General features: G+C 46.7%; 3 protein-coding genes across 5 annotated transcripts; 1 reads left to right on the top strand and 2 right to left on the bottom strand.

Annotated features, from left to right (window-relative positions):
- Positions 1–7,708: 7,708 nt before the first annotated feature.
- L2HGDH (L-2-hydroxyglutarate dehydrogenase) lies at positions 7,709–19,446 on the bottom strand. 3 transcript variants are annotated; one of them, XM_072986921.2, is made up of 10 exons: positions 19,265–19,446; positions 17,046–17,161; positions 16,020–16,171; positions 15,106–15,237; positions 14,311–14,473; positions 13,404–13,438; positions 12,614–12,781; positions 11,987–12,144; positions 10,407–10,538; positions 7,709–9,267 (listed from the first exon to the last, which is right to left on the bottom strand). In XM_072986921.2, exons 1-10 carry the CDS (start codon positions 19,405–19,407, stop codon positions 9,072–9,074), a joined length of 1,395 nt encoding a protein of 464 aa, XP_072843022.2. In that variant the 5' UTR covers positions 19,408–19,446; the 3' UTR covers positions 7,709–9,071. The 3 variants fall into 3 exon arrangements, with proteins under 3 accessions (XP_072843022.2, XP_078240476.1, XP_078240479.1); XM_078384350.1 differs by lacking the exon at positions 19,265–19,446 and having other exon boundaries at positions 16,015–16,171; positions 17,046–17,149; XM_078384353.1 differs by lacking the exons at positions 15,106–15,237; positions 16,020–16,171; positions 17,046–17,161; positions 19,265–19,446 and adding an exon at positions 14,868–15,038 and having other exon boundaries at positions 14,311–14,757.
- A 1,558-nt stretch (positions 19,447–21,004) lies between these two features.
- On the top strand, positions 21,005–25,195 carry DMAC2L (distal membrane arm assembly component 2 like). The gene is made up of 4 exons (XM_072986923.2): positions 21,005–21,154; positions 22,614–22,822; positions 24,198–24,369; positions 25,068–25,195. The coding sequence occupies exons 1-4, from the start codon at positions 21,048–21,050 to the stop codon at positions 25,180–25,182; spliced, it is 603 nt and encodes a 200-aa protein (XP_072843024.2). The 5' UTR covers positions 21,005–21,047; the 3' UTR covers positions 25,183–25,195.
- A 5,368-nt stretch (positions 25,196–30,563) lies between these two features.
- Positions 30,564–52,692, bottom strand: CDKL1 (cyclin dependent kinase like 1). Its single transcript, XM_072986919.2, has 9 exons — positions 52,181–52,692; positions 41,228–41,349; positions 40,002–40,074; positions 38,040–38,130; positions 36,475–36,675; positions 34,807–34,889; positions 33,491–33,547; positions 32,231–32,386; positions 30,564–31,312 (listed from the first exon to the last, which is right to left on the bottom strand). The coding sequence occupies exons 1-9, from the start codon at positions 52,346–52,348 to the stop codon at positions 31,205–31,207; spliced, it is 1,059 nt and encodes a 352-aa protein (XP_072843020.2). The 5' UTR covers positions 52,349–52,692; the 3' UTR covers positions 30,564–31,204.
- Positions 52,693–54,017: the final 1,325 nt, after the last annotated feature.

The following is a 54,017-nucleotide window of genomic DNA, read 5'->3' as shown; positions in this document are numbered from 1 at the left end:
CCACTGCCTCCCGGAGTTGGGTCAAATTCATGTTGGTCGCTTCGGTGACCCTGTCCAGCCATCTCATCCTCTGTCGTCCCCTTCTCCTCTTGCCTTCACACTTTCCCAACATCAGGGTCTTTTCCAGGGAGTCTTCTCTTCTCATGAGATGGCCAAAGTATTGGCGCCTCAGCTTCAGGATCTGTCCTTCCAGTGAGCATTCAGAGCTGATTTCCTTTAGAATGGATCGGTTTGTTCTCCTTGCAGTCCAGGGGACTCTCAAGAGTCTCCTCCAGCACCACAATTCAAAAGCATCAATTCTTCTTTCTTTATGGTCCAGCTCTCACTTCCGTACATCACTACAGGAAAAATCATAGTTTTGACAATATACAGCCTTGTCGTATTCCTTTCCCAATTTTGAACCATCAGTTCCATATCCAGTTCTGACCATTGCTTCCTGTCCCACATATAGATTTATCAGGAGATAGATAAGGTGGTCAGCCCCTCATGGATTGCTGCCTTGTCGTGGCAAAGAGGCTTGAGTAACTCAGAGAAGTTATGGGCTATGCCGTGCAGGGACACCCAAGACGGACAGGTCATAGTGGAGAGTTCTGAGTAAACGCCCTCCACCTCGAGCAAGAACTGGCAAGCCACTCCAGTATCTTTGCCAAGAATAACCCATGAACAGAAACAAAAGGCTAAAAGATATGACACTGGAAACAAAAGGCTAAAAGATATGACACTTCCTCTCAGGTCGGAAGGCGTCCAACGTGCTACTGAGGAAGAGCGGCGGACAAGGACAAGTAGCTCCGGAGCTTATGAGGTGGTTGGGCCAAAGCCGAAAGGACACCCAGCTGTGCACATGCCTGGAAGTGAAAAGAAAGTATGATGCTGCAAAGAAAAATACTGCATAGGAACCTGGAATATAAAATTTATGAACCTTGGGAAGCTGGATGTTGTCAAACAGGGGATGGCAAGAATAAACATTGACATCCTGGGCGTCAGTGAACTAAAATGGACAGGAATGGGCAAATGCAATTCAGACGATTACCATATCTACTATTGTTGGCAAGAATCCTGTAGAAGGAATGGAGTAGCCCTCATCGTCAACAAAAGAGTGGGAAAAGCTGTAATGGGATATAATCTCAAAAATGATAGAATGATTTCAATATGAATCCAAGGCAGACCTTTCAACATCACAGTAATCCAAGTTTATGCACCAACCACTAATGCTGAGGAGACTGAAATTGGCCAGTTTTATGAAGACTTGCAACACATTCTAGAACTGACACCAAAGAAAGATGTTCCTCTCATTGTAGGGGATTGGAATGCTAAAGTAGGGAGTCAAGAGATAAAAGGAACAACAGGAAAGTTTGGCCTTGGAATTCAAAACGAAGCAGGGCAAAGGCTAATACAGTTTTGTTGGAAAAGAGTGTTTGTGATGACCAGCTTGTTCTCTGAACAAGCTGGTCATCACAAACACTCTTTTCCAACAACAACAAGAGGCGACTCTATACATGGAAATCACCAGATGGGCAATATCGAAATCAGATTGATTATATTCTCTGCAGCCAAAGATGGAGAAGCTCTATACAGTCAGCAAAAACAAGACCTGGAGCTCATTGTGGCTCTGATCATCAGCTTCTCATAGCAAAATTCAAGCTTAAACTGAAGAGAGTAGGAAAAACCACTGGGCCATTCAGGTATAATCTAAACCAAATTCCTTATGAATACACAGTGAAAGTGAAGAACAGATTTAAGGAACTCGATTTGGTGGACAGAGTGCCTGAATAACTTTGGATAGAGGCTCGTAACATTGTCCAGGAGGCAGCAACAAAAACCATCTCAAAGAAAAGGAAATACAAGAAAGCAAAGTGTCTAACGAGGCCTTACAAATAGCAGAGAAGGTAAACAAAATGCAAGGGAGATAGGGAAAGTTACAGAAAATTGAATGCAGACTTCCAAAGAATAGCAAGGAGAGACAAGAGGACCTTCTTAAATGAACAATGCAAAGAAATAGAGGAAAATAATAGAAAAGGAAAAACCAGAGATCTGTTCAGGAAAGTTGGAGATATTACAGGAACCTTTTGTGCAAATATGGACATGATAAAGGACAAAAATGGATCTAACAGAAGCAGGAGACATCAAGAAGAGGTGGCAAGAATACACAGAGGAATTATACTAGAAAGATTTGGCTATCCTGGACAACCCAGATAGTGTGGTTGCTGACCTTGAGCCAGACATCCTCGAGAGTGAAGTCAAGTGGGCCTTAGAAAGCTTGTCTAACAACAAGGCCAGTGGAGGTGATGGCATTCCAGTGGAACTATTTAAAATCTTAAAAGATGATGCTGTTAAGGTGCTACATTCAATATGCCAGCAAGTTTGGAAAACTCAACAGTGGCCAGAGGATTGGAAAAGATCAGTCTGCATCCCAATCCCAAAGAAGGGAAGTGCCAAAGAATGCTCCAACTACCGACAATTGCACTCATTTCACACGCTAGCTAGCAAGGTTATGCTCAAAATCCTCCAAGGTAGGCTTCAGCAGTATGTGGACTGAGAACTCCCAGAAGTATAAGCTGGATTCCGAAGGGGCAGAGGAACTAGAGACCAAATTGCTAACATGCACTGGATTATGGAGAAAGCCAGAGAGTTCCAGAAAAACATCTACTTCTGCTTCATTGACTATGCAAAAGCCTTTGACTATGTGGACCACAGCAAACTATGGCAAGTCCTTAAAGAAATGGGAGTGCCTGACCACCTTGTCTATCTCCTGAGAAACCTATATGTGGGACAGGAAGCAACAGTTAGTACTGGTTATGGAACCACTGATTGGTTCAAAATTGAGAAAGGAGTATGACAAGGCTGTATATTGTCCCCCAGTTTATTTAACTTATATGCAGAATACATCATGCAAAAGGCCGAACTGGAGGAATCGTAATCTGGAATTAAGATTGCCAGAAGAAATATCAACTCTGAGTGCTCCCCGGAAGGACAGAGCCTGAAGCTGAGCCTCCAGTACTTTGGCCATCTCATGAGAAGAGAAGACACCCTAGAAAAGATCCTGATGTTGGGAAAGTGTGAAGGCAAGACGAGAAGGGGATGACAGAGGACGAAGTGGATGGACAGTGTCATCGAAGCGACCAACATGAATTTGACCCAGGTCCGGGAGGCAGTGGAAGACAGGAGGGCCTGGTGCGGTCTGGTTCATGGGATCATGAAGAATCGGACACGACTAAACGACTAAACAACAAAGTGGTCAGGCACTCCCATTTCTTTATTTCAGGAAATGTTTAACTCCAGAATAAAATCAAAACAATCTGAGGCAATCGTATCAAAATGAATCTGAGTATCAAGATGTATGTACAGTATTTTGTTGTTACAATAATTCCAGGCAATGTCAGCTTGTCTATTTCTACAAGCTTTATTGATCTCGATTGCCTCTATATTCCACATTCACAAAACCACTTCCTAGTCGTTCTCCAAACATCTTAATATAGGAATTTAAAAACTGCAGCCATAGGACATAAAATATATATATGGAAATTGAACTTGCTTTGTAGGCAAACAACTTAGTTCAGAAAACATAACATGCATTTAAAAAATACAATCATTAATAGCCTAAAAAGCCCTTTACAAATAAAAAAGATATCTCTTAAAATATTCATTAAAAATAAAAAGCATTATAACTTTAAGCACTCTTTAGCTGTACTTAAAGAGCATATTAAAATACCAAAGATGTTCAAAGTAAAAATATATAAAGTACATTACTTAGCATCTAAGCATGTTATTAGACAGAAAAATGTTTTCTACATTTCTCACCAAGCCATATCAATTAGTGGATAGAGGAAATTCCATGTTGTATTTCTTCTGTTTCTGTGTCCAGCTGCTTTGCTTGTCATTATGTGCTTTGTGCAGCATAGGGTGGAGCCTTACCTTGTTGTCTCTGTGTGTTTGTGTGTCTTACTTCCACATATTTATAAATAAATATTTATATTCTTACCAATTGTTTTCCTTTCCTTACCTCTTTTTACTAATCCAGGATTTTCTTATTTAAGAATTTGAATGAGCAACAATAATATCGCATATACCTGTGTTCTTGGAATTGAAACCTAAGATTTTTATTAGGTATCAATTAAGACTGTTCTTCATTGTGTTAGAGAGCCTAAGACAAGTGTTTTTCACCTAGATTTTTCTGAACGAACAAAACCTTTACTTGGTTGTTGTGGGTTTTTCGGGCTCTTTGGCCGTGTTCTGAAGGTTGTTCTTCCCAACGTTTCGCCAGTCTCTGTGGCCGGCATCTTCAGAGGAGCACAGAGCACAGAGTGCTATTCTCTGAAGATGCCAGCCCCAGAGACTAATAATCTAATATCTATGTTTACAAATTCTAACCACAAAAAATCCATTCAAAAGCAAAATAATAATTTTGTTGCCCAAATTGTTTATGTTTCATTGACCTTGCTCTTGTTTTGAAGAATAGGGATTGTTCTGAAAACAATAAAGTTCAAATCACAAGTTTCTGCTGGTCAGTGACTGTAATAAAGCTCATCCATTCATTCAAGTCACAAGTTTCACTTTTAAAGAGCTTTTCTCCTGAAGACTGACTGGCCAGTGCTGAAACCTGGGCATCCAGGCCCAGACACGAATCTGGGAGCACCCCCAAACTCTGCACCTGTGTTTTCAGAGGGAGTGTAACCCCATCCAGTACAAGCTGCGTCCCTGTTCCTTGATCTGCCTTTCGACTAACCAGAAGCATCTCTGTCTTGTCTTGTCTGGAATAAGTTTCAGTTTATTCACCCTCATCCACTCCATCACAGACAGCAGGCATTGATGCAGAGGCGAATCAACTTCTTTGGATTTAGATGAAAAAGAGATAGCTTTGAGCGTCTGGTGACACCGAACTCTGGGCTTCTTGCAGTGGTTTCATGTAGCTGTTAAATAGCACAGGGGACAAAACAGAACACTGAGGGACACCACAGACCAGTGGCCAGGGTGTTGAACAGGTTTACCCCAGCACCAACTGGAGCCATCATAACACAGTGCCTTCGAGTCCCATCCCAGACAGGTGGCCCAGAAGGATACCACGGTTGATGGTGTGAAAAGCTGCTGAGAGGTCCAACAGAACCAACAGGGAAAGAATCTCCTTGTCCAGTTTCCGGCATAGGTTATCTACCCAGGGGACCCAAGTGGTCTCTGTCCTCTAACCAGGCCTGAAGCCAGATTGAAACGAATCTGGAGAAACCATCTCACCCAGGAACCCCTGGAGCTGAGAAGCAATGACCTGCTCCAATAGCTTGCCTAAGAATGTAATATTAGAGATTGGTTGGCTATTACCGAGTATTGTGGGATCCAAGGAGGGCTTTTTCAAGAATGGCCTCACTGCTGCCGCCTTTAAGCCTGCTGGGGTCCCTATCCTGCTGCAAGGAGGTGTCCACCACTCCTTCTATCTTTCCGGCTAACCCCTCTCTGGCAGCTTTTACAAGCCCGGAAAAAGGGCAAAGATCCAGCAGGCAGGTGGTAGCCTTCACCTCCCGAAAGGTCCCGTCTACGTCATTTGGGTTGCAAAATATCGAAACTTATCTAATAACACAGGACACGTTGGGGGCCGTAGCTACATTCACAGGACCTGTTATCCACATATCCAAGTCAGAGCTGATCCCAGCAATTTTCCCTACAACGTATAATGCAAATGCTTCTTCACAGGAAACGGCAGGGTGGTCTGTACTATCCTCCTGGGAGCTGGCCTCTCATAGGCCCTTGACCCGTTGAAAGAACTCTCCTGGGCAACTCTGTGCAGGTACAATGGCAGAGAAGACTGACTTCGTTGCCGCTGCCATGGAATAGCCCCCCCCGAGAGCGCTAGCCCGTGTTCAGTTAGATTCACTCTTGAGTTTTCCGCTATCCTCACTCCAGTCTCCATCCAAACTCATTTCGTCCCCATCAGCTTGCCAGTAAACCAGAAGGCCAGTTTGACTCTACTTTGCTGGTCAGGATGCTTAGGAGGGATTGCGTCCACAGCCCTGGCCACTTCCCCATTCCGGAGGTCAGCTAAGGGCACTTCCACAGAATCGCCGGCCGAAACGACAGGAAACTCCTCAAGAGCCCCTTCAGCCGCCTGGAATGGACCATTTCAATTGCTTGGTTAAAAGGAGAACAGAACTCCCTCTTTTCAAGTTTTCAGCCCGTAGGCACGTACGTGGCTTGCTCTGCTTTCGGATGACGGCCTCCTTGATGTGGTCTCTGATCTGAATGCTAGATGTGTTTCCAGTTTGCACTTTTCTATTTCTGAGCCAGCTGTTTTAACAAATCTCAGCCTTGTCAGTTTCGCTGTATCAAAGGATATATGAGAGAAGATGTTCTTCAGGTGTTTCTAGAAATCTCCAGTAAGCACAGCAATACACAAAATGGCACTTTAACTGGCATAACGTATGCAGATGTGAAGTTTGCATTATTCTTATTGAGGGAAAGACGTTGACCAATTTATGCAAGACATCTCGGATTACAAATATCAGCTTGCTGGTTGCAACTAATGATTCCTGTGTTACATTCATTGTTCCTGCTTTTGAGGAAGCAATCACCCCTTCTCTCAAATACTAGACATCGTTCTAGAAACTCCCATGATGATTTAGCACGTGTAGCTTTTCTTTTGCCTGTGCAGCCATCCTCTCCTCTGCCTTCGCAGTTCATGTAATGTGTCTGAGAAATCAAGAGACTCCCTCCCTCCCTTTCTATCCATTACTCTTCCTTCCTTCCTTCCTTTCTCTCTCTCACCTTCCTTCCTTCCACCCACCCACCCATCCATCCATGCAAAGAGAATACCATCTTCTCAACAGTAGTGTGCCTTAGCACTCCATGTGTGAGGAACTTGCCAAGCAACCTGTCTTTCTCCCTGGTATGAACTGTTTTACATTATTTTACAATATAACACTTTTCAGTGATATTTCTCAAAGGGCTCACAATAATAAAATCAGCTTTATTGGCAGACAGTCATGTTCTCCCAGTGACAGATTCAAAAAAGCAGCTGTTCTCCTGTGTGGCATCCATACAGTTCCTCTCCCTTGAAAGAGAACAGCAACTGTTAGGGGGTTACGGAGGAAGAGAGAATGGCTAGAAATTCTGGGAACCTTGGTCCAAAAAGGTGTAATTTCCCATCTCGGCTGAGCAAAGATGCTACCTGGTTCTGGACAGATGTTTCTTAAGCCCCCCCCCCTTTAAAGCTCTGACTGCTGCTAATGGTTATTTTAAGTACAATAGGCAAAGGTTTCGGTTTTATGGAAGTAGAAGCTCTTAGGTTTGTGAATGCAGAGGAAGGCTGGCACAGTGTGTCTCTCGCACTTATCCAGTTTCTCAGGAAAAGGACCTTGGAACAGACGTGGGAATAGATGTAGGAGGTCCAAATTTGTATCCCTGTGGATATGAAAATTAAGCAGGGCACCAGAGGTGCCATGGAGGTCGGTTCCCTCTCCCCCCCCCCCAGAACTATTCTGGGCTGCATGTGGTGCACGGGGGCTGTTGTCACTAATATGGTGCCGATTGTGGAGCTAGCCTGGCTGGTGTTTCCCTGCCCCCCTTATGCTGCTGACCGCTCCTGTGAAAAGGTGGGAGGACGAGTCTCCTCGCTCAGCCACTCAGTGGTCAACATCGCAGGGAGGTGGGAAGCACCAGTTGGGCTACTGGGGATTGGTACAGTGTTACCGACGATGCCCATGTATGTCACGCGAAACCCAGCACGTGGGCTGGGATGGTTCTGGGGGGGAAGGTCCAAAGGGCCCAGCCGCCCTGTGGTGGTGATAATCATATTCGTCTCCCCCAGGAGACGAATATGAATATCCCATCTCTAACGAGGAAGCTTCAGTGGCTCACACTGATAATTCTGTGAAGATGTTAAGAGCTTTAAAATTATCTTAATTGCCACACTTAGGTTTATGCCACATTTCACTACTCATCAGTCTGAGCGTTAAGACTGAGCAACAGGGAAATGTCACATAAAAACAGATGTTAACCTATAGGGAGGCTTTGTACGAGTTCATTTTCTAATAAGAGAACATCTCCATGAAGGCTGATTTTTCACCCAAAAATCCATGATGAGTGTGGACATTTTTACACAAAACTAGACAGAATTTAATGAGATGCTGCTCTCATCTTTCCACGGCTTGACCACTCAGAAAGAGACGAGGATCTAATCAGAAAATGAAAAAGCGATGGATTTGGCCTGCTGATTTTCAGCAATGACAAAAATTGGAAGACCTTCTAAGAGATGAACTGCGGCTAAGGCGGATTCCCCCACCCCAAGCCAAGTCAAGCCAAACCATTCTTTGCCTCCTGTACTTAAGGCACGACCATAGTCTTGCTCTGTTCTTGTTCATTCAGACGGCTTGGCTAGTTTCTCTGATTTGCTCACATAGTTGGCTTTCCGGCAGCAGCTTCCTGCCCCTTACTTAGTGAAAAGACGACACGGAGGCAACGTTTCTGTGAACTCCCAATGACAGATTCACTCATGGAGTCTGCCATCGCCTCCACTGTGGCGTGGACAGACAAGAAACCGTGTGGGAGAAGGCTGGACGTTCACAACGGATGAGACAGGTAGTCCGTGGCCTTCCCACTCTTCCCACCTTCAAGGAATTAAGCTGCTGCTTCCCCAGAGAGGGAATGAGCTGATGCGCTGGTAAACCAGAGCAAGGGTTGCAGTCGCTACTTGGCCGCCTTCTCTCTCTCTCTTGAACACAACATCCGCACTGGGGCCCCCGAGGGAAGCAACTCTTCTGAGGAGAAGCAGAGGGGACCTCCTGTGTGTCAGCTGCTGTCCTGCAGACACTACAACCCAATCTCTCCCCCCTGCCAAATTCATACGGCGTTCGAGGGGCCCGTCGGATCTTGTCTCTACTTGTTATATGGCCTTAGTTGTGCAATGCAGAACACGGAGGCATTCTAAGCTTTCTTCAAGTTAAAGGAGTTCGTGATCGCCGCCTGGTCCTGACTGCCTCTATCCAGGCAGGCAGCAAAGATCTTGTGCCATTTCCTCGGTTGTCACTCACAGGGCACAGGGTCCAACGGCAGTAGGTATAAAACAGGCCCCCAAACCTCCAGTGTACTCGTCACAGTTCGAATCTCCTCTCCACCTCGTTAGCAATCATTTTTGCAATGGCAAGAGAGGAGGTCGCAGCAGGGGAAGGAGCGTTTCGGACGTGGAGAATTCGGCCCCCAATGTCTCCGGTGCCTTCATCAAACACAAAATCGTCTATTAAGTTCCCATCGTTGTCCAAGGCCTGAGCTCGGACGCCAGCAGGACCCCTGCAAGCACACAAGGAGGAGAAGAAGACAGGCATATTAACAGGGGTGGGGGAAGAGATGAAACTGGAATAAAAAGGAAAGTGTGAATGTTAGACACTTGAAACCACCTTTTTGTGCTCCTAACATTTTAGCGGCTTTACTGCCTTAAACGGCCATTTAGTATCTTGGCATTTTAGCCCATGCCACCCTCTGCGTGGTTTTGTTTCACAGCAAATGCAAAATAATTCTATGGCTACATAAATAACATTGGGGTACCAAAGCCACTAGGCAGTACAATAAACACACCCCACTTGGTGTGTCACTGCCCCTGTGTGCAGCTTAAAGAATTTCCTGGAGAACAACAGTGTGACCTCGAGTCAATTGTGACTTATGGCAGCCCTTTTCAAGGTTTTCTAAACAGAGAGTATTTAAAAGTGGTTTACCATTCCCTTCCGAGGGCATCTCGGGACGGTACAGCTTACCTGAGACCACACAGGTGGGCTCTCCTGTGATGCACAGTGGAGAGATATGGTTTAGACCAAAAGGGCAAACAGAAATATTCTGCAACGAGCACCCTTTCAAATTGTCTCCAATACAGGACAGGAAAAGTTTCAACAGTACTTTTCCTACCCCAGGTTTCCCCAGAAGGGAACGGATCCCTCTCTTCTCAATCTTCCCAAAACTACAATTCTCAAGGCTCCCCAGGAGGAGGGCGCCATGAAACCCGCTGAAGTCAGCAGCATAGACACTCCTTTGTGGGAGCCCCATGCCTCAAACGGGGCTACAACAAAGTCATGCCCTCATCGTGTCATATAAAGGATGTCACACAACGCCAGGATGCTGTTCGTTTTCTTGATCCTGCAACTAACCAAGGAGGAGGTAGGGACTGACAGCAGGACAACATCCTGTCACCTTTTTTTAATTGCATGATAGTGCTGAGAAGCAGACAAATGACAATCCCAGGCGGCTGTCTTCAGAGACACAATTAGGCGGCCTCTCTTAGCACCCTTTTCTGCCATCAGGCTTCCCCTTGATGAAGGAGTTCAGGCACCTGGGGACGCCGCTTTTGGAGATCATCCCGTTTACATTCCCTCCTGTGGAAAGAAAGGGTGGTGGTTCTTGTTGCTGCTGTTTTGTTGTGGTGGTTTTGTTTTTTTTACCTGAGAATATCGTTGATTGTGACTTCTGGTATGAATTTCTGTAGCTGCTTCAACTGCGCGCTGAGGAAACAGGCTCTGTACATTTCTCCCACCCCGTACGAGAAGTTTCTGAGCACCAGCTTCCATAAGCCACTGAGGAGGAAAAGAGCGACGCTTACTGCAGGCCAAGACACAACCTGCCACCTTTGAGCACTGAGCCCTGTCAACTCCATTTGCAGGTTGTCATGGTTTAATTCCTTCTGCACTCTTGTTTTGGAAATGTCTCCTCCTGGGGTCACACATCTGATTTTTTTTTTGAAGCCACCTTCAAAATTTTGAATATAGCCTTTCTACTGGCCAATTTTCCCGGGCCAAAGGGTCTTCCATTCCTACACTGCCGTAAAAACATGGGAATCTCATATTTTCCTTGTAACGCCTTGTGTTCCAAACATGGGCGCAGCAGAGATCTGCTAGGAAATTGTGTCAGAGGAAGAGAGACCAATAGTATGATCTTTTTAAAGAAGACGGTCTGGGGAAGCCTTCATCAAGAAAAGAGAGCAGATAATGTGATACTAGGGGGAAGAGGAGGATGGGGAAAAACCAAAAGCCAAACAATTTTGTATTCAAGGACCATAAATGTAAAGATATTGCAGAGCACAGAGGATGATTTAAGGAGGAAGACAGCACTATCATAGCGGGGGGGGGGGGGAGAGGGGAAAGGAATGATATGGGCCAGAATATAGAGGTGTCACCAGACCACCCTTCATGGCCCAGTGGTCAACCTGTAATCCTACGGTCCAAAACTCTGCTCCTGATGTGAGCTCTATCCTGATGGCCTCAGGTCGCCAGCTTGAGGTTGACTCAAACCTTGCCATCCTTCCAAGGTCAGTAAAAGGAGTACACAGCTTGCTGGGGTTGGGGTGGCGGCAATGTGTAGCCTGCATATTGTAAACTGCCCAGAGATTGCTTAAAGCACTATGGGGTGGTCTATGAGCAGCACACTTTGCTTTTTTTTAATGCCTAGAAAAGCAACAAGCACCTCATCAATAAGGGACTGTTTGCCTCCAAATCCTACCCATTTTATTTACATATGGATAAATCAGCAATCCAATTCCAGCCACATTCCGTACCCAGACCAGCAACCCCGGTAGTGCTACAAGTGTAAAGCCACCTTCTGCAAGAACAATACACTGGGATCCTATCTACAGAAAAAGGAACTTTCTTGCACGGCCTACAGCAATAGTGCAGATCTCCTCATGATCTGCTTCAAGATGCAGAAGAAGGGCTAATAGTCCCTTTTCCCCTTTAAAAGTGAGGAAAACAGATTCTTGTATTCTCGAAGGCTTTCAATTCTTATTGAAAAAAATGGAAATCAGGCCTGCTCAAAACCCAGCTCACTCTGTAGTCCTCTCCCCCTCGCTGTGGCCCTGTCCTGCTAGATGACCAGTCACAGGGATCGGTCACCATCCAAACCTTGGTGGTTATTTTCTGGTAGCATCTGGAAAAGGAACAAGATGCTCTGCCCCTAACGGGGTCCTAAATGTTCCAGGGCAGCCTCCCAACTCTGGCAAACGGGTCACCCTGCAAAGGACGGAGGCTACCTGTAAGCAGTGGCCTCCATGAAATCTTGCAGACTGAAGTCATAGACTCTGTAGCCCTCTCGTTTGAAGGCGAGAACAGCATTAGGGCCAAGCCAGACACTGCCGTCCATTCTTGGGGTAAAATGGATGCCCAGAAAGGGGAAACGGGGATCCGGTACCTGTCACAACAAAGCACAAGAAACACAGCCTAAATCAAAATGCATCTAAAAGAACCACATATCTGCATCACCCTTGGAAGGCATACAATGTATAGTTAACTATTTCCCTTCCACCCTCTGAACACAGATGTTCTCTTGTTAAGACGGCCAATTTTCCCCCCAAAAGTATTTCCAGCTCAAGATTTGAACCCTACAATTATAACCGTCCAACCTTTTGCTGGACAATTATACTCCAAAGCTTTGGAAAGCAAATCAGGATCTCGAAAATGGTTTCAGGAGTCATCCAATCACAAATGAATCTTCTGAAGTAACAAGTTTCACACATGCCTAAGGAAAACAATTGAGTTTGGCCTCACAGATATAAAAACCACAGCGGTATTTTCTCAAAGCATTCAGGAACCTCTAGTTGAGATTCATTTAAAATACAGAACAACAGTGCCGAAAACACACAAGGAACCAAAGGCCATACCGGATAAATATTTCCTCTAACCAAATAGCACTTCTCTGGCTTTAGCACCAAATAATCACCCCGGAAGGGCACGATTCGAGGCTCTGGGCTGCAGCCGCTGATCTGAGAGAGGCGGTCAGAGTAAAGCCCTGCGCAAGCCACCAGATGCCGGCAGCGGACTTCCTCCCCCTGCAACAAAATCATAAGGACAACCTCAGGGCCCCATCTCTGTCCAGGCAGAGACGTCAGAGACCTTAGGGAGCCAGCAAGGAAGCAGAGTAGCAATATGACAGTGGCTAGAACCCTGTTACTAACACATGCCCGTGGAAATTAAGTGGTGCAAATCACAACAGTGAATTGCCACCATATAAGACGTCCAGGCTTCTATTCTTCACCATGCACCAGTCACATGACTTGGAGTAAGACGAGGAATACAAGCTTCAAGGTCCTTAACTATCAGCAATTTTGAAGTGCAATTTATGCCATTTGACTTAGTGTTTGATGTAATTGCAGTGTTATAGTCAGGATCACAAAGAATGAGGCCCCCAGTGATGGCTGTGACAATCACTGGGAGGATTCTGGAGGATGCTCATGCACTCGTGAAGGGAGATGATAGAAGGAAGAGGATGGACATCCCTATGAAATAAAAAACCTGAAAACCAAACCTATGCTTTTTTCTTCTTTGGACCGGTTTTGTGGTGAAGTATGTCAAGGTAAAATATGTGCATTTCTGACTCAGGAAAGTTAATACAGTAAAATATGAAATACAATACACTTCAAACAACAAATCAATCTGAAAGCTTAGTCTTACCTTAGAATTTCTAACAACAACAGGATATTTCAGTCCTGTAAACAATAAGATAAAGAATAATGCTATGTGGGTCATGAAACAGTTGTTGGCCCTAATATACAGTCCTGAAGTAGGACAATGAATGATTCTCAGAAGCAGGCCTGGCTGGCTAGCAGACACGCCTTCCTCCCCTCCAGTAATGTTGCCTTTATCAGAACAACCTTGTATATACCATGTGTTGCAACTATGGTGAACTCACATTCTCTCTCCTTGTTTTCTATTTTCTTGAACCCAACTCAGGAAAATATCACTCACAGAAGTTTCAACACATTTAATCTTGAAATAAAGGACAGGTCTCTTAATTAACATTCAGCAATTTGAATCAACCTGGTGCATGTCTGGGTCGGTGTGCACAGGGCGCGTGCGTGTTCCTTCGGCCCTCAAAAATGTGGAGAATACATTATGTGGCTCTCATGCTAAAAAGTTTGGAGACCTCCTGGGTTCTATCACAATTGTTCTCAACCTTAGGTCCCCAGATGTTCTTGAACTACAACTCCCAGAAGCCTTCGTCTCTAGCTGTGCTGGCCAGGATTTCTGGGTGTTGTAATCCAAGAACATCTGGGGACCCCAGTTTGATAACCACTGCTCCAGCAGCTAGCTATAGCCTTTTTCCATTTTAGTGTATGAACTAGTTCTGACATGAAATTCCGAGTCTCTGGAATGGCTTCCAAAACAATTCTTGGTCAAAAACATTTGATCCACTGGTCTGAATCTTCCACACCACTCTTTCAGAAGGCAGGCCTATAAGATCGGCATAAGACTAATTCAGTTCAATTTAATTTCATTTACGGTAATTCAACAGCTATGGATCACAACAAAACCTTTAGCTCAGACTGCACTAAGGGAGAAAGTAAAAAGTTAACTTTACCTTCTTCACTTCCGGGGGGACTTTCTTTTGCCATCTGCATGTCTTCCACCTCAAAGTCGGTCAAGACGGTCCCACCAGCTGCCTGGAAATCCTCAGCATAGGCCAGGGCCACCTGCCTGTAATTCACAATGCCCGTGTAGGGGGAGTCCAAGGCTATCAAACCCTGAAAAAGTGGGCGTAGCAAAAAAAAAATCAGCATTTCTATTCACAAGGCGCAGGTTGAACAGGGGGAAAAACGAGGATAAGGAGACGCACTTCCAAGCAGTGCACATTTCAGTATTGTAGCTTTAAACGTGAATGCCCAGTTATTGCATTTCCGGACTAGATAGGCATGGCAGACAGTTCAAAGGAGAGCGCAGGGTAAACAATTCAGACAACTGAGTTCTAGTTCAAGACAGTCAAGAAGCTACTGAGCCAGGCAATCAATATTTCTCTGGATAGAGAAATCTGAATTAATGGTTGTTCTGGGTTTTTCGGGCTCTTTGGCCGTGTTCTGAAGGTTGTTTTTCCTAACGTTTCGGCAGTCTCTGTGGCCGGCATCTTCAGAGGAAAGCAACCTGAGTTAGCTCTGCCTTTTGCCAATCTTAGAACCAGCCAGTTGTAAAGTATTAAGGAAGAACCTTTAACCACACACACACTGACCATTAGGGAGGATGTTGATCTGCATAAGGATGCAGACAGTCCCAGGGACTTGTACGAAAGAAATATTTCATGCTGAACAGCAAGTCCTCACCCGACCAGATAGGCGGGATATAAATTAAATAAATAAATAAATAAATAAATAAAATAAATTACTCGACAGTAAGGCTCTTTCTCTTGGATTTCTTTGGAAGTTATCAGCTTCAGCCCTCGGACATTGTTCTGCAAGCCGCGCTCATAGAGTGCCTTGAGTCTCGGAATTTCTTCCCGTTCAACTGCCACAATCAGCTAGAGAGGAAGAAGGCCATAAAAGAACACAGAAAGACCACGTTGTACAACCTAGACTAGGCCAGAGGTTCCCCACTCTGAGTCCCCAGATGTTCTTGGACTGCTACTCCCAGAAGTTTTTTCACCACTCGCTGGCCAGGATTTCTGGGAGTTGCAGTTCCACAGTTGGGAACCACTGGGCTAGGATTACACCACATTAAAAAGAACACTAGCTTGTTTGTTGAATATTAATATTGAATGAAATGCAAGCGGCTTGCACAATGACTCAACAAAGATTCTGATTGCATCATAGGTAAAGGTAAAGGTTCCCCTTGACATTTTAGTCATGTTCGACTCTAGGGGGCGGTGCTCATCCCCGTCTCCAAGCTGTAGAGCCAGCGTTTATCTGAAGACAGTTTCCATTGTCACGTGGCCAGCGCGACTTAGATTCGGAATGCTGTTTACCTTCCCACAGAGATGGTACCTATTTATCTACTCGCAATTTACATGCTTTCGAACTGCTAGGTTGGCAGGAGCAGGGATAAGAGATGGGAGCTCACTCCATCATGTGGATTCGATCTTACAATGGCTGGTCTTTTGACCCTGCAGCACACAGAACTGCAAACGACTTGAAATAGTGGAAACAATTTCAAAGTTGCACAAAACCGTTCTTCCAATTTAGGTGTTTGCGGTACCCAACCTCTCGCTCTGGCTGAATAAAAACATCAGTTCTTCCCTCGAGGCCTCCCTATCGATCTATAGTTGCCGAGCTTAAGAAGCAAAAGGTGCTGCACCTACCATACCTTCCCGCACTGTTTATACGGGATTCCCTTTTGGTCACAGTACTTGTAGCAGAGGAGAGATCCTTCCACGCATAGCTTCGCTTTCAGGGATCCTGGTGTGTAGTAGATTCCACTGTGAATAACACCACTGTTGTGTCCACTCTGATGGAAAGCTAAATGCAAGGGATGAGGGATCAGGATATGGGGAAACTTTGAAAGAGGTGCTACATGAACCTCAGGAAGCTTGGGCCTTCATTCTTTTGGTAAACCGTTGGATATGTTTTTTGTTATTTTTATATTTATTAAAAGATTTTCACTGGAAGATAGCCATGGGATATACAAAATGAGGACAAACATGGTTATATCATCAAGGTTCCATAAGATGATCCAAAAGAGAATCAACATGACTTTAAAAGGCAGTAAGATACAATAGAACAGAACAATCAGCTAAAATGGATGGGAAACAGAAAAAAACACTTACTGATTTAAAGATGGATAGAAAAATCTGAGGTAGCCCTACAGTACTTGCTTTGGATTGTGACATACTCTAAATCGATTTTGAACATTCTATTACATAATTTTTTATTTTCATCCAGGTGCTCTAAGGGGTTAAATCCCTCCACTACGTATTCTGAGTAATGCTTAAAAGATTTAAATTAGGAGAAATACCTCCAAATGTACTAACTTGCCACGAATGTTTTTCCTATGGAAGCAACAAGTTGACAATGTTTTTGCACAAAGCCACCAAGGCTTTGTGAACTGATGAGTGTGGAAAGAATAGGCACCTGATGCACAAGCAGTTTTGGAAAGCTGTGGGAAAATACATTACTCCGTTTGGAGAGCTACCTGGTGACTGTTACACTCACTTTAATGCTTGTTGTTCAAAAAGCCGCCGATGCTGGAGGTATAAAAAGTCATCTAGAGCCCTGACAATTTAATAGGCAGGCAGAAAGGCAACCCCAGGAGCGGGGCAGTTAGAAGGTAGAAACAGACAGGTGGAAATAGTATAGAAGGTTGTGATGTGTTTTGTGAGATCTTGTATCATACCTAACTCCTTTTCCTTTTCCAATACTCCAAAAACAAGGGATGGGTGTCGCAGGCTGAGCTCCCTGGCCGATGCCAGTCCCAGGATGCCAGCTCCAATTACAGCCACATCAAAGGTGCTATGAAAATGGGTTTGAAAAGGATTACATGTTGCTCCATTTTCGTCCCAGAATAAGCTATCAGACCATTTCTGTGTTCCCACCTCTGCCCTTCAATAACAATACAGTGGTGCTTCACACGACATTAATTTGTTCCACGAAAATTGCTGTAAAACTAAAACGATTTTAAAAAGCCCATAGAAATGCATTAAAACCCGATTAATGCTTTCCTAGTGGCTTCAAACTCACCGTACAGTGAAGATCCTCCATAGCGCGGCCATTTTCGCTGCCCGTGCAGTGAGGAATCCGTGCCAGAAAACAGCGGGCAGCCATTTTTTTACCTGGCAGCCATTCTGAAACCACCGATCAGCTGTGCGAAAATCATCACTTTGCGATGATCGGTTACCAAAACGGGACCGATCATCGCAAAGCGAAATTCCCCCATAGGGAACATCATTTTGCGATCACAAAAACATCAATGTAAAGCGATTTCGTCGTCAAACGGAGCGCTCGTAATGCGAGGCACCACTGTATCCCATTCTACTTGTAAATCTGTAAAAATACCAGTTTAGTTTAATGGAAAGAAAGCTAGGCCAACTCCGTTATGAAACTCACCGGGCACATTCAGGCTGGTGCTTAGCACCTAGCCTAGCCCATGTGAATTTTGTGAAGATAATATGAGGTACCTGGGGGAAGAGACCCCAGGTGGTGCCCAGGGTGGTGGGGTGGTCAACCACTGAGTTTAAAATAAAACCAATACTGTATGAGTACCTCAGGGAGGCTGGAACAGAGTTCCAAGAGCAAGAAATGCAAAATGAAATGAATAAACAAAGGAGGAGGTACCTCGTGGGCTGAACTTTGCACAAAGTGGGAAGGTCAAGCCCATAAAAGTGTCCCGTTTCCAAATAGGACTTTCCTTTTTTTAAAAAAAATACACTGATACCCAGTCTAATGAGTGAAACAAAGTCAAAAGTCCTGAGGAAAACTTCCTTCAAATCAGTCTAGGAATCTGTCAAATCTCTTTTCCACTGAAGTTCCCAAGAAACTGAACAGACGTACATGTATATATATATGTACACATACTGTATATATACATACTTCTGTGTATGTGTGTATATGTACATACATACATAGCTGGCTGGGTAGCTCAGTGAGTAAGGTATCTCTGATTGGGAGTTCGATTTCCCACTGTGCCTCCTGCAAGCAGAGCCGGTGGTCCGTGTGGCCTTGGGCCACCTGCACGCTCCCATCATCCCATCCTCATGTCCGCTGTGGCTGGGGGATGATAGCAGTCCGAGTCGAAGATGTCAGAAGGCTGCCAAGGGAAGGAAGACTGATGTGGTTTGGCTGACTTTGCAGTAGCATCACAGTCAGCGATGCTTCAAACCACACCAGAAGCCCCTGGTCGCAGGGAGAACTGGATTCCTGGGGGGTGACTTTAAAGGTGGAGCAGAACCATTACAAGGGTTGTTGGGTTTGTTTGTTTGTTTTGCACCAACACGTGCAAAGAAGAGGCAACTTCTCACCGATGCCGGTGCCCTCTATATGCACCCCAACAAAATAAACCGGTCCCTGGCCTGGAAACGGTGTGGCCGGGGAAAGCTTCCCCGGTTTGACTCCTGCCTGGCGAGGCATTCTGAAATCCCTCACCCTCCACAAGGCAGAAACTCAACGGGCTTGGCCCCTTCTCTCTCCTCCCCCACCCCCACCCCCCACAATCTGGCCTCTCCCCTGTTGAACTCCTGCCTGTCTCGGTGGCTCTCAGCCCAGCCAAGAGTCCTCCCTTCCTGGGGGGGGGGAGGCAATTCCTGCCCGGTTTCTTCCACCCCACGGGCCTGGGGTGAGAGTGGGGGGGGGAGGCCAGCCAGGTGTGCCTTTCGCCCCCCCGTGTGTGTGTGTGTGTGTGTGTCTGTCTGTCTGTCTATGAGGGGTATGTGTGTGGGGTGTGTGGAAGGCTGCCCCTTCCTCCTCCCGTGAGGGACTACCGGGCCCTGTCTGGGGAGGCTGGGCTCGGTGTTCCCCCCCAAGACTCACCCCTCCACCCACACACACTCGTCTCCCCCCCTCAAAAAAGGGCGTCCTGTCCGTTAGGCAGCCCCACCGGGCGGCGGGAGTCCCGCTCACCTTCTCCCGGGGCGGCCTCCGCCGCTGAGGGGGCGCGAAGGGCCCGGAGGGAGGCCTCGGGGACGCCGCCAGCAGGAGGAGGAGGAGGAGGAGAGGGAGAAGAAAGGCCGGGGCCCCCGGCCCCTCAGCGCCGCCGCCGCCATGGCCGCTGGAAAACCCTTTCCCTCCCTCGGCTGGCTCCCTCCCTCTTTCCGTGGCACCGCCCTCGAAGGCAGGCCCCGAGACAGGCCCGTCCCCGGAGGAGGAGGAGGAGGAGAAGGCCCGACGGGGACCTCAGGACGGACATACAGAGCCTCCCCCCTCCCAAGGCAAGGCCCGCGTCGGCCTGAGGGGGAGCTTCCCCTCAGGGCTCCCCTGTGTGTGTGTGTGGGGGGGGGGAGAGGGTCCCAAGGCGGCCCCTGCGGGGGGGGGGAAGTGGGCGGCGGGGTAGGAAAGGAAACCGAAGGTGAGGGGACGGATTGGGGTTGTGGGTGTGTGTATAGACACACACACACATATTAGGCGTCTTTTATTTCGTGGTCCATCTGATACACACGCCCCCCCTTTATTTTTAATTCCCTTTTTTAAAAAACACACAAAACTCTCTCCTGCTGCTTGCGCAGAAGGGACCCGGGCGGCCTTTCTTTGCTTCTTTCTGCCTGGGGGGGGGAGGCAAGGAGGTCCCCATGAATTCCTTTCCCGCCCCAGGAAAGATGGAGGAGGAGGCGAGGCATGGAGGCGGCGATTTCATCCTCCCTTTCCCTTCTTTCCGTCTCTCTTCGTGTTTGCCCAAAGCTGACCTTTCCAAGGGAAAAGGCTAGTCTTTAAGGTGCCCCCCACCCGCCCCTGGACTGGTCCCTTTTGTTTTTATTTTAATATTATTATTGGTTTGGTTTCTGTGGATTTTCGCTTAAAATATTTCTTGTTGCCTTTTGTTGTTGTTGTTTTGGTTTCTGTGGATTTTGCCGGACACGCTCACACCGACCCATGGGGCGACCTCTTCCAAAACGACCAAATAGGTGTACCCGTTGTTGCCCCAGGAGATGGGGTGTGAAAGCACCGCACCCCCCATGCACCCCCAATCCCCAGAACTTGGAAGGAACGATTGACCACCACCACCACCCTATTTTGCATTTCTTGCAAAGGCCAGGATGATGGTGGTGGTGGTGGGTCTCTGACTTTCGCCACAAACCCCCAACTGAGCCCAGCCATTGTACAAAGAGACCCTCAGGGGAGGATGCTGACTTCCCCCAAAGGTGAACCGCCGGCCCTTGTGGACGGCCAGGAGGTTTATATCCTCCGCATCACGCTCTTCTCCCTGCTCCATTTCCATTCTGCTCTCAAACCAACCTCTCTTTTATTTATTTAAAATATGATGACCACACTTTCCCCCCTTAAAAGGACCCCAAGGCAGCTCACAAGGATTAAAAGGCAGTATTTAAAAGCAAAACAAACAAACAAACAAAAAAACGGTGAGTGGCTAAATGTATATCGTGGCTAAATCTTTCACTCCCTATGTCTGAGGAAGTGGAGGGCCATCGATGAAAGCTCACTGTAAGAAATACGGCCATCTCTAAAGTGCCACTGTGTTTTGTTTTTGTTTATCAATGCGCGGAAGCAATTCTTGTCTCTGAGCCTTCCCTCGGCTCCCTGTTGGTCGGCAAGCCCAAGCGTAAACGTCTTGGTTATGTTTTCCTAGTCCTCTGTTTTAACTCAACTTTAGTGGCCAGTCCATAAATGTTCTTGTCGTGCTTTGTCCAGGGATCTTATCGAGCTGCCACTGGTATAAAGAAGTGCCCGCGCGATGCTGGTCGGAGCGCTGACCCACCGAATGGCCGGGTGCAAGAAGGTGCCATCCACTTGCCAAGGGCCCCGGTGCTTCTGGGGATGGCTAAACAGCATTTTCAACAAGTAAGAGACAGCACCAAGCAAGGAACAACCACGTTCCCACAAAAGAGGCTTGAAAGACAGTTGTGGAAATCACAATTAGTTTTAAACAAGTTCAACCCATCACAATTCCAACCCCTTCCTAAATCCCATGGGAAATCCTTCTACCTTGAGGCTGAGCTGTGCTAGGATTTTCATTGGATTCTGAGCGGTTCTCGGAGCTCAAGATGCATCAATGCATTTCACCTTGAAATGTGGGGCATGCCTGCTGTGACCAATGACTTTTTGCCCGGAAAAGGCATTTGCCCCTATGCAGTTCCTTGCCTGTATTTTAAAACCGCAAGGGAGCTGTTTTCTCTGAACCTGTAAACTGGCTCTTGTTATGGCGCCTATCCAGGGACACGCATGTGTGGATTCTCCCTTTAATTGGCGCACATGACATGTTGCTTTAGCACCATTCATGTCTGCTAAGATGCATGGTGTAAAAAACACTTGTAGAGGTTCTTCAGAATAGGAGATGAGAGGGAAAGTCCAGGATCCAAAGGATGTACAAACGCAGAGCTTCTTTTTGGTTAGGGTTGCTGAAGGTTAAACAGTTAAAGAGGTTTGTAGACTGTTATTTTTCAGGAGGTTTCCTCTTCTGCCTAGAGTGGTCCTCACACGACCAGATAGGCGGGATATAAATAAAATAAATAAATAAATAAATAAATAAATTCTGGGAATAATTTTCAGGTTCTAGCAAGAATGTGTGGCCAGAAATGGTTGCCTTACAACTCCCATCATCCTTCACAGTGGACTGGGCTGGGCTGGCTCTGTGATAGGAGTTGTAGTGCAACATCATTCGAAAAAGCATTTGTTTAAGCATGGGAAGCAGCATCTCGTTAAAGGACAGTCCTGCCTGCTCTACAGGTAAGGTGACGTGGAGTCCTTCGAAGATTCCGAATCCCAGTTTCCACAGTCAGTGGTGATGTGAACTGGCTCTTGGGAATTGTTTCTTGAAGGACACCACATTACCTCTCCCCAGACTGCTCCGTCTGAAGGTGTTTCTGCAGAATCGCTTCTCGTCCAGGTAGCTAGCGGCCTGCCCAGAGTCCTTATAAGCAGAGATGCAAAGTGTTTGGAATCTGGGACGGGAAGCCGGATACCCTCCCACAGGTTTATGGTCTTTGCATCTCGCACGCCGGTTTTTAAATCTGCAAACTGTGTCAGTTCACTTCCCTCACTAGTGGAGGATTTCTGCCTCAAATACCAATTCCAGAAAAAGGGCTTTTCCACAGGACTGCAGGAGGGGGAGGAAAGCATTACATCCGCAATCTGTGCCTGCTTGGAGCCCCATCATTTCCCCCCCATCCCATTCTGGTGATGCTGCTTGTATTTTCAAAAATCGCTTCATAGGGCATCCAGCTTCTTGAGCTGCAACACCGTCGCTTTTTTTTTAGGGGGTTCTGATTGGGAGTAGCTCACCCTGCTTCCTTGTTGACAGGGTAGACTATGAACGGATCCAGGCAGTCGGTCCAGACCGGGCTGCTTCCGAGTGGCTTCTCCGCTGTGGGGCACTGGTACGTTACCACGGATTTGATAAATGGCAGCAAGATTACAACGGACTCCCTTCCGGGCCATTAGGAAGATATAAGATACAAGCAATAAACGCCACAGAGTCTTGCATCATGTACAGAGGATTTGATTATTTGGGTAAGTAGCTGAAACTTACTTGAATACAGAGCAATTCTGGTTTATAGCATACGTACCCAGTTTTGTCTTTCATTATTGCTAGCTGAGTGACTTTGCGAAGGTTTCTGTTTTTCCTGCCTTAAAATTGCCCAGCTGGACTCTCTCCAAATAGATTAGACCATGACTGGCATCCACCAGCAGGACTGTGGTACCTGCTTTACCTGGTCTTCTCTTAGTCTTACATGTGATGAGCCAGAAAGAGCCATGAACCATGGATTTTTAACACCCACAACAGAAATAGATATTGAAACTGTTGAACACAAAAGAGTTTTAATCCCAGTATGTTTTGAGCTGGGTACTTTTAGCAATATAAGAAGCTCATCTGTTTTCTACAGAAGGAAAATGCTCGTCTGTCCAATTCTTTGCTGCGGTCTATACAAGAAGGGCCGTTTCTGGGCCTTCCAGATGTTGCTAGACTACAGCTTCCATAACACTACACCTTGGGCTGTACTAGCTGGGTGTGTGTGTGTGTGTGTGAGCCTAGCCAGGAGAAGTGGTGAGAGAGAGTGGATAGGAATCGAATAGCATCTGGAGAGCCAAAGAAGCCCAGCCTTGGTCTGCATGGACGTGGAAGTGGCTCTTCTGGGTTTCAAACAGGCGACGGTACCAGGAGTTGTGAGAGAATGAATCGGGCAACTCTCGTACGAAGAGAGGTGTTCCACCCATGACCTACAGCCCGACCACTGTTGAAAGAATACTGTCGTTTCTAATAAGAGTGAACAAAGAGTGTTCATAATCTACCTGTGAAAACTCAACTGGTTTGCCTTCCTGACTAAATTCAAGGTGCCAGAGTGAGCCTTCTCCCCGCCCCGGGGGGGGGGGGGCAGGCCCACTTTTAAAAATCTGAAACTTCTGTTACTGCTAGAGGGAAGGTGCAAGGCAGCCTTTAAAGTGGTGGTGGTGGGGAAACCTTGTTTTTGTAAGAAGTGTGTTGGTTTTTTGTTGTTGTTTGGATAGGTGAGGATGCTGGGAGTGAGCGTGCCCTTTCAGGGTCAGGGTGGGTGTGGGAGGGGGGGGGAATCCTGAACCGTTAGAAGTTGTAAGCCACCCAGAGATCTTTGGGTAGAGTGGGCGGCATATAAGTTAAATAAATAAGTTGCCCATCCTTTCCCTAAGGGATCGCCAGGGACAATCTTTTATCCTTTAGATTGTTATGAAACCCTGGCTTGGCAACCGCACCTGCTCCCTTTGTGGTAACACGTGGACATCGCTAGCCAGCCACTTCAAGGAAGCCTCCGAGCTTGTTCAGCGTGTGGACAAGAACGGCTGTCCAGCAATCCTTTTCCTGTCTGAGAAGCCCCCCTCCCTTAAGCCACTGCTGTAATTCCACTTTCAGAGGGCCTGGAGCACGTGGAGGAGATCAGGTTTTGCAAATGCATGTACCTTCAGGACGAGTGCTTGCAACGGCTCAGTGAAATCCCCAGCCTGCAGAAAAGCCTGCTGCGCCTATGGATCATATCCTGTGGGAACGTGACAGACAGAGGCATCATCGCCCTGCATAAGCTCAGGTATGCTGCCCACCAAGGGGCGGCTGCGTTTTTTTTCCCCCAAAGCAACACATGTGCTGCACACTTGCCAGTTTCCTGCAGTGGAAGAGGGGTTGGGGGCACACTTTTAAACTCCTGTGTAGCTCTGGGAGCCCTCATTAGACCAGGATTTCCTGGCAAGTGTTTGCAGCTATGACTGTCGGGCGGTATCAAGATGATGAGTGGCATTGCCTGCAGGTTATGTAGCAGAGAACACAGCTTCCCTGCTGGCCAGTGGCACCAGGTTTTCTGGGACCTCTTAAACCGAAACTGAGTGGATTTAGAAACCTCGAGAAAATTAAGAGAAGATATAGCAGATAAGGCATTGCTTCCAAAACTCAAAAGCTCATCTCTTAGAACTGTTTTGAATGTGGCTTCACAGTGAGTTAAGTGTGTTGTGGTGCCATCCTGTGTGCTCAGAACCAATTTTCGCTAAGCTCTAGTGGGACTTAATCCCAGGTAAAGACATTGATATCATCAACCTTCCAGAATGTACTTATCTTTTGTATTCATTAGCACTTCCTTGGAGTGTGTTCTCTGGCTAAGCCACAGAAGTTCGTCTCCCGTTGTAGACAGCTGAATGTACCTTTTTCAGGATGTGCCTTTGTGGTTTTCTATGGCAGCCAGGGAGTTTTTTGCTAACTGTAACTTTTCTTCCTCTTCAATTTCATGTTGTATAGCAATCTCAAATATTTGTTCCTGAGCGATCTTCCTGGGTTAAAAGAAAAGGAAGCGACTACAAAGATCCTACAGAAAACCGTACCTGCCCTGGAGCTGGAATTAGACTTGGAATAAAGGCATTACTGTACCCCTTGGCTTCACTGCATTGTTAAATCAGCAACAGGGTGTGTGGATTTGGAGTGCCTGTCGCTGTTCCTTCCCCCTGTGGTCTGTTCTCCCTGCCTGCCGCTCATCCTCACCTCGCCGAGAGAGCCTTGGCAGCCCCAGTGGACCCGAGATCCTTTTTTCGGGTGATGCTACAGGTGGGTGGCTGAATGGCCATGAGATGTGGGGGAGAAGGACAAAAAAAGGAGGAAGAGAGAGAAGCCAAAGGAAGAGAGACGGGTTGTCCAAACCTGGACTGCATTTCAGGGGGAGGAGAGGGGGAAAAGCATTTAAGCCAAATAATTCATCAGAGGAGTTTCTGGAGCCATGTCCGGGAAGAGAGGCGATAGGGATTGTGGAAGAGATGAGTCGCTTCTTTAAAATAGTTTCTGGCGTGGCTACGTTTGCGTGCCCGTCTGTCCTGCAAAAGCTGCATGGGTTGTTGCCTCTCTAGCTTCTTCACTATTTCCTTAAGCAGATTGTGAAATACGCATGATGTGAATCTGCCCAAGGGCCAGGAGCTGCTGAGAAAGGTCTCTTGCGTGAGAACCTGCCTCTGTCAGACCAAAATGTTACCTGGGCCTGGTGCTCGCTCACACTTTTTCCAGGGCAGAGAAATGCCACCAGAGCTTCTTAGAGAGACCGCACCAGTAGAAAAAGAGGGCTTCCAGCCCCCGTGTGTTCTTCTTACAGCCTCCTTACAACCTGCCTGTTTTGCAGATAACCTAGATTAAATTAGATTAGGCATCCTCAGTCTTGAGAGACGATGGTCACGTGCTCTGAATGGAGGACTTGGAACAGCGCCTAGGGTGCCTGAGGAAGCCATTTTGAGAGTGACCGTCCCTTCCACACTGAAGACAAATACAGTCTGTCCCCTGTCCAGCTCCCTGATTTTGCTCCCAGATTGAGCCATGAAGAACTCAAGATGGGATGGTGAAGAAAACTGCTGCAGAAACTTTTGAAGGAAGGTGCTTTGAAGTTTTTCCTGGTTACCATATTATGCTAGTGTGTGAACAGCTTTTAAAACTTTTTGTTGGTAAGTAAGCCAGGTGAATATTCGTAATAAAAAAGGTACTATTTACTGCGGCCTTGGTAGTTGGCTTTCGGTATGTTTTGCTTTAAAGCTGTGCCTGACCCAGAAGCCTGGGATTTTGACAGAAGAATGCTTGAAGGAACGAGCAAAGAAAGTTTGGGTCTGAAAAAAGAGGCAGAAAAAGGCGGGAGTGGAAGAACAGGAAAGGATCACGAGAAAAGGCATCTCTCTCTCCGCTGATTTGAGAAAGTGATTTGCTGTTACAGTGCTATCTGGATATTTGCAAACAAACCTAGCCTAGAAAAGAAACAAGCTTAGCTGTGTCACCACCAAAGGAAGCCAGTTGGGTGCCACATCAGGCTGGAGGAACAAGACTTAATTCATGCGTTTTATAATGCCCACAGAATCCCGTTTCAGTCATTGATTGGGAACAAAACCAACACAGGTCCTCTTCTTTTAATTCTGCAAGAACAATTTTAACTTACAACTAGGACAGTGCTCAAAATGGGGTTACATCCGTGTCAGTCCACTGGTGGTAGAGCAGGGGAGGGTCAAACTCCATTTCATCTTGGGCTGCGTCGGCATTAGGGTTGCCCTCAAAGGGCTGGTTATGTTAAGACTATATAAAGGTACTTACTCTTTACCATATTAAATATAACCCTCCTCATTCGGTGATTACTTTCTGACTGTATTTGTGAAGGCTTTCACCACCGGGATCTAATGGTTGTTGTGGGTTTTTCGGGCTCTTTGGCTGTATTCTGAAGGTTGTTCTTCCTAATGTTTCACCAGTCTCTGTGGGCCGGCATCTTCAGAGGACAGCACTCTGTGCTCTGGTGTCGTTGGCTTGGGAGTGGAGTATTTATGGCTGTGAGATGGGCTTTTGTCTTTTTTTGTAGATGGGTGATTAGTGCGTCTTGTTATGGGTGTATTGTTGTGATAAGGAGGAGAGATTATCTGTCACTGTGGTTGATGGGTGTCATTAGCTGGTCTTTTGTGTGTAGTGATCCCCGGTCCTTGTGCCTGGGTAGAGTTCGTTGACCTTTTGCACGTAGTATGTTTGATAGCTGGGAGCCAAGTTTTGTTGAGTTTCAAACTTTCCTCTTTTTTGTCGAAGTTCTGCTGGTGCTTGTGGATTTCAATGGCTTCCCTGTGCGGTCTGATGTAATGATTGCTGGTGTTGTCCAGTATTTTGGTATTTTGAAATACAATGGTGCCTCGCATTGCGACGTTAATTCGTTCTGCAAAAATCGCTGTTGAACGAAAATGTCGCAATGCGAAATAAAAAAGCCCATAGAAACGCATTAGAACCTGATTAATGCGTTCCTATGGGCTTAAAACTCACAGTTCAGTGAAGATCCTCCATAGCGCGGCCATTTTCGGTGGCTGTAGAGCGAGGAATCCATCCCAGAAAACAGCGGGCGGCCATTTTGTTTACCCGGTGGCCATTTTGAAACCGCCGATCAGCTGTTTTAAAATCGTCGCTTTGCGATGCTCAGTTCCTGAAGCAGGGAACCGATCATCACAAAGGAAAATTCCCCCATAGGGAACATCGCAAAGCGATTGAAAAAAATGTGTTGCAAAGTGATTTCATCGCTAAACAGAGCGCTCGCTAAGCGAGGCACCACTGTAGAATTTCATGTCCAGTTTGTTTTAGGGCATGTTCAGCTACTGCAGATTTTTCTGGTTGTTTTAATCTGCAGTGCCTCTCATGTTCTTTGATTCTGGTGTGGATGCTTCATTTTGTAGTTCCAATATATACCTGGCCACAGCTGCAAGATATCTGGTATACTCCTGCAGTGGTGAGGGGGTCCCTTCTGTCCTTTGCTGAACATAACATTTGTTGTATTTTTGTGGTCACGGACCGCATGGGAAACTTGAAAAAACACAATCTACAAACAGTATTCAAGCCCACCACAAAAATACAACTAACGTTATGGTTAGCAAAGGACAGAAGAGACCCCCTCACCACTACAGGAGTATACCAGATACCTTGCAGTTGTGGCCAGGTATATATTGGAACCACAAAATGAAGCATCCACACCGGAATCAAAGAACATGAGAGACACTGCAGACTAAAACAGCCAGAAAAATCTGCAGTAGCTGACCATGCCCTAAAACAAACTGGACGTGAAATTCTATTTCAAAATACCGAAATACTGGACAACACCAGCAATCATTATGTCAGACCGCACAGGGAAGCCATTGAAATCTACAAGCACAAGCACAGTTTCAACAAAAAAGAAGAAAGTATGAAGCTCAACAAAACTTGGCTCCCAGCTATCAAACATACTACGTGTGAAAGGTCAACGAACTCTACCCAGCCACAAGGACCGGGGATCACTACACACAAAAGACCAACTAATGACACCTATCAACCACAGTGACAGCTGATCTCTCCTTCTTATCACAACAATACACCCACAAGACTCACTAATCACCCACCTACAGAAAAAGACAAAGGCCCTTCTCACAGCCATAAATACTTCACTCCCAAGCCAACTACACCAGAGCACAGAGTGCTGTCCTCTGAAGATGCCGGCCACAGAGACTGGTGAAACGTTAGGAAGAACAACCTTCAGAACATGGCCAAAGAGCCCAAAAAACCCACAACTACTTTCTGACTCTTTGCTGCTTGGAATGCTGGGATTAGAAGTCCCGCCAGGCGGATACCCAGCATCCTTGCAGAGCATTATGGGTGACCAAGTCAGCGCCTGCGTATTGTACGCTGCACAGTAGCAGGCAACATGGTGAGGGGCACATGAAACCGTCCAGTGGGCCAGGTTCAGCCTGCGGGCCTTGAATTTGACCCGTGTTGTAGAGCATCATTTTAAAGAAGTTAGGAAAGTGGGTTACGTTTCTTTGAAATGCCCCTTCAAGAGATGGATTCACACGTTGCCACCTCCCTAGACAGACCTTTTCATATCTTGCCCACATGAGAGCAATACCACCGGTCGGAAAGCCAGTGAGGTGATAACACTGCCCCCTCTCTCTGTATGTTATCCACTCCTTGCACTCCTGCAGACACTGACAGATGTCCCAGCAGATGGACCCTACTCTGCTGTTATGTTTCCGTTCAGAGGAAGTTCTCGGCTATCAGAAATCCTGGCAGTGCAAATGTGAAAATGCTTCCTTACAGCTAGACTCTCTACCAAGTTGCTGGGCTCCAATTCCCACCATCCCCATACACTGTGGCCAACGGGAAAGGCTACTGTATTTTTTGCACCATAAGACTCACTTTTTTCCCACAAAACAGGGGTGTGGAAAGTCTGTGCGTCTTATGGAGCTAAGAAAACAGATTATATTTTCCTGTTATCTTCTCCTAAAAAATTGGTGCGTCTTATGGAAAGGTGCGTCTTATGGAGCGAAAAATACGGGTATTTTTGTAGTAGAATTACAGCACTCGCTTCTGGGACAGATTTCAAATCAGTTCCTTAGAAGAGGCATAGGACGTAATGTTTCTGAACACAGGTATCTCACATTAAGAGAGAATCAGAAAAAGGATGAGATATGCATCATCCAGAGTTCTAAGACAGCTAACTCTTCTCTACGCAAGGGACAGAGGGAGAACCGGCTAAGACCTGAGCATTTTGCCATAAATGCAGCGTCACAGAACTTGGCTACATGTTTTTTTTATGAGCCAGCTGCGTTGACACACGGATCCTGCAAACACAATAAATATGCCTGTTTTTGCCAAGTGGTCTTTGATTTCTCTCTGTCCAAGGACAGGAAGCAAATAACTTCTATCGGGCGACAGACTATTAATTTCCAAACAAGTTGCAGCGAACAGAGGTGATGCCATAATGGTACCGGGGGCCAAAGGAAGCAACGCTCTATATGGCAAGAGTAGCTGCTGCCGGGTAGCAATAGTGTCTCTCCAGCAGATGTGGCCTATTCAAGACCTGAAGTCGCTATGGACCTAAAAGCCTACCCCAATCTCCCCCATGGTTCTCACTGGTCGATGCTGGTGAGAAATTAGGATGGTGCTTGGCGGAAGCCCACAAGAAGAGATGCAGTCTGCAGCCTACAGTCTTGTTTCTCACGGAAAACCATCTCCCCTCCCGTCGAAGGCAGGGTTTGCTTACCAATGGCACGCCTCCTGCATTTTGGGGATTCTTCCTTTGCTGCACCGTTCAGCGTGGTCCCTGATCTTCCGGGTAGCATTCTCAGGAAGCCGGAGGGGGCCTGCTGTAAGGGGGGGGAGGCGGTCAAGACAGAAGCCCCGTTCCACCAGCTCCCTAACTGTTGCACCTCTGTCGGCATTCAACCTGTACAAGTCATATAATCTCTTTACAAATAGATAATATGTGGTGATCAACACTGCATTCCAATTTCATTTTAATCCCAACTGTGTTGGGAAGAACGGACTGGGATTTCAAGGGATAAAGACCAACCGATTCTTTTTAAATAATGAGGAATCGGTGGTTTCTCTCCACCTTGGATTGGAAAGACAAGCCAAGAAAAAGTTTGAATGGCTGGTCTTGTGGGTTGCCTTCGCATTTGCAGGGTCAGCTGGTCAAGGCGACAGACCACACAACCCAGTCAGTCCTCTGGCTCATTTCTTTTTTGACACCATGGAATGTTGTGAACAAATTGTGTTAATTATGGCATCCTTGGATCCCTTTCTTCCCATCTGGCAACACAGACAAGATTGCGCCATAGATCATACAATCACTCCAAAGAGTCCCGAATCATGCCCGGTAAATCCGTGGTTTTTCGAAAGCAAAGCAAAGCAAAGCCACCCCCCCTCCAGTCCAGAAGAGCTGCCTGTGATGCTGAACCAAAGCATTTCCAAGCCTTCATCGGATTCGTGCTCGCTTGTAAAGCAACAGCTTCGTGGCTCATGGCTACGCCCGTTCCATTGGATTGATGCACACCCTTATTTTTTTTCCTTTGAAGTCCATCTTGGAAGCACCAGAACGGTCCAGGGCAAAGCGGGCTAGGCTGCAGGGATCTGCTTTCCTAGATGTGCGGGAAACGGTAATTCAGTTTTCTTGTGCCGCAGAAGTATTTTTTATTATCCAGAGCAGGTAAAATGTTGCTGCTGGTTAACTGGGGAAGATACTGCAACTGAAGCAAAGAATAAACAGTTACTCCACTGGCAGGTCAAGACCTGTTTGATTTAGAGGAGGATCTGGGGGTAATTTACTGCCTGCTTACAAAGCACGAGGGGTGCCGTGCTCTAATCTTACAGTGGGACAACGTGTGTTTTCGTTTTTATCATCTTCTTGTCAGCCACCTTAAGTCCCAGTTAGGGGAAGAAGGTGGATTACAGTGCCGACCCTTTGATCCATCAGGGATTAGTTCCCACCCTGCCCCACTGATGCTGAAAAATGTGGATCGTAGCAAATGCTATTGTCATGGGGAATGCTCTTCCAGGCATGGTCTCAGACATCCTCTACTGGCCAGTTCTGGGAACTTCATGGTTAAAAATTATTTTTATATATGGGATTTTTGTTTTAATATTTGTAATATTTTCAGACCACGGATCACTGAATCCGTGGATATGGATCCCATGAGTAAAGGGAGGTCGTGCTGTCTACAAATGTACATAAGTAACTCATAGGAAGGCAGTTTTGCAGACCTCTGAGTAAAGGGCCATGCAGGGGGTTCCGAAAAGCCGCGGCTACACACACACGTGAACCGGACGGGTGGGTGCTTGGGAGTCTGTGCCTATCGTTGGGGACCTGGGCCGAGTGGGCCCCGTAGCTGCCTTTAAAGCCTTAGGCTGAAGAGACGAGATGGCCCCGGAACCTCTCGCACTCGCAGCGCCAATGAAATGGTTTAGCCTTTAACTTTTCCATGAGGCTCAGTCAGATATTCTTTCTTGCGCGTGGGCACTTCTCCCTAAAGGGCATCTACTAGGTTCAGAAAGGGGCTTCTGCATAGTCACACGCGGAGGGTCCTGTAAGGGCTCAGCTCCGTTTCACGTGTGAACGCCAATCTCCTCCCTGGCGTGCCCGGCATCCCCTTATCCCAGGACCTTACCCCAGGAACGGGCTTCCGAGCGGGCCGGGTGGGCTTGCGCGTCATGGACCTTTCACGCTCCCTTCCCAGCTCGACGTCCCAGATGCTGTCAAAGTAAGGGTGCTGAAGCAGCTGCTCGCAGGTCAGGCGCTCGGCGGGGTCCATGTGGAGGCAGCCCTGAAGGAAGCAAAAGGGAAAGAGGGTGGCAAGCGCCCAGGAGACGCGCGGACTCGGGGAAAAGGAGGGCGGAAAGCTCCCAAAAGGGGTGCGTGGCCCTGTGAGGCTGGACCGGACTTGCTACAGAGGCCGGAACAGGAAGGGGAGCTGCGTGGTGGGAGCTTCTTGCAGGGCCACTGAAAATCTCCTCGTCCGGATGAGGCTCCCAACACCCAAAGGTTCCTTGAGCTGTGTCAGAAACATTGCAACCTGAGGATTGTTATTCATCAAGAGCACAGAGGACCCTCGTCTCCAGAGTCCTGCCCAGTACACCATGAAGGCGGAGAGCTGCCAAATAAAGCGTCCCCTGATTCAAAGGTCCTGGCTTTTTAGAGATCAAATACCGGAGGGGTGAAAAGGCCAGTCCTCCGCCCTCCTTCCCCATCTGAGGCACTCTTTCGATCTTGATTTATTTCTGTAAAAGAGACGTGGGGGAGATGTGGGCTGACTGTGAAGTGAACAGGAGTCCAGGACGGAGTCGGGAGGCCAGCCGCCAAGTCCCCAGTGGGCCTCTTGCCACGGAGCCACGCCAGAGAACAAGGATTTGGAAGAGGCAAACTTTTACGTACACCTTCCTCCAGGCGAATGTCACGAAATGTGACCAAATTTGGGAGGGAAGATTTTTTTGGCGGTGGGAGGGAAAGGTGTAAGATGAGCAAGCTGTCTCAAAAGGCCACAGGCTGTGTGTTAAATGCATCCCCCCCAGGTTGCATTTGAAGCTTTTAATTCTTGCAGTTAAATTTTTATTTTATTTATTTGATTTGATTTATACCCCGCCTATCTGGCCCGCCAGACCACTCTAAATCGGATCTTCTGTTGACACAAGGACCTGTGTAGGTCTCTGCACAAATATGTTGCTACCTGTGCTAATCGAAAACCAGCGGCACTTCAGGCAAATCAATCTTGTAATTTTACAACAGCAAAGCTGGAAGAGACCCCGTGGGTCAGTCCAGTCCAGACCCCTGTCAAGGATGCCCAGTGCGAGGGGGGAATTCGAACTCCCAACCTCTGCTCTGCTGCCAGGGACCTAAACCCCCTCTGAGCTCTCTTGCAATTCCTGCTCACCTTCATGAGTCCTAGGGCTGAGTAAGAAATTGAAGGGAATTTCATTTCTAGAGGCTCCTAGGAGAGAAAAGAAGAACACTCCCGTTAGCAGAGGGGCACCCCAAATGTCAATTTTATCCTGGCTTTGAAATGCCTCGTTCTCTGAGGTCTGCAGGAGAACTAGAACCAGCATCTTAAACTGGCAAAAAAAACAACAACACACACAACAATTCCATGTTTTCCCTTTGTGCTTGCCGTCTATATTTTTTTGCAGAGAAAAAAGTTTCAGGGAAAAACAAAACCGAAACAGCTGTCCAACTGCCTTTTCATGGCAAGTGACAGGAACTTTCCATCTAGAACAGGGTTAGCCGCGGGTGACCCTCGAGATGTTTTTTGGGACTACAACCCCCAGCATTCTCACCCTTGGCTATGCTACCTAGGAAACATGGGAGTTGTAGTCCAAAAACATTTGAAGGGTTGCCTTTTGCCCTCTCCTGATCTGGAAGCACCCAATGTCCCCTCACTGCTTTGAATTCTTCTCCAGGCATTTCAGGGCAGGAATGAGACGGAGGCATCTCTCACAGAGGTAGGCATCACACAGACATACACCATAAAGAAAAAAAACCAAAGCAAAGTGCTCTGCTTCGGTACCACTCGATGGCTCTTAAAGCACTCTTGAGCAGTTGATAATTTAATGACGCAGGATATGTATTTCCTCCCCCACCAACTGCAAACTGTGTATTCAATTTACCAACCATTGGAAGGATGTAAGGCTGAGTGAACCTCAAGAGGGCTATCGGGGATTGAATCCCGATTGTGAGCAGATTTTTTTGGCTGCAGTCCTGCCTTCAAACCACTGTGCCAGGAGACTCGGTCAGTAAAAACACACTCACACACACTCTTTGAAGGAATGGCTCCCAGGAATGATGAGAGGCTTAAACAAAATGTCGCTTAAGTCTTCCACTAGCCTGCAGCTTTCTGTTCCGTTTCCAACCGTCATCCTCCCTCCCGCCCCGCGCGCTCTCCATGTGGATGCCAGTCTTTGGATTCCCCATGGCTACGTGTCTCCAGAGCCCCTTCTCTCAGACCCAGCCATAATTTAGCCAACTGTCCGTTCCCCGGCAATGCTCTGCGTCTCCAAGCGGCTGTTATGCAAAGGTAACCTTTCTGTGGACCTTGAGACAAAAAACCCCATAAACACCAGTCTTTTTGCCAGAAAATGCATTGAGAAGCAAAACAAAACCCAGGGGGCTCGAGGACCCCCATCTTCAGAGAGAGGAGACATTTGTGCAGGACGTGGGGGGGTGGTCAGGGAGGCCGGGGAAAAGTTCTCTCACCATGCTTTCTGGGTCTGGGATCCTCACCCCGCTGAAGAACTGGTTGGTGCTGAAAACTTGCTGGTGCCTTGGAATGAGATCCCCTTCGAACAAGGAGAAAAGGGAGAAGACCGTTAGCCCAAAGGGGCCACTGGCGGCAGCAGCCGCAAGACTGTAAAGACTCTTCCGGTTGGCACAGCACAGGAAAGGAAGCGCAACATCTCTGCACAAAAGAAGCACATACACCTAGACAGCTGGCCCAACACTTCTTCCCAAGGTAGGGGGGGGAAGCCTGTCTTCCAGAGTGGCTACACCAGTGTTCCCTTTTTCTTCCCTTTGCTGTTGTTACGCCAAAGACCCGCCACATCCTGTTGCAGAGCTCTGCCTCTGAGGGGGAATGACATCACTGTTGGCAGAAAACTGCCACCTCTTAAAGGATTCCATTTTTTAAAAAAATTGAGGGTGCACATGATTCACAGGCAATGGGACAAAGTCACACCCCCTGAAATCAAATAAGGAAGCCCTTGGTCAGCCGCCATCAGCGGCTGTTAATGACTACGTTCCCATTGTGCAGGCAGAACTACGCAGGAGGATGCCGGCCAAAAACAGATAGCCCTGAACAATCTTTTCATTGTTGCCTTCAGACTCGGAAAGCAGACCTCACAAAAACCCTAGGGTTTTAGATTTCACAGCCATGCCATTTGCTTGATCTTCAGCAGGAGGTGAAGTTACTCTAGAGCAGCCGTGGTTGGGCCACCAGGGTTGTCAGCTGCCTCTTGTCTCCACCCCTCTGTAAACGCTTTAAGAACAGGTAAACCACACTTCACATGTTATAGAACAGGATTAACATGAAACGCAATATCACACCAGTGGGGAGGAAGAGGGGAATTGCCGTGGAGAATCCAAGAACATCAGTGGTTTGTACAAAGCAAGGCCAGAGGGTCATCTGGCAAAAGGGCTCAGGCTGCTTAAGATCCAGCAGCCAAGGTGGAGGAAAGACCATCTGAGCACTGGCAAGGACGATCGAGCACATATTGCTGAGCTGCAGCAAGCATGGCCAATGCAATACATGAGCTGGCTTGGGCTTGCTACTCCTTGAATAAGGTGCTGAATGAATAATTTTCAGCCCTAGAAGTACAGTCAGAAGAAAAAAGGGGAAAGCGTCCACTCCTAATAAATTGCAGTATTAAATTGTACATTGCTCTACAGGGAAAGCCGTCCCCTTGGAACAACAAGGGGTGTGTCTGTGGTCTGCCGTCAAGTCGGAACCGACTTACAGCAACCCTAATAGGGCTTTCAGGGTACGTGAGCTATTTCAGGGTCGGTTTTACCAGTTCTACACCCCCAGGGAGTTTCCATGGCCATGCGGTGATTCGAACCCTCTTTTGCAGAGTCCTCGTCCATCACTCTACCCCATTACATCACACTAAGAATTTGGACAAGGTAGGACTTCCATTTTACTCAGGTGGGGGGAGTTTCCTAAAAATGCAACTCCCCCCAATGTTTTTTTGGGGGGGGATGGGGTGGGGGATGGAGACCCGACCCTTCCTTTTGTGCAAGAGATGTTTCAGACAGACGGTGCGCAGAACACTTTATGGAGGAAAGGTCTACGTGGGGGGGGAGCGTGGCATCCTGCAGGCCCCCCACAGGGGAGTCTTATGCCGAGAACAGCACCCCTTGTTTCCTTACCCAGCGTCCGCCTGATGAGGTAAAGCTGGTCCACGTCCGATTTCCCCGGCCACAGCGGGATTCCCGACAGAAGCTCAGCAAAGACGCAGCCGATGGCCCAGACGTCCACGGGGGGGCCGTACTGGGTGTCCCCGACGAGGAGCTCCGGGGAACGGTACCACCTCGTGGCCACGTAATCGGTATAATAATCGCTGGGCCCAGCTGGGAAGGCGGCGGAGGGGGGGGAGAGAGAATGTCCCCGGGAAGGATCACAAAGAAAGGAAAGGAGAAAGGAGAAGGATCAGTTAGCGACTCCCCGTTCGCCTTTGTCCCATCCCAGCAAGGCGAACGAGAGTACAAGAAAAATAAATCCATAAATATGGAGCAGGAGACACCCACCTTTTAGCCTCGTGGTGTGCAGAGAGCTATGTGTGTTTTGAACTGGGCTTCCCAAAGGAAATGCCATTTGCCTTTATAAGAGCAAATAAAATTGGCTTTTATAGGGAACCCGGGCATTATAAGAGGCTTGTTTTTAACAGGCTCTTTCTGCAGTGGCTGCACCTCAGATGTTCTGCTTTTTGGGTGGCGAGATTCTGCAGCTGGGACTACATTTCCTTGAAATGAACAGGGATGGGCTGTAAACACCGACGTTTCAAACGCTAGGCATGGCATAATCTCTGACCCCAACGGGTGGTTGGTTCTTTAAAGGGCCACCATGTTTTAGTCTTTTTATAATTTTTATTTTGTTTTCACCTATAACGCTGGCCTAGACTAACACAGCAACTCCTTCTACAAACACTACATATAAGAGGGTTTTTAATTTAGTATTTTCAAGCAGCAGATAAATGAATCAGTGGATACTGATCCCCTGGGTAGTGGGGTGTGTGTGTCCTACCGTATAATATGTATAGGTGTGCGTTTCTCGATATCCCAACATCTAGACAAATCACTCCATCGATGTCTCTATGTCATGTACAAAGGGCATATTTCAAATCGTGATTGTAATTCACACGGGGGGACACACAAGTGCATGGAAGTACACGCATGTGCAGCATACACAGAGCATATGGAAATGTTAGAAGTCTCATTTTGACAGTTGATCGTGAAGCATAAAGATGGTTCTGTCCAGCAGCAGAGAAATGAAATTCTGCTCAAGCTGCAGTACATCTCCTGCCCTTCTCCCTAATAATTATGGACTGTCCAGTTGATTCCCTTCCCTGGATTTTTAGGGAAAATATTCCTAAGTGATTTACCACCCCTTCTTTCTGGGGGGGGGTGCAGCAGGATCCCCGTGCTGTTTGCTGAAGGCCACACAAGTGGCCAGGCATGCAACATCATCATCTGTAGATGACCCGGATGGGTGATCTCAGCTGTCCACTTTCTTGGAATGCAGCTGGGGGTACCAGGGTTTGACGCCTGGCTCCATAGCGAGAGGCTCTGAGCGACACCCATTCTTACCTCCCCTTCCATCACCCTAAATCTCTTCCAAAAGGTCCTGCAACCGTCCAGAGAGGAGAGGGGTGGCTGGAGAAGAGGGGGAACCCAGTCGGCTAGACAGATCGCTGAATTCGGATCCATACACTTACTTAAAATGCGAGCAAATCCAAAATCGCAGAGTTTGATGACAAAATGCTTCGTTATGAGGATGTTCTCCGGCTTCACATCTCTGTGTATGCACTGGACACGAGGGGGGAGGAGGAAGGACACCATCAAACAAGAGATCAAGAATGCGCCAATCCCCCCCCCCCGCATCCTTTCCGTTCTTTGCAATACCCAGAACCAGGATATTTGTTGCAAGCTAACCCGTTGCAATGCAAAATAGGCGAGGGTGGTTTGGTCTTGAATGGGCCATTAAAAGCCTGAGCAGCCTCCCCTTATAATTGTCGGCCATTCAGTCTTATAATGACAATTACATCCTGTAACCTTTATTTTGTCCAATATCACATATATTTTGGGTTTGGGTGGGATTTGGCTGTATTTTGCCTGCTTATTTTACTGCTGGAGACCACCCAGAGCAAGCAGCAAGGTGGTACGCAATTAATAAATAAACAATAAATAATCCATGATTCAAAGACTTGCTTCCCCACGCGTTGGGAGGAAGTGATCCAAGGACCTGCATATTTCAGGAGTCTCCCTATTGGGGAGGTGAGGTTGGCTATAGGGATTATCATGACGAATATCTGAGCTTCCAAATTTGCTACAGACCACTTGCAAGTGAGACCCTGTTTTTTCCATAGGTTGGCCTCCTTCAAAATTGAGGAAAGACTGGAATTCTTCGTGCATTTGGGAAAGACAAAGAAGTGAACACTTAACCTCTCCGTTAATCTTCTCTCCAAACCACCACCACCCCACGCTAACTCTGCTTCTAATCATCAGCATCTGGATTCCAGAGGAGTCAGACAATAACCCCACCCCACTTTACTAAATGCAAGATTTTAATTTTTCACATCCTGATAGATGATGAATGAAACTCAGACATGGCTCCCACAGAGCAGCTAAGACCTGACCTTTAAAACAATGTCTCCCTTCGTTTTTGTTTTTGTTTTTTAACGAAGGTACGTTTAAAAATCTTGGTGTCCTTTGTAGGATACTAGAATCATGGAGTTGGAAGGAGCCCAAAAGGCCATCGAGTCCAACCCACTCCCTGCTCAAGGCAGGAATTCCAAATCAAAGCAGATCGGACGGAGGGTGGCCCGATTTTCTCACGAAGGATCTTGGAACTGTTGCAGATCAAAAGCTGAATATGAGCCAACCATTCGATCTGTTATTTATGATTTACGTTATGTTTGTTAATCGATATGTTTATTTTATGTTGCTATAATTGTATTAATATTGTTGTTAGCCGCTCAGAGTGGTATAGATGTATCAGATGGGCGGGATATAAATCAAATAAATAAATAAATAAATAAATAAATAAATAAATAAATAAAAGCGGTTCAACAACAACAACAAAAACAGCCCTGCAATGTTCTCACTTTTTTATAACTAACATACATCTGAGTCTGAGAGAAGATCTTACTGGACATATTTATATGCCATATGTTGAGCCAGAGCAAACTCCAGTTCTAGGAATCTTGGATTCTCCTGGTGGACGCCCAGATTTTTGGACCCTCCGTGTTTATAGGGGGTGAGGCTTGATTAATGTGAGAAGATACGCTCCTTATCTCCTAAAGATCTTCTGAAGAACATAGCCCTCCAAGAATAAAGAGAGAGGCCGCATTGAATTTAAGCCCTTTCCTCTAAAGAAACAACGGAGGCCTGCAATAAAAATACGGGTGATATATTTTCAGAGATGTTAACAGAAACCTTTCTGCAGATCAGAGGTTCCTTGGAAAGGAGAAAGGTGTTATTGAATAAAGGAGGATTCAAAGCAAGCGTAGGGGAGCAGCCTTACCCCTCCAGGTGCATTTCAGATGTGGTGGACTACAAGCACCCATCATCGGCAGGATGGGAATTGCAGTGCAACAGATCCGATGGGCCGTTGGGAGGGGAAGGCTGCTCCGTAGCAACAAAGCAGACGGAGGGAAAAGAAAAACTGAGCTACTTGCATTGTGTTTGTGGCAGAAATTCACAGCTTGAAGCGTCTGCCAAGTTATGCTCTTCACAAGATGTTCCGGGACCCTGCAAAAATAATCAAGGGGAAAAAAAGGAGAAGAAGAGGAGGAAAGGAGAGAAAAAACCCACAAATATGTGGCTACTATAATTTTGTTCTTTCTGTTCTTTTGTTCTTTCTAACCCCCAAAACACAAAGGAAGATACTGAGCTAAATTACCATCTTTAAGTGTTGACATTTAACTATGAGCTGTTTAGAGAATGTAATGGCTAGAATCTTTGTGCGTATTTCCACCAGAACAACGGCAAGTGGCGTAACATTCAGCTGCAAATTGCCACAGGTTAAGAAGTCAGCGTAGGTAGTGTCTTAACACACAAGTCACTCACAGGAAATGCTTACACTCACTTCTCCAATTACAGTAATTTGCTCTTGAAAGTTACACTGTCTATGGGATAGAAACACCTAAAGGGAAGGATGATTTTATCCCCCTCCCCACATAGGGAGTTTTGTGAAAGAAAAGACGTCCAGTTGACCCCTGGCTTTACATATGAACGGGGCAAGGATGTGGATAAAAGAGGCAGATACTGATCTATCAGTAGAGTTGCCATATGCTAGTTCTCCAAATTTGGGCAGTTTAAACTGTGTACCGTGCAAACTTACACAGTACGTGAATCATGGAAATTAATGGTTATGTCTGTAGACAGTACAGTAGGACCCTTGTATCCATGGGATCAGCATCCACAGTTTCACACTGGGTTGGTCGGTTGGTCTGGGCTACTGTTGGCTTACAAATAAACGAAGAAATACGTTAGATCCCCTTCAATTTTCTTGAAAAACATGAGGCGTGTAAGTGACACAGTGGGAGCCAGACGCATTTTTCTTCAGGCCTCCGTGTCTGCTCTTTGAGAGTCCTCAGCTGAGAGGTTTCTCTCCACCTCCTCTCCAAAACATCACTCCAAACGTTCCCACCTTGGCCACCTCATCCCCTCGGCACATGGGGCTCCCACGCCATTCCCTTCGCGAGCATCCCTTCGTCCAGGGCGACCAAGCACCGCAGCTGCGTCAATAGTTGTTAGGGACTCAGTCCCTTGTGATAAAAGCTTTTACAGGGAACACTTGTAAAAACTTTTTACAAGTGTTCCCTGTGGCCTTCTCTCTCTCTCTCTTTCTCTCTCTCTTTCCCCACCTTCTACGGAGCCCTCCGAGGAACAGGTTACTTACCCGCGCGGGTTTTTGTCCAGTTCATGGAGAACCGTGTGGTCGCAGTATTCAAAGACCAAGTGAAGCTTCCGTTTCCTCCGGAAAACCTCCAAAAGGTTGACCAGGTTGGGATGCTTCAGTTGCTGGAAAACAACAGCACGGCAAAATTGGTTCTAGTCTCTCGTGCCCAGGAATCTCCTGTTCTCTTTAAAATTGCCACCCATTCTCCCTCGTGGCCCCAAAGACGCTCTTCTCTGTTCTCAAGAGCGGGGTGTAAAAGATTCCAAACCACGTTGCGAGGGTGCCCAAGGACTTTTGTCTGCTATTTTTAGGCAGAATCCAGGAAGGGAAGAGGCTGAGCTTAAGGAAGTGGGGTTGACCTGTCTGTAGTTCCCAGATTCCTCCTTTTTGCCCTTTTTGAAGACAGGGACAACATTGGCCCTTCTCCCATCCTCTGGCACCTCCCCCGTTTCCCATGATTTCAAGAAAAACTTGCACCTTTTCACAGTAAAAATGGTATAAAATTAAGAAAGTTCAGGAAAAGACCTGAACGCCATTGTTATTCTGCACATTTATGTATAAATAATGAACACATTGATGTTTAAGCAAATATGTATGTATGCTATATATAATGATACTATTTTAGTTAAATGAAACAATTTAAGGAGATCTCCAAATAGGAGTGATTAACCTATTAAACTAAAATCTTTCCTGATAAAGCTGTTTTAACCAATCTGACAGGTTATTATTCTAAATATAAAGTCTTCATCTGGTTGCAAATATCAAAGGTTGTAACTACCAGCAAGAATGAGACTTTAAATTTAAAAATCATGATTGAAATAGAGTCTTACTGACTAGGGATTTAAATCATGCTTTGAATCATGACTGAAACTGACTTGATTTAAATCAAATCCGCCCTGAATACCTGTTGTGGGGTATAGATACAGGCTCAAATTTTTGAGCCTCTTGGCATAATCTTTCTGTCTCCACCCTTTGCAAGGGAAATGCAGAATGATTTGGAGCAGTGGGCATCCCAATCTCGGGTAACTCAAGAGTACTTGGACTACGACTCCCAGAAATCGCGGCCAGCACATCGGGTGGTGAAGGATTCTGGGAACTGCAGTCGAAGAATACCTGGGTTACTCATGGAGTTGGGAACCACTCTCTGGAGGGTCATACGCCCCAACCTGTTGGAAGAGGGGGGAGATGCTCTGTGGTCACCATTTTGCTCCCTTCTGGCCCGTAATAAAAATTTCTAAGCTCCTTCCTGGAGGCCCGATTGTTTAGAAGTCCAAAGGAAACCCCTAAGGTGGGGCAAGCACAGAAAAGCACTCTGCATAACCCCAGGAACACCCATGGCTGGCATCTTCTATATAGCAATTAGGGATGAACCAATGCAAGATTTCCACCTTCCAAGGAAACGAGCTTCCCGTCACCCAAACGACTTTCTCTAACTCTGCCTCTTACGGCAGTTTTCAAAGATGTAACCTGGGTTCACAGAGCCACAATGGATCGACATGTTCCAAGACTGGGACACAACATTTGTAAATCAGTCCGTCTAGTCAAAAATTACAGATGGTTTCCCCGGTTGAGAAAATCCGCCTCCGCCTCTCTAATACGGAGGAGAAAGATGAAACAGGAAGTTGTCGTGGCAGAGAAGTATGAAGGAAGAGACTGAGAGTGCCAATCCAAACGTAAACCTAGAAAATCAGAAGACACACCCCCTCTGTCTAGAGGCCATGCCACGCCACCCCCTCAAGCTTGTCCTCTTCTTCCTAGAAAGAAAAGGCGAGACCTCTCGGCCGGTCGAGACCACAAAGGCTTCCCCAACCACATCCCCTCTGTGGAGCCCACAACACCCTCAGTCTTGAGATTCTCAGCTACCGGTGTTGGAAAGACACACAGCTACTGATAAGAGTCGGTAGCCAACATGGACAACAGGAGCCTCAAAAGGAGAAAGAAAGAAAGATAAACAACGGGCGCCTCTTTAATCACTCTCCTCTTTGCTATCGTGGCATGTCTGTTGCCTAAGCTTTTGTCCTGCCACTGTTTACACGGCCGAAAAATGACCCATTAGGAATCCGGTTGTCTGCCAGTGAATGGAGAGCGGTGTCGGCTGGCTCTCCGAGGAGCCTCCCCTCCTGGCTGTTCCCCTGCTTTTCTCCGATTAGCAAAACAAACAGTTGGTTACTATTGACCGAGGAGGAAGTGCTTTTGAGAGACGGTGGAACAGGCCTGCACTTGTTAAATCAATACCGTTCGGCAAAGGCCCTTTGGCAAAAGGACAGGGCGGTTTGTTGAGCGGCTTCGCCTCCTCCATTCTTCTCCTGTTTGCTTCGGGTCTACGAAGCGAAGACGGATGGGTCACGTGGCTTCTCTGGCGCGGACCGTTCTGGGCGGCTCAGGATGGCCATCCATCTTTCCACGGGCACTGGTCCTGCCATCAGATCTTGTGCACCTTCTCAGATAAGGGCTGTCAGCAAGCATCTTTTATATATTTTATTTAAAATACTTTTCACATTTTTTAAAATAAATCCTCCGCATGCTTGCAGGAGGGCCAGGGCCAACGAATCTTGGAGAAGACCATTTCTGCAAATCTTGTTTGCTTGGCCAATGGGCCATAACTCAACGTCCACGTCGGCTCTATTATATACAGAAGACTGATGGCCAGCAGCACGTTTTGTTTGTGGTCTGTATCGTTGACATTCCATCATCTAACAGAAACATCACACCAAGGGAACGGGAACAGTGATGCTCAAGATAAAGCTGTACCTTCTGTGGGCCAGCTTGGTTTATTTATTTGATTTTATTAGAGCTGTATACCACCCATCTAGAACGTGATGTCGGAAATTGAGATGGGCAGGAACCGCATCCACTCAAAAGGCAGAGCTTAGAGGAAGTGGGGCAGGGAAGCCGGGTGGCTGCCTTGGCATGGGCATCTGCCTGAGGAGGCAGGGCTCTGCCTGAGGAGGCAGGGCTCTGCCTGAGGAGGCAGGGCTCTGAAGCGCTGTAATGCCTGTTGGACTGATGGATGGACCAGTACGAACCAGCGATCTGTGCCCTTCTCGAGTCAGAAGTTGCATCTCCCTCAGGATTGGCCTTTACATGTGCTGCTGAACTCCAAGGCCCCTCCGCCCTGGCCAGAGCAACCAAAGGTGAGAGACGCTGGGAATGAACGCCCAACGAAGTCTGGATGGCCACAAGATGGCCACACAAATCTTGAACTTGTGAACAGAGGCGCCAGCGTAACGAGCCCAACTTGCAGCGCTTCTGCATGTGACATGATGCACACATCCTGTCTATGGTGGTATGATCCCCGATACCTCTGTCAAGCAAAAGCACTCCTTCCTACATCACACAATTAACCTTCCATGACCAACAGGCATACAGACGGCTTTTAGGAAGGGTCAGCCGATCCCTGAAGGATAACGCAACCGACACTGGCTACTTCCCATGTTTGCTTATATCTCTCCAGTATACAGTGGCGCCTCGACTTACAACCATAATCCATTCCAGAAGATAGACGTAACTCGAAATGGTCGTAAGTCGAAGCACCATTTCCCACTGAAATGCATGAGAATACGATTAATCCGTTCTGGCAAAAAAAAACCCAAAAATAATAATAAAGTGCACAGCAAGCCCAGCCGTAAGGCGCTGGGGCTTTAAAAAAAAACACCAAAAATAAACATCAAAGCAAGCCCCAAAGGCGCTGGGGAGAAAAGAAGTGGGTGACAAAACGACCAATCCTTTCCTCCTTATGATCTCTAAGGGGGTCCTTTTTCCCCGGATTTATTTACTATTCCTCTACCTTCTTCATGAAGTCAGATAAGAACAGAGCCACGATTCCCATAAAAGGATGGAACCGGTAGCTGGCCTTGTTCAAAAAGGATATTGATCATAACTGGTGGGCAGGAATAGCTTGCTAAAATTTGATATGATGAAAAAGGAGAGTCTCAGACAATACAGCATTCTCCTTTCTTGCACATTTCCTCTAAATGAACTAGATAAAACAATTAAACAACTGAAACCTAATCAACACCCTGGATTAAATGGTTATAACTGTGTATTCTAGGAAAAAAAATGTACTGTATTTTTCCATGTATAAGATGCCCCCACTTTTCTAATCCAAAATTAAGAAATCTAAGTGGGGCTTAGCAAGGGTGTGGGGAAAGGGATCAAAGCGCTGCAGGATCGCTTTGATCCCTGCTTTCCCCTCCACTTGTTTTTGTTCTCTCCTCAGTTTACTTCCATGTATAAGATGACCCTCAATTTGTAGTCTAAAGATTTTAGACAAAAGTATAGTCTTATACACAGAAAAATATAGTATATATAATTCTCCTGTGTCTTTCATGGGTCTTAAATAGAAGGTACATTCCAGATGCCTATTGATAGGTGAAAACTCTTTTCATTTCAACACCCGGCAAAGAATCCAGCCACATGGATCCGTGTCATCCCATCACAATGATTAGCCAAGATGCCGAGCGTTCTCTACAAGGATCTTGCCAGACAGACTGGGTCCCATTGCCCCAAATTACATTAAAAAGGATCCATTATGCTTTGTCCGACACAGGACAATTTTCTACCCAACATAAAGATTATTATCTCATAAAATCATAGAATAATTCAGTTAGAGAAGGCAGGCCATCAAGTTCAACCTCCCCTGCTCAAGGCAGGGATCCAAATCGAAGCATTTCTGCCAGAGGGTGGTCCGATTTTCTCATAAAGTCCTCCAGGATGGGAGTTCTCACCACCTCCCCTTGAGGTCATGGGTTCCGTTGTCGTCCTGCTCTAACAGTTAGGAAGTTTTTTCCTGACGTTCAACCGAAATTAGGCTTCCTTTAACTTGAGAGCTCATGGTTGCATATCCTGCACTCTGGCATGATGGAGAACAGATCCTGCCCCTCTTTCAAATATCTGAAAAGTCCTATCCTATCTCCCCCTCCATCTTCTTTTCTCAAGGGTAAACATACCCAATTCTTTCAGCCTTTCCTCCTCACACAGCTTAGCTTCCAGCCCCCTAATCCTTGTTGCCCTCCTCTGAGCTTTGTTGACATCCTGCTTCGAGGACGGTGTCCAGAACTGAACACAGAACCCCGGAACATCTGTGACGTCCTATGGGACTAAATCTTCTTCTCTCCCCCAGACTCTTGCCTCCTGGCAATGCTTTTAGAGCCATTAGCAAACTAGAATGACTCTATGTCTTGAAGTACGTCAAACAATGGAGACGGGTCTCTCTCCGCGCTCGGTTCTTTATCTTCCAAACAAAAGGTGTTAATTAAAATTAATGACATAGATTCCCCTCCTGTCAATATCCCTCAGGTCAAGGCACAGGGCTGCTCCGTCTCCCCACTACGATTTGCCTTTGTCATCAAGCTGTTGGCTAATATTTCATGCAACAATCCACCAATAAAGGGATTAATATTAATAGGGGGTGGAAAAAAAAACCTTCTGAACCTTTTCACTGACAATACTGCTGTAACGGTATCCAATCCCGTAAAAAGAAATTCCCCAGGTTTCAAAACACTTGACTTGAGAATTCAACTCCTTTTCTGATCCAGCCGTCAGCAAAGAGACTTCTAAAGTCCTCGCCCTAAATGGGAATCATAAACTCGTAGAGATCCGTTGACTAGACCTTCCGATATACCTGTCAGATTCTCATTTTAAAAATATATTGGAATATCCCTCCTCCATCACGCCCCCCCCAAAATGGTGTCATAAATTTCAAGCCCCAACGCCTTCAAATGTAACTTAATTTACAGGGAAGGGATAAATCAAAACTTTCCCTGCTGGGATGTATAGCTGAAACGAAAATATTTTTTCTAAAATTCTGCCAGCTGTTTTGCATCACACCGTGCAAGTGGTATGTTTCTCAAAATGGCATTTAAAAAGAACTTTCCTGTCTGATTAACCAAGCTCAGAGAAGCAGAATCCCTTTGCCTCTGTGCTGTAAGCAAAGTATTAAGAGCTGTTTGGGAATTCACACATTTGAAATTATATTATGTGGCCATGCCAGCTGAGAAAACTAATTAGATTAATTAACCACTCTCAAGCAGAAGCTTGGTTCCCTCTTGAAATCGGAAACTCTCTCAGGGATGAGATAAGGAGTCTTGTGTTCCTGTTCCTTAAACCCTACACACTGAAAAACACAACCGGCCATGCAAAATGAATCAAGCAAACGGCACTGAATACATGAGAGGAATGACCGCAGAAGTTTATTCATGCCCCCTGTAACCTCTTGCTAGCGTCACCCCGTTTCGTGATAGAGCACATTTCCCTTCCGTAGAACGCGGGGCAGTGAAAAGAAGCAGGCAATCATACCAGTGGCTTGTACTCAGAAAACCGCCCCCATGCAAAAGATAGATATTTATGAATATTTGGGTTTCAAGAAATGTCCCGTGGTTGCAGATTAATCAGGAGATCCATTTTGACTCTCTCTTTCCGCAGTTAAGGGGCAGAGCGTTCAACCCAGACCAACTTTTGAAAAATCTAATTTTGCAGTCTGAAAAAGGTGGGAGATCCCCTGAAAAATGGAGACCACGCCACTGGCCGTTTCCTATATCACGGCTCAACAGGGCGGGGGAAAAGATCCTCCAACGGTACCGTTGAGGAGGCTCATTGGAAAAAGCTTCCCATGAACCAAATCTCTGCAAGAACAAGCGAACCTGTCGTCAAGATGGTAAAACATTGGCTTCTGGCGGGTGCTACGCTCGTGTTTTATTAACAAAAGGCCTTCGCCCCGAGGGCTGGCGGGGAATTGCAAAAGTCTCGGGTCTCATTCCCATCGGCGGCGGGCTTGGCCAGTTATTGCTCCATCCAGGACAACCGTGTTTAAAGCAAGAAAACCATCACGGAGCAGACCATCCCTTTATCTATTTTTGTTATTGATAATATCCTGGACCGTAACCATAAAGATTGAACGACAGCGATGTGCTCAGCCCTGAGGAAGTAAGTAAGTGGAACAGTGGAAAATTGGAAGGAACCTCTCTTGAGATGCATCGGAAAGATAGACTTTGGAACCTGACCCGACCGGCAAAACGGCCTTAAGCCCCTGTGCCTGTTAGGAAACTCAAGGAGCCAACGGGATCCTTCTATTCACCATATTAATCACAACACTTTGTGCAACGGGAAATAAAATGAGCAGAAACATTCCCATGTCAATTTTATTTTCTTGCAACTTCTATTATTATGTTCAGACATCCTCAGCCACTTATTGTCATGAACCATTGTTATTGCCTTGGTCTAGAAGGGCGGGATAAAAATCTATCTATCTTTCTATCTATCTATCTATCTATCTATCTATCTATCTATCTATCTATCTATCTATCTATCTATCTATCTATCTATCTATCTATCTATCTATCTATCTATCTATCTATCTATCTATCTATCTATCTATCTATCTATCTCCCTCCCTCCCTCCCTCCCTCCCTCCCTCCCTCCCTCCCTCCATCCATCCATCCATCCATCCATCCATCCATCCATCCATCCATCTATCTATCTATCTATCTATCTATCTATCTATCTATCTATCTATCTATCTATCTATCTATCTATCTATCTATCTATCTATCTATCTATCTATCTCCCTCCCTCCCTCCCTCCCTCCCTCCCTCCCTCCCTCCCTCCCTCCCTCCATCCATCTATCTATCTATCTATCTATCTATCTATCTATCTATCTATCTATCTATCTATCTATCTATCTATCTATCTATCTATCTATCTATCTATCTATCTATCTATCTATCTATCTATCTATCTATCTATCTATCTATCTATTTATACCCCGCCCATCTAGACAGATAGTCTACTCTGGGCGGCAAATTTGTATTATAATAAAAATTATACCTATTATTTTTATTATTATAATAAAAATAATAATAAATGTGTGATCTCAGTGTTTCAAACACTGTCAACACAAGCGGTTTTTAAGGGCTTTGAGACCACAACATATACAATAGGTGCTCAGTCTACTAGCACATGGAACTGTGGACTTCAACACAGGCGGAATACCGGAAATGTGGATTTCTCTCAGGATGCTAAGCGTTTCTTGGACTGGTAGGGTGACCTACCAAGAAGCACCAAGGAGAATGAATAACAACCAAGAAAACATTAAAAACACAGAACTTTGAAAGGACAGCCGTGCAATGAGAGGCAAAGAGTAGAGGACGCTCTGGTTGACGGTTTGTGATTCAATGAACAGGAAAAGAAGCACAGAAAGGGCAAGAAGCCCTCAGCCGAGAAAGCCGGTTGAGATTCAACGCAACATCGCATCCATTCTCCCTTAGGAGAGGAAAGAGACGATGAGGTTAGGCTGACGCCACACTGAAGTGACAGCCTCCACACCACATTAACTTTGTGTGCGTGTTAAGGCCGTGCATCCATGCATGAGTCTGGAAAGGATGGCTATCCCCCCCTCCACTCTGAAGCCCCAATCTCGTTCGCTCTTATCATGGAATCATAGAAATCATAGAAAAGTGAAGTCGGAAGGGGCCTACAAGGCCATCCAGTCCAACCCCCTGCTCGAGGCAGGAATGCTATCTTCTTCCTGGCTTGAGACAACGGGAAGGAGAGACACACGGACACATCAGCCGGCTAGAACGGCCCAAGATCCGTCCATCGCCAACTGCCCACACGACGCACTTTTTATCGCCACATTTATACAGGTGTGAAAGCTCACACCTGATACTCACAGGCAGACAACTCCTAGCTGAGAAGTTCATAAATCCACCCCCCAGCCCAAAACCACGCTGCAAAACCCACCCAGAACAGTTTTTTAAAAAGCAGAAATTTACCTTACCAGGCAGCCCCGAACCTCCTCCAATCGCACTCACTCTCTGACCACCGCTGGGGCGAAAGAGCTACAACGAAGCAGCCTCTTCGCCCACCAACGGTTAACAAATTTGAATTCCCCGCCTTTTCCCCCTGCCTTTTTTCTGTTCGTAAGTGGAAGCTCCGGCCACAAGTCGAAGCAACATTTTTGCGGCCGGAGCTGGTCGTTAACTCGAAATGGTCGTACAGTAAGTTGGGATGGTTGTAAGTCAAGGCACTGCTGTACAAAATGTGGCACCTATTAAAGATTTGATTCCAACTCCGGAGACGGAGCCAAGCGGTCCCTCTCTTTGGTCTCCCACGTGATGCAATTCTCGGAAGGGCCCGGAGCGGTCATTTTGCAAGTCAAAACGCCACATTCAAACCCGGGCATTAGCCAGGGGAGGAAAGCAAAACTTTATCTGCTTCTAAATTTGGAAAAACACCACCGGCCAGATTGGCAGAGGGTGGGCAAGGTTTACTTTTGCAAACTGCAGGGTGGTGCAAACGCAACATGGCTGTTTTGGACAGCTAAGTCTCCGGAGCTGGTGCTTAGCATCCTCCTTGGTTAGAAACGCAAGAGCATCCGGTAGGTTTTCTTCCTATGGCATCCGGACTGCCTTGGCACATTCCTTTGGAGCAGAACGCACTCTGCTGCGGCGCTGGGAACATGACGCACGCCACCCTTTGCAGGCGAGAGTCAATCTCATACCAGGGAGAAGCCGTGGGAACGGACTGCTCAGGGAGCCAACCGAGCCCTTCCTCACCTCTAGGACACGGGAACCCTGGGCAACCGAAAAAAACTCTGCAAAAATACTTCTGGTCGTAAGGCTTTCTTTCAATATTTCTGTGCTCACCAAGCCATTTCGTTTGGCTTGCTCCCTTTTGTCTCAAAACACTTGCCAGCCTTTGGGGTTTGTCTGCCCTTAGGAAGGAAGGCCTCCTTCCGTCCGGAGAGACAATGGTCACCTGCTCTGAATGGAGGACTTGGAACAGCGTCTAGTGTGGCTGAGGAGGACGATTCGAGAGTGACCATCCCTTCCACACTGAAGACAAATACAATCTGTCCCTTGTCCAGCTCCCTGGTTTTGCTGCTTTCGTCACTACCTCTTGGCCTCGGCCTGTTGGACAAGAGTCTCTTCAAATTGGGAGAAGCAGTGATCCAGGCTGATCGCTCAGAGGTCAAGGTTTCCCATCTTTTGAGGTCCATTCCCAAGGCCTTCAGATCCCGCTTGCAGATCTCCTTGTATTGCAGCTGGGGTCTCCATCTGGGGCGCTTTCCATGCACTCATTCTCCATCCAGATCTTTTGGAATCCAACCATCAACCATGCTCACGACAACAAAAGCATGAAAACAAAACCTTAGAAAACAAAACCATGAACCCTTAGAAACACTCCTGCAAGCTCTAAACCTACGGAACAGAGTGGGGTGGGCAGTCAATGAATGCCTTCTAAGAGCCCCGGGTTCTCAACAAGAAGGAAAGTTACCTCCAAGGACAGGAGTTCTAGACTGTTTTCGCTCAGCTTTGCTGACTCAGGAAAGACAAGACCAGCAACAATCTACAGTCTTGGCGCTCCTTTGAGTAAGCCCAATGTAAGAAACAAATACTTAGAATTATTACGACTAAAGGGCCTCTTCACTTTCAGAGGATCTTTTATAATAACAAATCATGATGTGCCATCCAGTCGATTCTGAGTTTGTGGTGAAACCCCCCCCCCCGTCCCCATTGCCATATGCTATCTAGGTAGGAATACGGAGCAGTGGTTTTCCAGCACGTCTCTGCTTCTGGAGGGCGCCTCTGGGACCAGCGTGCAGCTTAGCGTTGGGGGGCATGAGACCTCCATCAGCCTCCCACACTCCAGCCAGTCTTGGCCGTCCCCTGTTTTGGGAGGCACAAGGAGACAAACGCCTGCCCCCTGGCTTCATAGTACCTAAAGCTCCAACCCACTAAGCACCCCCAACCATCATTGGGTCCAAACCTGGCTCCTATCACTAGGCTTGTGACACAAACACATACTGCAGCGTGGTGAAGTTTTTCCTTTTTTTTCCCATTGCTTAGTGAATTCAACACATCAACAAAATCAGCGAATTTACAGAAAAACGGGAAATCTGGAGCCAGCCGTAAGTTACCGGGATCTCACAAAAAGGATCTCGAATGAAGTTACCTTTAACATCCGAATCTCTCGGAGTGCAATCTTTTTAATAACAGGATCATCTTCTGATTCCAGGAACTTTTTGATTGCAACAATCTGCCCGGTATCTTTGTTCCGGCACTTGAAAACGACCCCGTACGATCCTTCTCCGATCTTGCTGATCTTTTCGTATTTCTCCATAATAACAGAAAGGCTCTCTGGCAGTAACGCCCCAAGTCAGGGCGACGTCCGAGGACAACTCACGATATTTCTTCTGGTGTCTGAATCCTTCAGGAGATGAAAGAAGCCAGCACCCTCCCAACGCTGTAAAATAAACCCAAGCTACATTAAACACTTGTTACTGGGAAGCTGCTAAAAGCATCCAAATAAAGTAGAACCCGTTTATTTTAGTTCCGAGGATTTTAACACAGATTCAAGCTAATTTATTTAATTAAAATATGTTGATTTTGCCTTTCTTCTTAAAAAGGACTCAAGGCAACGTGACGTAACGAAAACTGCTATTTACAAGCAAAAAAACAAACAAACCAGTAAGCAGAACTGATATTTAAAAAGAACAAATCTTGTATATAAAATCACGACTGAAATACATTTGAAACAGCCGAGCATGACACTCTATTTCAAAAAAGGTCAGGCTTTATAATGTATAACGGTTTTCCTCATTTAGTGGCCTCGCCATCAGATTCTATCCTGTTCCTATTACTGCTCTCCATTCTTTTTCTTCTTCAAATTATGGGCTGCCACTGGATGATGACCCAAGACAAGCGAGCAGGAAAGAACGGTCTCCGGTTGAGAGCCTTTTACCAGCCGGCTTCGGCAAACCTACGATTTAATTGTGGCATTCGGCTGGCTTCTGAATACACACACACCCTCTGGATAAAGATGGGTGACGACAGAAGGAAAGGTGCTTGCATTGTCTCCGGTGGCGTGGAAATAAACGGGGATCCGTAACACGCCCATTTCAGAAGGCCCGTTCTAAAGGGGAACCCCCCCCTCCCGCTGCCCTCTGCACACCCGGGCTGGGTTGCCACGCCACGGAGCGCCAGGACGCAGGAGGGGGCGAAGCACAAGCACGGACCACCTCTCTGCGACAGACCCAAACCATCACTCTCCTAACAATTTAGAATTATAGTATGCTATCCAAACACAAAGCACAAAAATGTTGTGTACGTGTTCATCTGTACTTTTTTTTAAAATCCATCTGATGCTGTTGTGGCTCCCGGTTCTGGGGGAAAGACAGGTTATAGAAATCAAATCAAATTATGAACGACAGTTTTTTCCTCTCTCCTTGTTTTTGTTGTCTCTAGGAAAACCAGCCCATCGGCCGGGTGGTTTGCAATAAGCAAACTACGAGGGAAGGTCCATGATTAGTTAGCTGGTCTGGCTGGATTGCTCAGTGGTATAAGCAAGTGCGAGGTTGGGAGTTCGAATCCCAGCCGGGCCTCCTTAACAAGGGCTGGGCTGGATCACCCTTTTGGGGACCCTCTAGCTCTCCACATCTAAGCTCTCCATGTTGACCCGTAAGAATTCTGGCTTACGACAGACCCACAGCATTTCCCTTATCAGTGTATTCACGAGACGCCTCCGTGCAATGAGGGGCGGGGATGACATAAAACCCCTCTGCTCCACCCTAAAGCACCTGGACTGGGCTTGAGTCCTTCGAACGAGAACACAGAGGTAAAAATGTTTTTAAACAAACAACAGACAGACAAACCCATTCATTTTATTTATTTAAAGTCCTTTTGCCCCTCTGTTCTCCTTCAAAGGGACCCATGGCCCTGGCTCCATCACAGCCGCTTCTGCCCCATAGCCACCTGGGCCTCCCGCCTCCCCTTACCTGTCCCCAGGTATT

This window comes from Pogona vitticeps, chromosome 1 (assembly GCF_051106095.1).
Source record: "Pogona vitticeps strain Pit_001003342236 chromosome 1, PviZW2.1, whole genome shotgun sequence".
In the NCBI taxonomy this organism is placed as follows: Eukaryota; Metazoa; Chordata; class Lepidosauria; order Squamata; family Agamidae; genus Pogona; species Pogona vitticeps.
Note: the sequence above shows the minus strand (reverse complement) of the source record. Positions and strands in the feature narration are given on the sequence as shown.

What these genes read in the sequence shown, in the direction of transcription:
- CDKL1 (XM_072986919.2), bottom strand. Translation starts at nt 52,348, where the DNA reads ATGGAGAAATACGAAAAGATCAGCAAGATCGGAGAAGGATCGTACGGG. An exon ending in CCTCATCAGGCGGACGCTGG is followed by an intron (nt 34,890 to 36,474) that starts GTAAGGAAACAA and finishes CCTTGTTCGAAG; the next exon opens with GGGATCTCATTCCAAGGCAC. An exon ending in CAGCCCTAGGACTCATGAAG is followed by an intron (nt 32,387 to 33,490) that starts GTGAGCAGGAAT and finishes TGCTTCCTTCAG; the next exon opens with GGCTGCCTCCACATGGACCC.
- L2HGDH (XM_072986921.2), bottom strand. Translation starts at nt 19,407, where the DNA reads ATGGCGGCGGCGGCGCTGAGGGGCCGGGGGCCCCGGCCTTTCTTCTCC. An exon ending in TCCCCCCGGAAGTGAAGAAG is followed by an intron (nt 13,439 to 14,310) that starts GTAAAGTTAACT and finishes TATTGTTTACAG; the next exon opens with GACTGAAATATCCTGTTGTT. An exon ending in TTGTTGTTAGAAATTCTAAG is followed by an intron (nt 12,782 to 13,403) that starts GTAAGACTAAGC and finishes ATTTTGTTGCAG; the next exon opens with GGGGAGGAAGTCCGCTGCCG.
- DMAC2L (XM_072986923.2), top strand. Translation starts at nt 21,048, where the DNA reads ATGCTGGTCGGAGCGCTGACCCACCGAATGGCCGGGTGCAAGAAGGTG. An exon ending in CAGAGGATTTGATTATTTGG is followed by an intron (nt 22,823 to 24,197) that starts GTAAGTAGCTGA and finishes TTCCACTTTCAG; the next exon opens with AGGGCCTGGAGCACGTGGAG. An exon ending in ATCGCCCTGCATAAGCTCAG is followed by an intron (nt 24,370 to 25,067) that starts GTATGCTGCCCA and finishes CATGTTGTATAG; the next exon opens with CAATCTCAAATATTTGTTCC.